The sequence below is a fragment of the Haliotis rufescens genome, unplaced genomic scaffold, assembly GCF_023055435.1.
Source record: "Haliotis rufescens isolate VD_foot unplaced genomic scaffold, xgHalRufe1.0.p SCAF_4, whole genome shotgun sequence".
NCBI classification, from domain to species: domain Eukaryota; kingdom Metazoa; phylum Mollusca; class Gastropoda; order Lepetellida; family Haliotidae; genus Haliotis; species Haliotis rufescens.
In genome coordinates, this window is record NW_025964112.1 from 54,916,988 (window position 1) to 54,989,076 (window position 72,089).

The 72,089-nt window shown below is 40.9% G+C and overlaps 2 protein-coding genes across 2 annotated transcripts; one reads left to right on the top strand and one right to left on the bottom strand.

Moving 5' to 3' along the window:
* The first annotated feature begins 3,773 nt into the window (after window positions 1-3,773).
* On the top strand, window positions 3,774-32,423 carry LOC124128530 (EGF-like domain-containing protein 2). Its single transcript, XM_048382579.1, has 15 exons — window positions 3,774-3,928; window positions 9,900-9,980; window positions 11,283-11,530; window positions 12,161-12,251; window positions 13,523-13,797; window positions 17,858-17,948; window positions 18,568-18,696; window positions 19,436-19,573; window positions 20,146-20,369; window positions 20,896-21,044; window positions 21,322-21,461; window positions 22,838-22,928; window positions 29,716-29,887; window positions 30,464-30,584; window positions 31,180-32,423. The coding sequence occupies exons 1-15, from the start codon at window positions 3,817-3,819 to the stop codon at window positions 31,341-31,343; spliced, it is 2,226 nt and encodes a 741-aa protein (XP_048238536.1). The 5' UTR covers window positions 3,774-3,816; the 3' UTR covers window positions 31,344-32,423.
* Window positions 32,424-41,019: 8,596 nt separating this feature from the next.
* LOC125372385 (EGF-like domain-containing protein 2) lies at window positions 41,020-65,035 on the bottom strand. The gene is made up of 13 exons (XM_048382260.1): window positions 64,900-65,035; window positions 60,812-60,892; window positions 58,375-58,619; window positions 53,084-53,174; window positions 52,449-52,577; window positions 51,230-51,367; window positions 50,113-50,336; window positions 49,508-49,656; window positions 48,978-49,117; window positions 45,618-45,708; window positions 44,101-44,272; window positions 42,903-43,023; window positions 41,020-41,554 (listed from the first exon to the last, which is right to left on the bottom strand). The coding sequence occupies exons 2-13, from the start codon at window positions 60,876-60,878 to the stop codon at window positions 41,346-41,348; spliced, it is 1,776 nt and encodes a 591-aa protein (XP_048238217.1). The 5' UTR covers window positions 60,879-60,892; window positions 64,900-65,035; the 3' UTR covers window positions 41,020-41,345.
* Window positions 65,036-72,089: the final 7,054 nt, after the last annotated feature.

Here is a 72,089-nt window from a genome sequence, read left to right on the forward strand (position 1 = left end):
GGTATTAGTAGTGGCAGCAGTACCAGTGGTAGTGGTGGTCGTTATAGTTGTAGTTTTTGTAGTTGTAGAAGTACTGGTAGTAGTAATGAGTGAGTTAAAATTTTACGTCGCATTGGCATTATTTCAGCTATATTGCAGCGAGACCAAGTTAATATGTTGATATTTAGTTATTTATGCAAAGTTATTACAGTTAAAAACAACTTATGAAACATATTTGAGCATTACAAACAATATCATTAATGCAGTTTAAAACATGGGCTATAGGCCACCAGTAACCAAAGCTAGGCCACCTCGACTGGTAGTTGTAGTAATGGTAGTAGTAGTGATAGTGGCACTGCTAGTGGTAGAAGTTGCAGTAGTAGTGGAAGTGTAGTACTAGTAGTAGTAGTAGTAGAACTAGTAGTGGCAGTGGTGCTGCTAATGGTAGAAGTGGTAGTGGTAGTGGTAGGAGCAGTTGTAGTAGTAGTGGTGGTAGGGGTCAAGCGGTGGTAACGGTAGTGATACTATAAGTAGTAGCAGTACAGTAGTAATTATAGTTGTAGTTGTAGTAACATTTGTAGACGTGGTTAGTAGTAATTTAATACCACGTGTATGGACAATGTTGGCTATACAATATCTACACATTCTGTAGGACAAGGGCATTGAGGGCATGATTTGGGGAAAAAAAATGGGGGGAAAGACATTTCTTCAAGAAAAAGACATCCCATGGGCACCATGTGTGCTCCCCTTCTTGTTGATCTTTCCAAATTTGACGCATCAATGACAAAAATGATCTTTGATACAAATCCTTGTTTCGACACGTTTCATGGATTCCCGTTTTCAGATGAACAGCTTGCCTTTACATGTGCTTTAGCACGAAGATGGACGGGGGTATAGGAACGGTGTTCCTTCGTCCGTTTTCTCAAAAACTACTAGTAATTAAGTAAGAGAAATGACATTTACACACTGATATTACTGGTCATGATCTTAAATGAGGTCGTAAATTAGTGTCTTAAATTCAGTTTTTACAGAGCTATGGCCCGTGCTTCTTGTTTTCAACTTTTTGCATACTCCGTGAACTGGGGACACGTTTTCTCAGGAGCTACTGAAATAACATGGAAACTTTGCATGCCTATCTAAGAGATACTTAAAAAGATTGAGTTCGTGAATTAGTGCCATAAGTTATTTTTCCAGAGGAGGGTCCTTTTGTGTGTATTAATTTCACACTCAATATTTTTTTTTCTGATGACACCTTTGTGCCTTTTTAAAGTTTAAATTCACTACTATATCAACAAACACAATTCTAATGTGTCCCATGGCGGGGGATAGTGATAATGCTGTTTTCTTGTTGTTTGTCATTCATGAACACGTACTCATGATACAGCTGGAATCGAACAATTGACTCTGCTTTTGGCAGCGATTTCTTAAGAAATGGAAAGAGGTTTGTCGCTTTTATTCATCTGCACACACACACACACACACACACACACACACACACACACACACGAATGAAATGACACAGCCAACATGACACAACTCGATGAATCGAACGTCTCGCGGGCTCCCCTAACGGCTCACGTATACTGAAACGAGTTTAAAGCCAGATTATCCGCTGAATGCAAAATGTTTTTAACTTGGTTATGTCTGTGTATATCAATACTATTATAAACACGATTTTAGAATTGACATTTTAACGTTTCTTACAATCGATTTTGGAGTAAGCTGCACACTTTCCAGGTTGCACCTTTTGAGAACATTCTATGATCGAATCATCAGCTAAGATTCTTGTAATCATAAGCTACTCTCAAAACAACAACGCCTTGTTCAACTTTGAATTTAGATAATATGCAAAGTTAAAATGAGTAATAAATAAATTACTCCACTCGTACCCGTTAGATATAGTTTTTATTACAACTTGTGATTTTCAAAATTTGCCATACTGACTTCAGAAAATGCATGATTAAAAAAAATAAACATGAACATGCCAAAATGTCAATTTATAAATCAATAGCGTGTGTGTCCACCTCTGGTTGCGATGCAAGCAACACATCTTCGTCTCAGGCGTCGCACAAAGTCCTGTGGGATATCTGTCCATATCTGCTGCAGCATGTTTCGAAGTTCCTGGAGTGTTTGCGCCGATCCATCTCATCCCACATGTGCTCGATTGGTGAGAGCTCAGGGGAGCAAGCCGGCCAGGGGATGACATTTACGTTGTTTTGTTGAAGGGAATCCTGAACAAGTCGAGCAATATGAGGCCGGGCGTTGTCATGTTGAAAGGTAATGCCTGGGCCATGACGACGCAAAAACGATAGAACAACAGGGCCGATGATCTCGTCGCGGTAGCGCTGTCCATTGAGATTTCCCTCTACCACTATCAAACGGGTCCTCTGTCTTTCTGTAATCCCACCCCATATTATAACGCTGCCGCCCCCGAACCGATCTTCTTCCATGACACAATGATTGACGTAACGTTCACCTTGATGTCGGTACACTCGAATCCGTCCATCGCTGTGGCTGAGGTGAAAACGAGACTCGTCAGTGAATAGAACTTGTCCCCACTGCATGGCCGTCCAGCGTAGACGCTGTCTGCACCACTGTAGACGTGCTTGACGGTGGTTTCCTGTCAAATGGGACGTCTGGCGGGTCTTCTGGCGACAATCCCTGCACATCTGAGGCGACGACGTACGGTTTTGGAAGATATTCGTCGAAGGCCAGGGATGCTTCTTGCAGTCACTGTTGCTGGCTGGAATCGATTTCGTAGGTGTTTTGTTCGAATCCAGTTGTCTTGTCGATTATTGGTGACGCGTGGCCTGCCACTCCGAGGATGGTCTCGGACTGCATTCGTCTGTTGCCAACGTTGCCATAAACACCAAATGGATCGATCCTGCTTCAAGCATACCAATTGCTCGCAGACGCTCATCTTCGGACAGGCGTGGCATTACGTAATGTTGAATAACTGCATAATTTTGGTGTTTTTCTGAGTGGTTGTTGTCAGCACGATGCTAAACAATGCATATGGAATCCCGTTAACGCACATGTTTTATACCCATTCTTGGGTAGTGAAATGCATAGGGCTTGCATAAAAGTCAACTTTTGCATGGAATGCATGCTTTTCTGTAGCAGTTGCGTTTTTGTAATTTGATTCCATACATGTACTACAATAATGAAAACCAAACTTTACTTGTTTGAAAAATACACTAAAATATTGGTGTCACAGGAACTTTTGTTGTTGAGTATACATTTTGAAATACACGTAGTCGCACACTCCCGCTTTCGCTCGTTAGATACATTTTGAAATACACTCATTGTAATAAAAACTGTATCTAACGGGGACTCGTTTAGTTACCTGTATATGATCAGGCGAAACAGACCCATTGTGTGTAAAAGAGAAATAGAGGTGAACATTAAATGAATGGAGCACAGAAAATCAGTGATGACACCGGGTGTCCTGCTCCAGCATGATTCAAGAAGGCTATTCACAATTTGTTAGTTGCCTGAAGCCGAACCGCAGTACACCTGCGGCCTGTGTACGAAAACAACTAGAAGGAGGCCATTTGAACATATCTGATAATTTTCAAAGGAATATTTCCAGTTTGTAAAGACACTTGTCCTACCCCGTCCATCCTATAGATTGTTTTCAGGACTTGTCACCGTTTACAGAACAGACCGACTGACATGACTGGTTTTGTGCACTCCATGGTTACGTAGTGTGACAAAAACACATTTTGTATAAATTTGTTCAACATATGTCAAAAAGATTTCTTTTGTTAGCTTGTGTAAAGGAGTGCTGATGCATATCGAGATGTTTCGGCGAACCTCACTGGTGGAGTAACGGGTATGTATATGTACGTAGCCTTATCCGACAACAGTTTCAATATATCTCTGAAACAGGCTGCATCTACCTTGTTTAAGAAGTTTACCAGCTGGAAGACCTGTTTGGCAGAACTTGGTAAGTCGACATATAAAATCACCATGTATATATATTTACACTTTACGTATCGCATTTTTAATTATATCAAATAGACTCGATATTTATGTTTTGTTTATTTGTTCATTTGTTGTTTATTGCCTCACTCAGACCTCGTCGTGTAAATAATAGTGACCGGATAAGACAATCCAATGATCGATATTGTGAGCAATAATTTACACCGTTTGTGTATGAGGACACATTGACGTGACCGAACCTGACTACCGATCAATGAAGACACCTCTTACGTCCAGGATAATTTGCTTCCTGGGTACGAGTACAGTGAAACCTTGTTATCTGAAACTCCATTAATCATATACTGCTTAAGAGTGAGTGAGTGAGTTTGGCTATACGCCGCTTTTAGCAATATTCCAGCAATATCACGGCGGGGGACACCAGAAATGGGCTTCACACATTGTACCCCATGTCGGGAATCGAACACTTGTCTTTGGCGTGACGAGCGAACGCTTTAACCACTAGGGAGTGAGTGAGTTTATGCTTTACGTCACATCGGCAATATTTCAGCCATATCGCTTTAACCACTCGGCTACCCGACCGCCCCTATACCGCTTAAGAAGAAACAAGATACTATTAAATAAAAGCGACCAAAAACCGAGTCGGTTATACAATTCCGACTATATCATGAGCATGTGGTTATGAACATCTCACAAATAGTGATGATATCTTGTGCTGAAATGTGAGTGCATCCTGCCCCACCGGTGGCACCAAGGTAAAGGCAAATCAGGTATTCATCTGAAAAGACACGGGAACACATTGAACGTGTCGAAAAAGGGAATTGCTTCGGACATCAATGTTGTCATTGATGCGTCAAATTTGGAAATGTCCTCCACGTGTCTTTCTTAAAATGTTTTGAAAGCATTACTGAGGCCTTGAATGTTGTAACCTGGACCAAACAACTTTTGTTAATGTTTCCTATGCCGCTCGTTGAAATCATCGAAGGAGTATGCTCGATTGTACCGCAAAATGTGTAAAATGTAGACACGAAAGGCTGGAGCTGCTGGAATATTGCTTGACATAAAGGGTAAGTTGACTTTTGGAAATATGCATAAAGACAAAGATCAACAAGAAGGGGAGCACAAATGGTGCCCATGGGATGTCTTCTTCTTGAAGAAATGTCTTTCCCCCCAATTTTGGTCCCCCAAATCATGCTCTCAATGCCCTTGTCCTACACAATGTTTAGATATTGTATAGCTAATATTGTCCATGCACGTGGTATTAAAGTACGACTACCCACGGCTACAACTTGTGTTGAAGATTCCTATGACGCTCTTTGAAATCATCGTATAAAGAGTATACTCGATTGTGGCACCAAAGGCTGGAGTTGCTGGAATATTGCTGGACATAAAGGGAAAGTTGACCGTTTGAAAGTTGAAGTCATGCTTCATGTCATATGGTCTATGCATAGATATAAACATAAACAGACGAAGTCTCCTTCATTTGTAGTTCAGGTGGGTACATCAGAGAAGGGAATGAGTTATTTGATGGTTATTGAACGATGTCATATAATCGATATACCTGAAACTGAAGTTCATCTTTTCGTCAAAATTCCTTGTTTTCCGAGAAGTAATTCCGATTCTATGCATAAGAAGCCGATCAAGCAAGAAGGCGAGCCGATTGTAGCCTATGGGGGTTCCCTGCTTTTTGCTTGATTGTTTTCTCATTAAACTTGAGACGGCATTTGGTTTCATTTTTGACAAGTAACCCCGAACCTGTGACGATAGAAATGTAAATCTATAGATTCAAAGCCAGTGATTAACTTGTCACGATTATCCACCGAAATCAATTCCATAGGACGTGAAAGGCAATATAGCGGTGATAATTAAATGAATGGATCACTGAAAATCAGTGATGACGCCAAGCGTTCGCGAATTAACATAAAACAGTAGTGCTGGATGCTTGGTCACGTTTTGTAACAAATGCCCCAGGGATCAGTTTTTTCCTTAAGTTTACATGTGGGATAGTGGTGTACAAAGTTAAAAAATCAAATGTATACTTGGTTCTTTGCTGAGGTTGCAAAACTGAAGCCAGTGCTTTAAGTTTGTGAGAACCCACACCGTATTAATTCCACTTGTCTCAAATATATTCTTTGAATATAAAGAAAGTCCTTACTTTATAGTATTAAGGATTATGGTTTATCTTTGAGACAGGGATTTGTTGGTATGTTTGCTGAACCAAGCAATATATTTCTCTTTGTACGGATTTTTACGGAGCATTGGAATCCAGTACAAATGTGGAATGGACATTTATCAGGTTTAAGAGTCAAATCTAAAGTTGATAGTAGTGATGTACTCTTTTGGCAGATTTCTTCCTCGGATAACATTCTTATCTTATCTGTGACATTACAAACAATTAATGTAGTTTGCGACAACATTCTAACGGCACTCTGAGCCAATATCAACATTCCTATTGTCTCACACTTCGGACAGTTCGATATATTATGAGTGGACAGGTTGACTTTGAGTTAGCAGGATCAAGATCTAAATTCGTTTCATCCTATGACTGGAAAATAGTCTACATATAGTTTTCTATCTTTTCATACAGTTATGTGGCAGCAGTATTGTTGTATACGTAGGCACTTGTGTTGATTCTAAGTGGCAAGAATTCAATGATGCGTTGAAAAAACGTACTATTAGCCTACGGTGGTCCAAAGTGTAACATTGTGGCTTCCCTCACTGTTTACGTCCTTGACACCTTCGCTAGCTATAGCCTCCCTGCACAGATAGCTCCGTTGTGAGAAGCTCGACTTTCATCCTTTCTATCGTACTTGCCCATGCGGACGGGAAACACATATACCTGCCAGAAAAAGACAACAAACTTTTCAGCCTGTTTCCAATATTGTTTGCGGGATTCAAGAACGGGGCACATGCTTAATTCGAAACATCCACCTGTTATCAATACTGGGCACTAATTCTGTAATAGGGCCTATTATTTATTGCTGCTGCCACATACTGAGCAATCCAATTATTTAATTTACATTTTAGGATTGTAAACCTTGTGTATTTCAATATACTTTGTTGATTGCTCATTGGTCTTGTGTGGTCATTTACTGATTTCACAATTTAGTTCTGTCCTCAAATGTATCGATTTCCGGGTTTCAGCAATTAACACGCTATATGAGTGAGTGAGTGAGTATGGTTTTACGCCGCTTTTAGCAATATTCCAGCATAGTCACGGCGGGGGACACCAAAAATGGGCTTTACACATTGTACCCATGTTGGGATTCGAACCCGGGTCACCGGCGTGACAACATGCTATATCACTACAGTGTTGTCAATGTAGGGTTAAATTACCTGCAGATTTACATTTGAGAAGTTAAATGTATATCCCTTTTCTCGCAATGCCGTGGGTTCTCCATGCCTTAGATTTATCATAAAAATGACAAACCAATCGAATAATGCAACGATATATCTCATTTCAAGATAAATCAAATACGTACGAGTATCTCTTCTATGCTATTTGAGTTGAGCCAAAACATCGTCCCTCCTCTTGTCTCGAACTACGGTGTCCTATAGTCTAAACCACGCGAGAATTTTACATTTTCACTCAAGGCAAAGGTTTACTTTTTCTTGGTCATTGACTATGCATACCCTGTGAAATCTCATCACTATTCTACCGATTTCTCCCTACTGCATCTGTTTCGGCACATATGTAAAATCATACAGGAATGTTAGGTGAGAAGTGTTTGCATTGATGTCAGTTATCACGAAGTAGTATTGTATTGACGTGAATGCGACAAAAATTTCAACAAAACAATAGAACGATCCCTTCTTTCACAGACAGACATCCACATTGCATTTTTATTCATTAGAATCATACATAACAATCGTTATTGTTTGGCCTAGATCAACTGTAACAAAATGAACGATCTCGAAGAGTACATCGAATTTCAAATGGCCTATTGTCGGAAACATTATATTTAATAAATTAAGCATAATTAAACTGTGATAGTTTGTTAATGTGGCTATGTAACGTCATGTAGTGACAAGTTCAGTGTTACCGTAAATGTATGTGAGATACACTGATAGAAAGGATGAAAAGAAGGCTAAGTTGAGACACTGCTGAGTGACATGCTATCAAGAATTCTGAGCCATGTCCACCAAATAGATGTAAACACAAGTCTACAGTCGCAGCATATGCAAAACGTGATAAAATTCAAGAGGCAAGAATTAGCCCATTGACAGACAAAAACAGAAAGCATAAAACACAGATGCAAGAGAAAGACATTTTAGTATACACCCATGTTTGATGGTGCCTGAAATGAAGAAAGAAATGGTTTATCATACCAGTATCACAGTTGTGTTGGGGACCTTTAGTTTTCAGTGTTTTCAGCCAAACAACCTTTTGATAACATTTGTAAATGTTTGGTCAAATCCAATGTTTAAGTGTTTACTTTCTTTTAACCGGTAGTGTAGTGCCAGACAGATAGAGAGATGCTGATGTCCAAAAGTGTGATTTCGCATATGTGGAACCTGTAGTTCAGACAGGAGACGTGACGACGAGGTATGGTCGGTCCCCAAACAACGACTTCATCCCTGTACTGTTAGGTACCGTGACCAATATGGTGGTACATGTAGGTCAGTAACAGTCAAGGATGGGATGACGCACGATTGCAGAACGGAGCTGACACGGAACACAACTTTCACCATCCCAGTGCTCGGATAGAAGTTTGTACCACCATGATGCGTACCGATGTTGTCCTGTCAGGTTGAAGTTTCAGATTTGCACACCCCCGTCACCCTTTTGTGCACCTTTGCGTAATGGAGACAGTGCATACAGTAACTTACCGTAACTGAAGAAACATATGACAGAACAGTTCAGGTATAATAAAAACAACATAATACTGTCGTCTTAACACATGGATTTACAGTAAAACAGCGTCACATTTCCGATAACTGTTTACAGTATAACCAGACGTCAATAATATTTAGAACGACGTAACTGGGGAAATCGCCGATGACCTTGCAATATTTTCAGGTGAGTCTAGATTCACACTGGGCTTTCTGGATAGGCGTGGACGGATGCGTCTTGACGAACGTCAACGTAAGGCAAGGTGATAGATATTCAGGATAGGGTGTGTAAGGACATAAGACGGAATCACTATGACTGCCAGAACGCCGTTGCATATTGTCCATGGAAAGGGAGGCTCGCATACAGCAGCAATACATCATCAAACTTACCTCCATAGAGCACGTCTGGGACATGATCGGGAGCCAGTCGCTGCAAGCGCAGTGGACAAGACTCTCTCAAATTGTAATTAGGAGATTGGTTTTGACCATGTCACACCTTATGATTGATCATTCGTTCATTGTTTGACGACACACCACATTCGCCTTTTGGTTCTCTGCACCCTCACAATACATCGCCAACAAGACCAAGGGCAGAATAGGTCTTCAGCAACTCTTGCTTGCCGTAAAAGGCGATTATGCTTGTCTGGAGAGGCAACTAACGAGATTGGTTGGTCAGGCTCGCTGACTTGGTTGCTGCATGTCATCGTATCCCAATTGCGTGGATGTCAATCACTGGATTGTCTGATCCAGACTCGATTATTTCCAGACAGCCGTCATATAGCTGGACTCTTGCTGAGTGCGGCATTAAACAACAAACAAACAAACGAACATCGCCAACATGTCTTTGAACATACACTTGAAACGGTTTAAATTGGATCAATAATAAAAAACTTCCTTCAATATGATATCTTATTCACGTCCCTTCATCATTACAAGTCTGTTTTGTACTACCCAATTTAGGTGTATGCAAAACAATAAACCTGACCACATACTCACAGTTTGTGGATGACAGGAATTTTTCTGTCTTGTATTAGACTACCAATGTCAAACAACCGTGGCAATTGAACTTACTGTAGTGGATGATGTATTTTGATGTATTCATTATTTCTCAGATATCAGGTAAATGATTTTTCTTGTTTTGTCAGACACGCCTGGGGAAATGTGCTTAAACACCGTCTACAGCTTTGGCTCTCTGCTGCTGTTGTACATGTGTTCTGGGCAATCAGGTGAGGCTTAGTTCATCGCTTGGTCTATTTACCTGATACAGGTGCAATGTTAGTTCCATATTGTTAGAAGTGAATAGGTGTTTACGCCGCTGTTAGCAATATTCACGGCGGGGACACGAGAAATGGAGTTCATATTGATTATACCCATGTGTATAATAGAACCAGAACCTTAAACATCAGCGAAACCCACCTCCCGATATTGATAGTACGAGGGATATTTCATGGGAGAATCAACTTTTGATGAATACCATGATCTGGATTTGGTGAGGTGTCTACATCGATTCTAAAAGCAATACCACTCACTTTGGTGTCAGTTGCATGGGATTATGCAAGTTTATTATAAACATTTTTGGTGAAATGTCAGCACAAAAGAAGTATTATTCTACGGCAATCGTGTTCAAAGCCAAAACAAAAAGGTTGTTAGACTACTTTATGGAGTATCAGGGAATACCAGTGAGAAACCTACTTTGTACTGCTTCAATTTGGGGTGCTACTGGAATGTGTTGATACCATTGTGCAATCACTCACTTACTAACATGCATCTCAGAGCATCGTAATATAGTCGTGTGTTTGTATGATTGTTTCTTGTATAACGCCGCACGCAGCAATATTCCAGCTATTTCAGGACGGTGTGTTTGTTTGTTTAGTTGTTTATTGTTTAACGCCGCACTCAGCAATATTCCGGCTATATGACGGCGGCCTGTAAATAATAGAGTTTAGACCAGACAATCCAGTGATTGACAGTATGAGCATCTATCAACCAAGTCAGCCTGAGCACCCGATCCCGTCAGTCGCCTCTGACGACAAGCCTAGTCGCCTTTCAGGGAAACCATGGGTTGCTGAAGACCTATTCTACCCCAGGTCTTCACGGGTCATATAACGACGGTATGTAATTATACATGCATCAACCTGGTCAGCGGGCCTGACCACTTGATCCCGTTGGATGGAGTTGCTGATAACCAATGCTAACCCTGATCTTCACAGGGAATATAGTCATGTGAATGAATGAGATGCTCTTCACATAAATACAGCAACATCTAAGCGAAGAACACCAGAAATGGGCTTCACACACCGCACCCATGGAACTTTTTACGACTAGGCTACCTCTCCACCTCTTGGTATCATATGTAGGACATATATTAATTATTGAGACAGTGCCAAGGGTTGGTATTTCAGTTAATGTCCAACTCGGTCATAAAGTGTATGCTGTGTTCCGCAGAGTGTGACCTCAATCTAAAAGTTTTTTTGTATTATGAAATACGTTATATAATTCAATGACAATTTACGTTTGTGAAATTTCAGTTGCACTGTTTTCTTTTTCAACTGAACCTTCCACCGATGTTTGTTTTGAGACATCTGAGGGGGATAACTTTGTGTTCACTTTACGTAAGGATCTAAGCGACAACGGGTTTGGACTCAGCTTTAGAATTGATCCACAAGGAGATGGCACTGCAACGTTCGATGTGGATTATAATCTCCCCTCTGGACCAGTCGGAACTTTCACAGTCCTTCCATTCGTTGCAATCCGTGTATCAATAACATCAGACATGGTATGTTTAAACTAAATTCTTGATACGTAAATATTATTTCCATACTTATGAATTGATATGTAAATAGCTACGTTTGTACAAACATCACTGAGCATGATGCAATCGACTAAAAATATGCGATGTACCAAATTTAACTCTGTGTAAGGTTCTACTCAATAAAACATTGCACAAGAAGCGATATGACAGCACAGTGGTAACAGGAAATTATACAACCAGCAGAAACTACAGCATAAACCATTTTTTACACTCAGAATCTACTCATTAGAATAGGAAACCTCGCTAATAAAATTCATCTTTTCAGTCATGTTCTTCAAATGAAACAATGGGTAAACTCATTGTGGTGTTCCACTAATTGTTGCAATTTGGGCATGTGGAAGTTTGCGAAGATAACCCTGTTTAAAGATGTTGAGTTCTTTAACTGTAATATAATGTATGGTTATGATACAGCCTTGTTTGGTCCTAAACCACAGCTTCCACTGGAAATTATTTACCATTGAACGAAATTCAACAAGGATTCATTCATTCAATCGACTCAAGTAACGCGCTGTGATAACAGTGTCACGGAGATTCAACATTTTGACGTTACTGACACCTACACATAGCCTAATTTACTGGTTTGTTCTGTTACAGACCCAAGAGCCAGAGGAGAGATTCGCATTAAGATTTACAGCGGCTAACTACTCGCCATTAGTGGTAGCATTTTGCATCCCTGGTCAACTTGGTAATCTTGGATCACTGTTCATGTACAATTCTTGTTAGGCTCAGTTTTTCTGGTTATAGCTGGTAACAAATGGTTGTTGCCAGTGATACTTTGTTGTAGCTCGTTTAGTTATAATTGGTAGCAATTAAATATAGCTAATTGTCGCAGGACAAACAAAGTTCAATTATTGGCCTTTACGCATTTCGCTACTTCCGCTATGAAAGCGAGGCTTGGAGTGCATAAGGTGATAGCTGGAAAGCACGTGGCTCCCACGGCGATGTCAACAAGGCACGCAAGCGGGACAAAGTGTTACAATTTGGCACTCCCGATAATATCACGTCAACATTTATCGTAAGTATTCCACAGCTCACCTCCTTATCATTGACAAAATATTCTCCTTTCTGAAATAGGGGCGGTCGGGTAGCCTAGTGGTTAAAGCGTTCGCTCGTCACGCCGAAGACCCGGGTTCGATTCCTGACATGGGTACAATGTGTGAAGCCCATTTCTGGTGTCCCCCGCCGTGATATTGCTGGAATATTGCTAAAAGCGGCGTAAAACCATACTCACTCACCTTTCTGAAATAATGTAGCATGTGAGTCCCTGGCAACTCTCATTGCAGTATAGTACATGAAGCTAAACACCGAGAAGCTGTGAGTTTGAATAACTCTGCGTGTTGTATTTGAAGTCAGCTGGGTATTTGTCAAGTAGAAAATATTGACCTTTGACCACATCTTGATAGATATCAGAAATGAACTAAATTGATATGTTGGTTTTATTTATGTTTGTGTAACCTGTTGGGAATATTTAGTCACAAACAAATAAGAATGTGCATGAGATTTTTTCGATGTAAATTGCAATGCACTCGCATACCGTCCATTCAAAGATTATACCTATACTATTGCTGCTGCGAAGGTGAACAGTTCTTTTAATTATGTAAATAAATTATGAGCAAGTCCTATGACCCTTTGCTAAAAGTCGTAGAAGTAGTATGCTCGATTGTGCCTTAAATGGGGACACCAAAGGTTGGATCCTGATCCGTTGGCATCGCAGCTTGACATAAAGAGAAAATTAAATATTGGAAAGCAGAAGTCACCCCTCTTGTCAGACAGTATTGTGGAGATGTATTTGTTACTCTGAATCTTTATGCAAAGATCTAAATATAAAACAAATGAGCCGGTTTCACTATTAAAACACAATGATGTTTGTAATATTGTTGGAATCGTACAATGGATTGTGCTGCCTTTGTCGCTTTAATTTTCAACACATTAAACGCTATTCTACAATGCCTCCAGATCCGACTACCACGACGACCACGACTACCACGACAACCACGCAGCCTCCATTGGTGTTCAGCGCGAATGCGAAATCATGTGTCACCGAGAGCTTGGGGCAACTGGTCATCCCAATTAGGAGACCATCATCGGATAGGTCAACAATGACTGCAGCAGTGACCTACACCAACGGCGATGCAGAATCGACCACTGACTACGCCAACAATGTCACAACGCTCGCCTTTCAAAACGGAAAGATAAATGCTTATCTGGAAGTGCCTATAATCGACGATCTGGTAAGAGTGGTAGTATCGATCTGGTTTCAATTTTGATAGATAAACGATCATTAATCACGTCCTAACAAAGATTGCGGGAATGATTTGAACAGTTCATGCACAGAATTCGTTCAGATATTTGTTCACTTGTTTGATTGTTACAAAGTATCTTGAATATACCTGATCCCAATTGTCGTGTTGCAAAACGAATATATTTCTTAAACGTTTTTTCTTTACTTAAAAGTAGCAGAATCTCTGCACTTGTAAACAGCAGGCATAATTCAAAATTCAACATCGTTTTTATTAGTTTCAACAAATCAGTAAATGGACAATCCTTTCACTGGGTTTTGTGGTTCATCGATCACTTGATATATATATATGTACTTTCATGCAAATTATGTGTATGATGGGTGATGCCGGCAGGGCCTATGGCAGGTTATGCCTAGCCTTTCGCTAACATCTGGTGTCATCACTGATTTACAGTTGTCCATTCATTGAATTTTAACAGCTATTTTTCCCTTTTCGCTATATACAATCTGTTGCGGTGGATAATCTAGACTATTTTCTCTTGCATTGACAATTTATGTTTAACCAAGAGGTCTTGTGCGACCATATTAGCATGGTAACTGTTTGTATCCACGTTTCAAGGCAGCGTCTTTCACCTTCACCATTATTGTTTTTATATTTTTATGTTCTTCCAATGTCTAGATGCTAATCAAAAAGTAATCTATAAGCACTGATTAAGCCATATGAAGATGGACGTTATGTTAGAGATACCGCAATGTTGAATGTAACATTAACGCAATACCACATTTTTATCACAGGCACTACAATGTTGCAGTTAACTTGGGTGACTAGGTTACACAATGTTTGAGACAGTGTGCATGGAAGGTATCAATAGACTACAGACGCCGTAATGTTCCAGTAATGCAACAGGCACTGAAAAGTTCCAGTTAAAGCAGAAATCCCGGAAATGGTCCTGTTATCCAATAGGAACTGCAGAGTAACAGTTAAAGCAGGATGTACTGCCATGTTCCTGTTAAGAAAGAGGCACTGTAGAGTAACAGTTAAAGCAGGAAGTACTGCAATGTTCCTGTTAAGAGAAAGAACTGCATAGAGGCACTGCAGAGAAACATTTAACGCAGGAAGTACTGCCATGTTCCTGTTAAGATAGAGGTACTGCAGAGTAACAGTTAAAGCGGAAAGTACTGCAATGCTCCTGTTAAGAAAGAGGCACTGTAGAGTAACAGTTAAAGCAGAAAGTACTGCAATGCTCCTGTTAAGATAGAGGTACTGCAGAGTAACAGTTAAAGCAGAAAGTACTGCAATGCGCCTGTTAAGAAAGAGACACTGCAGAGTAACAGTTAAAGCAGGAAGTACTGCAATGCTCCTGTTAAGAAAGAGGTACTGCAGAGTAACAGTTAAAGCAGAAAGTACTGCAATGCTCCTGTTAAGAAAGAGGCACTGCAGAGTAACAGTTAAAGCAGGAAGTACTGCAATGTCCCTGTTAAGAAAGAGACACTGCAGAGTAACAGTTAAAGCAGGAAGTACTGCAATGCTCCTGTTAAGAAAGAGGCACTGCAGAGTAACAGTTACAGCTGCCAGTACTGCCATGTTCCTGTTAAGAAAGAGGCACTGCAGAGTAACAGTTACAGATGCCAGTACTGCAATGCTCCTGTTAAGAAAGAGGCACTGCAGAGTAACAGTTACAGCTGCCAGTACTGCCATGTTCATGTTAAGATGGAGGCACTGCAGAGTAACAGTTAAAGCAGGATGTACTGCAATGTTCCTGTTAAGAAAGAGGCACTGCAGAGTAACAGTTAAAGCAGGAAGTACTGCAATGTTCCTATTAAGAAAGAGGCAATGTAGAGTAACAGTTAAAGCAGAAAGTACTGCAATGCTCCTGTTAAGATAGAGGTACTGCAGAGTAACAGTTAAAGCAGAAAGTACTGCAATGCGCCTGTTAAGAAAGAGGCACTGCAGAGTAACAGTTAAAGCAGGAAGTACTGCAATGCTCCTGTTAAGAAAGAGGCATTGCAGAGTAACAGTTAAAGCAGGAAGTACTGCAATGTCCCTGTTAAGATAGAGGCACTGCAGAGTAACAGTTAAAGCAGAAAGTACTGCAATGCTCCTGTTAAGAAAGAGGCACTGCAGAGTAACAGTTAAAGCAGGAAGTACTGCAATGTCCCTGTTAAGAAATAGTCACTGCAGAGTAACAGTTAAAGCAGGAAGTACTGCAATGCTCCTGTTAAGAAAGAGGCACTGCAGAGTAACAGTTACAGCTGCCAGTACTGCCATGTTCCTGTTAAGAAAGGGGCACTGCAGAGTAACAGTTACAGATGCCAGTACTGCAATGCTCCTGTTAAGAAAGAGTCACTGCAGAGTAACAGTTACAGCTGCCAGTACTGCCATGTTCATGTTAAGATGGAGGCACTGCAGAGTAACAGTTAAAGCAGGATGTACTGCAATGTTCCTGTTAAGAAAGAGGCACTGCAGAGTAACAGTTAAAGCAGGAAGTACTGCAATGTTCCTATTAAGAAAGAGGCAATGTAGAGTAACAGTTAAAGCAGGAAGTACTGCCATGTTCCTGTTAAGATAGAGGCACTGTAGAGTAACAGTTAAAGCAGGAAGTACTGCAATGCTCTTGTTAAGAAAGAGGTACTGCAGAGTAACAGTTACAGCTGCCAGTACTGCAATGCTCCTGTTAAGAAAGAGGCACTTCAGAGTAACAGTTAACGCTGCCAGTACTGCCATGTTCCTGTTAAGATAGAGGCACTGCAGAGTAACAGTTACAGCTGCCAGTACTGCAATGTATCTGTTAAGAAAGAGGCACTGCAGAGTAACAGTTAAAGCAGGAAGTACTGCAATGCTCCTGTTAAGAAAGAGGCACTGTAGAGTAACACTTAAATCAGCCAGGACTGCAATGTTCCTGTTAAGAAAGAGACACTGCATAGAGGCACTGCAGAGTAACATTTAACGCAGGAAGTACTGCCATGTTCCTGTTAAGAAAGAGGCACTGCAGAGTAACATTTAACGCAGGAAGTACTGCCATGTTCCTGTTAAGATAGAGGCACTGCAGAGTAACAGTTATCGCAGCAGTACTGCAATGTTCCTGTTAAGAAAGAGACACTGCATAGAAACAGTTAACGCAGGAAGTACTGCAAAGTTCCTGTTAAGAAAGAGACACTGCAGAGTAACACCTAAAGCAGCCAGTACTGTAATTTTCCTGTTTAGAAAGAGGCGCTGTAGAGTAACAGTTACAGCTGCCAGTACTGCAATGTTTCAGTTAAGTATAAAGACGGCAACAGTTCAGTTATGTAAGAGACAATGTAAGGTAACAGTTATAAATGTGGTTCTGCAAGTTTCCTTTTAAGTAAAAGATACTGTAACAATCAAGTTATGTTAAAAACATTGCAAGGTAACATTTATATAAGAGGTAACGCAATGTGCCAGCTCACTGAGAGGCACTGCAACAATCTTAGCAACGTGTTGTTATCATAGGGGCAAGGTAAACAGTTATGTTGGTTTAAATTCAATTATTGGCATAGCACAGTTCCAGCTTATGTACAGACACCGCAATCTTACAGTTATGATGGAGGGTACAAAGTTCGAATAATATTATTGGCAGCAAAATGTACATCTAAATTTCATATGACACCTAGTGATGGACAGTCAGGTGTTCATGTATGGTTTATATTTATTTGCATGAGATACAGTCGGGTATACGTGTAGTGTTTATATCTCTGAATGAGAGAGGGGCAGTTATCCATGTAGGGTTTATATGACCCTGGAAGTGAGGACATCATGTGTTCATGTATGGTTTATATTTCTCTGCATGAGATACAGTCAGGTCTTTATGTAGGATTTTTATCTCTGAATGAGAGAGGGGAGATATTCATGTAGGGTTTTATTACCCTGGACGTGAGACCGTCAGGTGTTCATGTAGGTTTTATATTATCCTGGATGAGGGAAGTGCATATGGACATGTAGGGTTTATATTACCCTGAGAGAGTCTCCCCCTGTTTATGTATTGATGTATCTCATGCCATTTTCCAGGAGCAGTACATGTGTTGTGTTTTAGGTTGTCGAATCACAGGAAGAGTTCTCAATAACAATCAGTGCTTCGGGCTACGATGACGTCACCATCAAGGGATGCATAAACGACGATGACAGTAAGATAAATATTGTGTAATTTATCACCATTGTCTGAAACAGACAAGAAGAAAAATATATTTCGTTCTTAAATTTGTATTTTCAAAACATATATAATCAACCACATTACTTAAGAAAACGCACAAGTTTGTGAAAAAACAACGTCTAGTTTATTGTATTAGCGAATTAGCAAACAGTTATCACATTCCATTTTCTTAACGTCTATAGCTAAAGCATGTTTATGATTGTTTGGATCTAAATATTAAGACATCATTACAGTCTGTGAGCAATCATAATACGAAATCGTTTTTGTGAGGCACCGACCATACAATACTCTACATCGGGGTGGTGGGTGGGGATTTTGAGGTTGTTTGTTTGTAGGGCCGTATTTCATTTTGGTTCCAAGAGAATACATGTAGTTTTACGGTAACGGTTCCAAGACATATAGTTTCTTCTCACTTAAAGGGTGTGCGGAACATATTTTTTCAGAAAGCATTTTTCACATCAAGCATCAAATCAAGCAACATGCTTTTGTGGATGTAAAAAATGGGGCCAAATTATGTTTTAACCCCCTCCCCGAAATATCGAATGAGTGTTTGGACATGTGTAGGAATGATTGATTGTCTGCCGTGGTTCCAGCTGCGGTTCTATTCGACTGTAACCGGTACGGTGTTACCTGCAAAGCCGGCGTCTGTCCACCCAGCAGTTCGACTTGTGACTGTTCCTCCGCTACTGGTAGAACAGGAGATGACTGTGGTATTATTCAATGTAAGTTATAGCATCAGATGTGCTTGGTGTTCAGTACAAGATGCACGATTATTTTTGTCATTCCATGCGGACATGTACTGTTTCCCAATTCTGGGATGACACATAGTGTTGTGGGAATGTGTAATGAATGACGAATTCACACTTTCCGCACAATTCTGCAAGATTGTGGTTTTACGATAGCCTTCCAGCAAAATCGCCTCATCCAACCTGCATTTATAAACTTAGGTACAAGTTAACTTGCTGGCGATCTTGATTTGCAAATTTTATTTAACTTCAACATGGTCATGTAGAGGATTGACTGATAGAGTATATTTTTTCAGCTGGAGACACGAGAAATGGGCTTCACAAATCGTGCCCATGTGGGGAATCGAACCCGGGCCTTCAGTGTGACAAGCGAATGCTGTAACCACTTAGCCACCCAATCGCCTCTCTTTGTAGAGAGTGAGTGAGTGAGTTTGGTTTAACGCCGCTTTTAACAGTATTCCAGTTATATCAAGGCGTTGTCAGCTTAATGTGGGAGGAAAGCCCTAAGTCATGCAGGTCTCAGACGGTTACCACTTCGGTGAAACCCACGAGCATGGGTATGGTGCTGACAAACCTAGAAACATAATTGGGGCGAACCGGGATAGGAACCCACAATCATAGGTTTCTGGCGTGCCCAAGGGACGCAACTCTGCACAGTTGCACCCCCTCTTGTAGAAAAGGTTGTGACAATGATATCATTGTTTGGTCATTGCAGCTGACATAAATGGCCCAGGCTGTTCTGGCATGGACTGTGGAAGTAACGGACAGTGCGTCTCAAACGGGTCAACAGGTGCATGTGTATGTGACTCTGGATATTACAATGGCAAAGCTGAGAAGTGCGAACGCAAGAGAAGTACGTTCATATTTTACTCAAGATAGTTACATAGTAAATTCTCTATTATATTCTCATAATCGTCTCAAATGATATAAAATATCATCTGTTGTGTCTGCAGATCATCATACAGAAAGGCATCATTACGGAGAAAGAGATCTGATTATTAAGAGATTACTGAACCTGTATAAGTGATCATAATAGTTTGTTCGACACGGTGACCTTAATATAACCACATATTTTGTCATCATTATATGAACATATTTGATTAAACTCAGTATATATTGTTTCTTGACGATCTTTTTCAGTATTTTGTTTCTAGTTATATAATATGTATCCCATTTAGATATTCATATCACTCAATGGAGATAATAGTCTAAACCTGGAATAAATTTTGGAAATATATTAATTAATATAGGATCAATTTGCAGCACATTAGGCCATTTTCATATTGATAACCATTGAAACTTTCTGAATCAAACATGGTTATAATGCACTTGCTATTATCTGGGTACATTTTCAAACGTAAGCACTTGTTCATAGGCTGTTGCTCAATGTCTGTGACTGCTCATGTTGACTATATATATAACTAGCAACCATCACATCCTGTGATAAAAACAAGATGACAATCTGCATGAACCCCATCAACCTGTACCAGCCCCTCATCACGGTCTCTGGCTACACCTCTACTGAATGCACTGCCAATCCAGTAGGGGATATCACTGACACTGAAGACAGGATCCCCTCAGACATACAAGGCCAGTGCATCACTGTCGGCTTCAGTGGCAGCTGTGGAACGTACACCACTACGACACAGGTAAGAGGAGAGCTGAAAGTCGCTGTGGACCTCAGTGCTAAGAAGCTTTCATAAAGCCTGCAACAGCAGCAGCAGAAGCAAGGCAGCAACTTCAAATATTGTCGAAAAATGAGCTAATCCTTGCAATGATAAGCCGTTTACAAACTTTCGGTGGACACGTAGTGCTGAGATGAGAGGATCCGCGGGCAGATCATATTTCATGTATGTGAAATGTTTGGATGGCAGGTTCATAATCATCTGTTAAGACTGATATCAATTTACCTATGTATTTGAGGAGAAGCTAGATGCTAGGTTATTAAGTTTACTTGTTCATTTGCGAGTGTCCTAAATCGTTTTAAAGAGTTATATCAAAACAACACACACACACACATACACACACACAAACACAGATATATATATATATATATATATATATATATATATATATATATATATATATATATATATATATATATATATATATAATTTGTTACCCTTTTCGGTAATATTTCGCGACAAAGCAATGTGTCAACATTATGTTCTGCAGGGAGGGAACGTGTGTTATACAATACCATACCGCATCCAGTACAACCCTAACATGCTGGTGGCCTCCGATGAGGTTGTATATGGCAATTGTTGTGTCAACGAATCCGGGCAAACCATATCCACAGATGCCATCCTAGCAGATACTGCAACGTGAGTAATATACCACGAATGACTGTTTTACGTCGAGAGGAGGGTGAGATTATGCAATGCCATTTGTATTATTCAAAATAGCCATACGTCATAATTTGTAGGAGAAGTAGTAGTAGTCGTTCTAGATGTAGCTGTTGTAAAATGTTTATGTATGTGGCCCACGCACATTCACACAATAATTCACTATATTTCAAAGTATAGAACATGTCTGTAGTTTGCCTGTGGATTGTATGTTAATATATACTTATTAAGTGGGACAATTGCTCTGTTATTACAGAAACTTTCTCAACAAACAACAAGCGATTGCTAACTTTTTGGGAGTAAAACTATTCGCCACGCTGAGTAATGGTCGCACCATATCCAACCCTGTTCCACTTAACCAAATCTACAAGCTGTGTTTAAACATCGTGGATGATGGTAAGTGTTTCATGAATTATTTCAATCAAGATTTATCTTTAATAAAAGCAAACGGTTATTAATGAATGTTAAAATGTATAAGAATTCAATGGACACGTAATGATTATTCGATGATGAAATAGTACTTAAAAAGTCAGCAATAGATTGCATTATATCATATTCTGCCAGCCAGACCGGCACCGCATTTAGGTCGCATAATTCGATAATATGTTTGTAAATGTCAGTGATGTCAAAGGTCAAAGTCATCATAAGGGGGATTGCCCAATATACTCGAGAAATATTTGTTGTTAGTCAATGCAACTTGGTAATTGTCATCTTTAGGACAGAACCGAGATCGTAAAGGTCAAGCTCACAATAGAGGTCATTCTTAAAATATGCATGCAGTGTTTTGTTAAACTATTTGCTTATAGTGGTTATGTAATATGAATCAAACGTGATGACAATCTTATGATTTCAATAACAGGTCACGATGACCTACTTTCAATGAGAAGCATATGCTATATTTATGTTTGTGACATTGAATACCACCTTGGGACAACACATTTGTTTATATGCTGGATAGTCCTCGGGAATGTTCACATTCACTATCAAGGTCATACACTCAAATCGTCTTAAGTTTATGATTACTCAAGAAGTGGCATCATTCGTAGAAGTATTGAAGTGGTAAGGTATTGAGCGACTTTTCATACATTTCAAGGTCACTGTAACTAGAATGGTCATTCATTTAGTAATTCTTTGTCTTTATATACTAAACTAACATAAATATGGAGTCATTAAGCAGGAGCATATTGTGAGTTAGACATGTTTCACCAAACAGAAGAAGTAACGACATTTAACCGGAAGTACAAACGACTTTCTTTATAAGATAGTTGGAAGCATGTGGCTTTCACACTGCATGCGACATGTATCTTGCTTTGGTCACGTGTTTCCCTAACCAGACACGATGTCAGTAGACTGGGTATGATGTCATTATTGAGGAACTGGTGTAAATTTAGGTTGCTTTGTATGTAAGATGGAGACAAGTTATGTTAATGTGTTTTGAGGATTGTTTTGTTTTTTGTTGTTAACGCCGCATGCAGCAATATTCAAGCTATATGACGACGGTCTGGAAACAATCGAGTCTTGACCAGACAATCCAGTGATTGACATCATGAGCATCGATCCACGCAACTGGGAAACGATCACAGGCATCAACCAAATCAGCGAGCCTGGCCACCCGATCCCGTTAGTCGACCCTTACGACACGCATACAATGTAGTCGCCTTTCACGGCAAGCATGGGTTGCTGAAGACCTATTTTAACTCGGGTATTCACGGGTCGGTAAGAGGATTGAGTATGCAAATATTTGCCGCTTCTTCAATTATCAGTAATTTCAGGTTTTTCGTACCTTGGCTTGATCCGCATAATCGTCCATAATGGTCAGACGGATTCCTCGCGGAAAGAGGCAGTGGTGTTTGGAAACGATGGGTAAGAGCAGCTTAATCAATTCACACACAAAAAACATGTCCACGACCAAAGGAAATCTCCGCAAAAAGCACAGACCATTGTATGATACTGACTATATTATGAGCGTGTGTTAATGAATCACTATCAAATTGTAATGATACCGGATATTTGCGAAAAGGTGGGCGAATCTTGCAACACCGGTGACACCCATCATAAACACATGCAAAGGCAAGAAACAATTAGCCTGAAACTGCATGGGACCACATGAAGCAAGTGAAATATGAAATTGCATCAGAGATAATTTTTGTCACCGATACATCAAATTCAAGCACGTCTTCCACATGCCATGCCACAATATTGAGGCTACGGATGTTATAACCCTGATCACACATTTTCGGCAAGACCCATTTGATGCTCTTTGAAATCTCCGCGAAAAAGAGCATGCACGATTATTCCCAGAAAGTTGTAAAATGTAGGCGGGAGGTCCTTAAATATTGCTCGAATTTGAAAATTGGAAAGTTGAAGTTATTCCTGCTGTTATAAGTCTTATGGGTGTTTTTGTCACTCTTAAACTATTTACATAGATCTAAACATTATATTTTCAGTTCAGATGGCTCAATCTGTGGAATGTAATTGGCTACGTTGCTATTATTGCACGATATCAGACCATCGATATACCTGAAGCTTGATTTGAACTTCATGTTTAAACACCCTGTTTTGATTTCCGAGCCAATCCGAGCAGAGAATGCATATTTGTGGCCTTCAAAGGCAGGTTTTTATTTTAAGCTCATGTGCCAAAATCGTTCTGTGAATACTGTTTATGTCAAGCAAATGTTCAGAAATTGTACAGATTTAATCACACATGTTCCCGAACTCATGAAACGTTTGCAAAACAACATTTATATATAATACAGTAAATATTACGATGAGTAAACCAATTTATTACATTCGATGAGGCTTGTAATGTTTGAACTAAGATCGTATATTTCATGCAACAATATGTGTGATTTGACAATCTTTGTTTTTCTGAAAATAATAAGATTTTTAGTTTAAATTATTATTATTACAAATTTCCGTGCGTACGAATTAGATGGGCACTTTATTACACAGGATTTAGCAGGTGAGCTACAGTGTTTCATAAACGGAATGCATCAGTTTAAGAAGAGACAATTTGTTCATTTTCAAAATCAGTATCAAAGATAATCTTGTAATCTTAGTAGTATAGAACGGGTCCGCAGGAACCTTTTTTGGTTGATCCGGTTGATCCAGGCGGATGCGAAGGTGATTGGTTGATCCAAGTCACGTGATCGGATAGGATGACTCATGCATCAACAGCGCGTCGGGAAAGGGTGGGGAATGAAAGGTGTGTGTTTATAAGGCAGAAAAGAATTCATAAGAAAACAAAAGTAAAGGGTTATGAATAGAGCTAAATGTATAGCGTGCTGCTCTGAATAGACAAGCAGCCCAGTTTGAATTGAGCGCGCTTGACAACTCACGTGGCCTCGTCGTTTAACCCGCGCTCGCTAGAGCGTGCGACCTGGTTTGATGAATACAGGGTGTGTGTTGAAAGTACATCATACCACCATAGAGACGGGTTGTGTCAACACGATATACGCCGGGTAATGTAGGAATAAAAAATGTACGTCTAGCTGGATCAAATTCATCTTGTACGGTCTACACGTTGTACACCATGAACGTTAGACAACCTGTATGGAAAAAAAAATATAGACAAAATAGATAAGACTACGCAATCAGCAAGCTAGCAGTGTCGTTTAATTACATTTAGCACGCAACAACGAGGTAGTCACGTCACCCTGCATTGACTATAACGCTGAAGGCAACCGGATTTCGAATCACTCGCCGCGTACTATTGTGAACCATTTGTAAAGAATTATTCAGTCCTGTCCCGACTTGCATAGTTGATGTTTCAATGCTAGCGTTTCCATTTAATGCGATGACAAATAAGCCCTACGGTTTGAGTTTTAACCGTGTAACATGATGTGCACAGTTTTAATTCAGAACGTGCTATTTTGAAAATAGATAGAAAACTGATAAGTACATGTACCCGTGTGACCACACGAAGCTAGGTTTGTTGGGAAAGTGATGGAAGCAATCTATAGGACATTTTCATGTTTACAATACTCACCCTTTATTCGAAGAGAGAACAGAGTTTATCATGGAAAATTGTTTGACGAGGAAAATGTTTTATTGGAAATAAATGTCGAAGCAGGTTTATTCATAGCTAATGTATAGCAGAGAGACTAAGCGACCGACCGCCCATAACAATGTCAACATACCCCGGCCTTACAATTAATGTTAACATACCAGCCTCGCCTGAATCTTCCCATTCATAAATTGTGTGACCAGTGTCCCGTATTCATGATATGTTAGGGAAGATGTGTTGTACATTTGTTATTTTTAAAGGGAGTTATTTCAGAGAGGCGGGACTGACCAACCGATCCCCGTCAGTCGCCGATAAGCATGGGTTACTGGGCCTGCTGCCTGTGGAAGCCAAAGGTGAAGACCATCAAGGATTATTTACCAGTGTGTATTGTAAAACCAAATTAAAATACACATACTGATCGCTTTTTTAACATACTCACAAGTGTGCTGTGAAGAAAAGAGTGTCTTCCAAGATTCCCTGCACGTGTAAGACAGTATAAACTCTACAGTAGTGTAGCCCCACAAACAGTTTTACTCTCGCCAGCAAACGTATTGGACGTGAACAACATGAAGAAAGCATCAGAGATTAGACTTGACCCTAGAGATATATTTAGGAAGACTACGTTGAGAAAATCACAACAGAGAAAGAAACCACAAGCAGCCAAGAAGTCGACGCTGAAGAGAAAGAAGAGACAGGTAACACCTAAAATGAAAACGATGACAACCAAACAGGTATTGAAGACAACACCTCAACCCGTGAAAATACAACATGTGTCGGAGGTGAAGGCTGTGGTGGAACGGGCACTTGCTGCCTTGAAGCGTCAACAAAGTCAAGGGTATAAAAGAAAGCTTCATACCCTCTAATCGCACACCGTATTGGATCACCATGGGGGTTGCCACCTGTCCGGTCTGTGAAAAAATGTTTTCAAGGAGAGATGTCATGTTACGACACAGGAGAAATAAACATAGCATACCGCCGCCGCCGTTACAAGCCCGCCCACCGCCGCAAGTCCACTCGCCATTACAAGCCCACCCGCTAACGCCGCCGCCGCAAGCCCATCCGCTACCGCCGCCGCCGCCACAAATCCACCCGCCATTACAAGCCCACCCGCTAACGCCGCCGCCGCCGCAAGTCCACCCACCGCCGCCGCTGCGTCAAGCCAACCCGCCGTTACAAGCACATCCGCCGCCGCCGCCGCCGCCGCCGCCGCCGCCATCGCAAGTCCACTCGTGGCTGCCTCATTTACCATGTATATCTGATCTTCGAGAACAATTCAAGTTCCTGATTCCCTCAAATGCGCTCGTTGTGTGACCCAGTGGTTGTGGAAAGTCTGTGTTTACCTCTCATGTACTCCGGCATGGCCTGATCCAACCCCAACCTACCCTCATCGTTTGGTGTTATACTCAATGGCAGCCATTATATAAGGACCTCGGTGAGCAGCTGCCTCAGCTGACCTTTGTAAAAGGAATTCCCTACGATATCTTGGACGAGGATTACTTTGATGCTCGTCAACAGAACGTGTTGGTCCTGGATGATTTCCTGGCCGAAGCAAAGCACGACAAGCGTATTTCGCGGCTGTTTACTCAAACCTCACATCACAAGAATGTATTGATCTTTCTCTTGATACAAAATCTGTTTCCGAGAGGTAAGGAATCGAGAGACATTGCTTTGAACGCTCATTATGTCACCCTGTTTCATTCCCCCATAGATAAACAGCAAATCAAACTCTTCGCTCGTAGAATTTTCCCCGACATATGGATCACTTTATGGCTATGTATGAAAAGGTTGCTGAAACACCCTATGGACAACTCACCATCGATCTAAAACCTACCACCAAAGATAAGGATCGACTGCATGTTAACCCCATAAATGAGGAAAACAGGAGAACAACAGCACAGTCTGAACCTGATCTGCGTAGGGAGAAGTTGACTACAACAGAATCTCTGGATCGTCCTCTGACACAAGAAGAGAGATTGCCCCAACATCAGCTCACGCCAATTGAAACCGATTCAGACACGAGTAGTGAGACATCATTGACTATGGCCACGGCTTGCGCAGATTGCGGGGTGCTGATAGATAACATGCACGATCTGCAGCGACATATCAAACACTGGTGTCCGGCCAATAGCCTTCAACCTAAGAGAAAGCGTGCCAGACTCGAGAGTGATGACGATGACAGAGACTTTGACGACCTAGCCTCTTCCAAGAAAGGCAGTGGTCTTGCCGTCAAACCTCCACGTGGGAAGTCAACATTCACTAATATGGAAGCCGCGGAGTGGCAAAATGTAGGCTTACAGCGCATCTGGAAGCAGGTGTACGATACGTTTCATGACAAGATGAAACTGAAGAAAAAAACAGTACAAGCGACAGGGACGAACGCAAGAATGGATTGAGAGAAGATTGAAACGGAGGTGGGAGGCTCTAGTGCGTAGTACTCTCAACTATGCGATGGAATATACCACGTACTTTAAAGAGGCACCTCTGTTTCAAAACATGCTATACAACCTGGGAGACATGAATCCTTCCACGGAACAATCTGTTCTCAAAAATAAAATCAAACTCCTCCTAAAACCCAAGATGAAAGAGATCCTGCCATTGATGGATAACGACGGTGATGACGAGGAGGAGTATGATGATCGTGAGCAGAAGATTAGGCATAAATACCCATCACTACTATATCAGTCTAACAGTCAGAAGAGAATGCCGAGTCAACGCCACGCGTCTAGTTTGATTCATATTTTGAAAACACCTTGTAAACTGAGGCGTTTGAACGATAAGAAACGCCGAACTTCCCTGTACGTGAGAGGAATTGTGAAACTGGGACCTCCTGGACGGAAATCGTTACAAGCAATGGATAAAGCATAGACTATAGACAACTATTCAACCTTAAAACAGCGTAGAAAAGGAAACATTCAACAGTGCGAAATGTGTTTCAAAACATGGACTCGCTGTTTAAACACTAGGGCCTTCGAACAGCAGCAGCATGTGTATATGAGTGACTAAATAATGTTCCAGAGTGAATAATATTGTCCATTCGTATATCACGGCTTTGTATGGAACCGATTTACTCGAATCAATAAAAGATACGAATGAACTGTTTGGTTTTTTTTCTCAGTTTTTGGCATATTAGTATATAGTCTTCGTCATACTACACCCGTGAAGGTCCCGGGTTATAGAATCGACCTTCAGTAACCCATGCTTATCGGCGACTGACGGGGATCGGTTGGTCAGTCTCGGATGACACGTGCCATTGGTTCCTAGTTGCACAGATCGCTGCTCATGCTGTTGATCAACTGGATTGTCTGGTCCAAGCTCGTTTATTGACAGACCACCATCCTAGAGCTGGAAAAATGCCGATTGTGGCGTAAAACTAAATTCACTCACTCACTGATAGCAATACATCTAAAAAGTAATGTCATCATCATTTAAATGGTGAGTTTAAACGCGTATTTTACCCTTACAAGGACGAGTGCATTCCGCACACCCTTCCTGTTATCAATGTGTCACTGTTTACAGTTCGGGCGAACATAACCCTATAGACATGTGTGCGGGCGAGTTCATTCATCAGAAATCTGTCATTTACGATGTGTTTATAAATATGAACTGCTAACCACGCTCATAGTCATGTTGCGTGTCGTGGTTAGAACCGTAATTGATCTATTGAAAGGTGTCATACATTCGTGTTCGGATATAGGTACAACATCTTCACGCACATACTTTCCTACATCATTCAAATGTATTAAATACCGGATACGTTTAATAGACACCAACGAAAGAAAGGTTTAATGAGGGGGAATACCCATATATATCCTCTCTGAAATAACTCCCTTTTAAAATAACAAATGTACAACACATGTTCCCTAACGTATCATAAATACGGGACACTGGTCACACAATTTATGAATGGGAAGCTTCAGGCGAGGCTGTTATGTTAACATTAATTGTAAGGTCGGGGTAGTGTATGTTGACATTGTTATGGGCGGCCGGTCGCTTAGTCTCTCTGCTATACATTAGCTCATTCTTGCGCGCTAAATGTAAACTGCTAGCTTGCTGATTGCGTAGTCTTATCTATTTTGTCTATATTTTTTCCATACAGGTTGTCTAACGTTCATGGTGTACAACGTGTAGACCGTATAAGATGAATTTGATCCAGCTAGACGTACATTTTTTTTTTCTTACATTACCCGGCGTATATCATGTTGACACAACCCGTCTCTATGGTGGTATGATGTACTTTCAACACACACCCTGTATTCATCAAACCAGGTCGCACGCTCTAGCGAGCGCGGGTTAAACGACGAGGCCACGTGAGTTGTCAAGCGCGCTCAATTCAAACTGGGCTGCTTGTCTATTCAGAGCAGCACGCTATACATTTAGCTCTATTCATAACCCTTTACTTTTGTTTTCTTATGAATTCTTTTCTGCCTTATAAACACACACCTTTCATTCCCCACCCTTTCCTGACGCGCTGTTGAGGCATGAGTCATCCTATCCGATCACGTGACTTGGATCAACCAATCACCTTCGCATCCGCCTGGATCAACCGGATCAACCAAAAAAGGTTCCTGCTGACCCGTTCTATACTACTAATCTTTTCCACTGAAAATTGACAGTAATCAAACATTAAAATTGTTCTTATTCCAGATGCAGCGACGAGTCCGGTAAGGCAATCGTGCACTCCTATCCAAGCAGGGTGAGTGACACGAAGATTTGCATGCAGTACAGACCAGGTTACTTCCGACCAGGGCCTGCAGCCGTGGTGCACGACATGAAGTACAAACTGTGCCTCTCCGGGGATCGAGCTGGCTGTCAACTGGTGCGTGAAGTTCTCAAGCTTTTGTTTGTTTATTTGTTGTTTAACGCCACACTCAGCAATATTCCAGCTATATGACGGCGGCCTGGAAATAATCGAGTCTGGACCAGACAATCCAGTGATTGACATCATGAGCATCGACCAACGCAATTGTTCTCGCAGTTCTCAAGCAAATGTGGACACAACAATTCAAAGACAAATATCCTATATTACAAGCAGCAATGATTAGATGGAATATATTTAATAGCTTCCTTGTATAACATATGTTGATTACCTTTCGGAGAGGTTTGTAGGAAGGGGATACACGGTGTTTGGTCCTCTTCAGTGAAGATGCAGTATATCTCAATTTATTTATTTGCGACGGGCACATACCAGTGTGTACACACAACGTAACGAAGCCCACCTGCCGTTTGTCCCCTGTCGTACCAGTTTTCAGCGTCTACAATCTGATGTTGATGAGACATGAACTGTAAAACTGTGTAAATATTACCGTAGATTATTTTTAAATCACTTCAGTCTGAAATTGGACACATTTCTGTTAACAGTATGTATGTACTTCCTGCATGTATTTATTTCAAGACAACATGCGGAGTAACGGGAGACAGAAAGAAGCGTCAAACCAATGACGGCAGAGTTGAGTCAACAGCCAACACCACAGTGTACTTTGAGGATGACACCACGACAGCATCGCAAACAAACGGTAGGTTCTCACCTATATGTATCTGCTTGAACTAGTCTTGAATTCTACTCGGCACTTCAATGTGATTAAAACGTTTCTCTTTAAATTGTAGTCAGCATAAGTTTAACATGGATACCCCACTCAGACAAATTATACTCCGAGTCATTCGTGTATCCTCTTAATACAAAGCGCCAGGCAGGATACCAACAAGTACCATCTACCAATGTCTTCTGGTATGACGCGGCCATGGGATCAAACCACATGCCTTCCGTTTTCCAGGCATATGCTCTATCCATTAGACCACGGAGATGGTTATTGAGGCGAGATATAAACAAAATTGTTCGATGTAAATGAAGTTCAAATAATCGAGCTGTCACTGCTTTGGTCATGCATAAGATGTTAGGAAGGTCAGTTGGGTTTTGCACTGCTGTCAGTATTATTCTGGCCATATCACAGAGGGGATGCCTAGAATGGGCTTTACCCATTTTACCCATTTGTGGGTAGAACCTAACGTAACGATCCATTTGCCCCATCAACAGAACCCGGGTTGATCTCTTTGATAGTCGAATTGTAGAAGTTCAACTAATGGATTAAAGACTATATTATTTTCTTCCAGGCGATACTAGTGTTTCTCCAACTGCAAAGAACTGCCTCCCTGAGATGTCTGTGATGTTCCCCGCCATCATCGTGGTCTGCATCGTCGCCCTGATACTCCTCCTGATCATTGTGTACATGTGTTTCCTGCTCATGAAGAAACGCGACGCAAACAAGAGGATGTGAAGTCCCAAAAGAGTCGCATGTCACACCGCTACTGATTCAGCTTAATCTGTTGTCATAATAAACTGGAAATAAATATCATTTAACCGCACTGTCAAAATTAATTTCAATTCAACACACAAACAAAGCAAACTCTTTCCAACTTATTTAGGTCGTACTGACACATAGGTCAGGTAGCACAGATTAGCACAAACAGCACAGATCATAGACTTAGTTACAAGTTTAATTTTTCATAATGTTTACAAGACGCAGGTATCAATGAAACAAATGCACAGGAGGTTTTTGTGAATGTTGTGTAAAGCAAGCCACACATTAGCGCAGCTACATCTTGATCGTGGCATTTGAGTCTGGAATCAAAGTTGTGATTTCGACATTTGAGTCCAAACAAGACAAACAAGTCACTTCGTGGGGACTATGCAGACACACTCGATGTCGAGGTACACTGCCACACAATTAGTGTTGACTCGGTCTGGTATTTTGCTCGAGCTACATCACGACAGTCTATTAAAATTGATAAGATAAGATCTTATTTTAGCGTCATACATTGAACATAATTACATGTTCTCATTTACAATGTGCTACCACCCATGCTGTCAAAGTTATCTGCCGGGCAAGAAAAAGGATACACCCTTGTTTCAAGATTTCTAAACGAACAAGACACGGTTGTCGCTGGTGAATCATAGTTGTGTTTTTATCTACGTTTGCAGTGTTCGGTGACTTTTCATCGTATTAACATCTTGATAACGTCTGTAATTTCGGTGAAATCCAATTTTAAGTTTATGCTTTCTTTTGCCTGGCAGTTGACATAAGTGTTAGGTCGTTGTTTTATGCCACGGTCAAGGAATTAAAAGGATACATTTGAAATGGTCTTGTTTATATTATACCAGTATATACACCCTACATTACTGGGCCCCCAAAGTCAACAAATATTCGTCTGACCATATCGTTGATGGAATTTACACAACGGCACGTATGATAATTAAATTGTTTGATTGATATATCCTTTGTAAGTAACAATCAATTATGTTTTCTAAGCGACTGTTCTTCTTGAAAATCAAATAAAGTGTGATGAATTGAAAATGATTGATATTTGTGTCTTCAGTTTCCATATTGATTGAATCATGAAAGGTTCGGGAGGACTCTAGCAATTATATTCAGAGAAAGACACAGTTTTTAGTCACAAAAGGCAATATAATGGGTCAAAAAGGTGTCGATAAGTACAGGCCCTTCCATATGTGTCCCTGCACAGGCCTGTTTCTGTTTTTGAATAGTGTTGGAAGCTGGAAGGGATTCGTTGTTTTCCGAAAGGTATCACTTGACGCACTTGGCAAGATTTTGTTCTGTTTTGGTTGTTGTTTAACGCCACTCTCAGCAATATTCAAGATATATGATCCAGTGATTGACATCATGAGCATCGATCCACGCCATTGGGATACGATGACATGCATCAACCAAGTCAGCGAGCCTGACCACCCCATCTCATTAGTCGCATCTTACGACAAGCATAGTTGCTTTTTACGGCAAGCATGGGTTGCTGAAGACCTATTCCAACCTGGAGTGCGTGAGTTAGTTTTTAACAGTATTCCAGCACGGGTTGCCTAGTCGTCTAAGCCGCCGCGATTCGCTGTGCAGAGTTGCTTCCCTTGGGCACGCCAGACACCCATGATTGTGGGTTCGAATCCCGGTTCGCCCCGATTATGTTTCTAGGTTTGTCCGCACCATACCCGTGCTCGTGGGTTTCACCGAAGTGGTAAACGTCTGAGACCTGCATCATTTTGGGCTTTCCTCCAATATGAAGCGGACACGCCGTGATATAACTGGAATACTGTTAAAAGCGGCGTTAAACCCAACTCACACACTCACGGGCACTTGGCAAGTAGATAGGAAACAATTCAGGTCGTAAGAGGCCGCTCTTATAAAGGTGCAACCAGCTTTCTAGAACCTTGACCATCCTGTAACCTTTCACAGGATCAATCTCACATTTTGTACTGAGGATACTTTCTGTGTCTCCTCTATTGGGGGGGGGGGGGGGGACATATGTGTGACTGTTGGTTCGTGAATAAGAACCGCCAAACATTGCTTGGGTGATGCCAGTCGTTTTACTGGCCGACAGAGACCAGAAAAATTTGCAAAGTTTGTAGTTTAGTCCTTATAATGTGTCGCTGAAGTAGAGATCAACTATTACACGTCCTCAAATCATATGGTGCGGCTCCGAGCCCGTTGGCGTTTCGTGTTCACCGACAAAATATGAAATCATTTGAGTGTCATCACAATAGTCACATCCTTTGGTAAATCACCAAGAATAAAACCAATTACGAACACAATATTATTCTTACTGATCCATTTTTACAGACGGGCCCACGAATGGGGGAAAAGTGCTACAATCATAGGATCCAAACCTCAAGAATCCCAGATAATAGTTCAATCGCAACTGCTGAGGCCAAACTATCTTGACAGCTTTGACCTATGTAAAACAACAACAAAAATGTACAACTTTCATCATATGTTCAGATTCCTTGTCTTGCCTTCTCATCGAAATATCCTATAATCCTTAACATTTATACATATAATGATCTTTCTACTAGCCTATGTGACATCGTCTTTTGTTGGATACCATGTCATCAAATACAGATAACTCAAAAGTCGATGCTGCAGCTAAAGCAGCTCTTAATAAACCGTTATCTCCATTCCTTTATCCGTACAGTAATTTCAAACCAAGAGTTATACTCGGGATCATATGCAATAAAGGTGGGACACCCAGGTAGTTTAAACCAACAGTCGGTTATACCTTCTTGGGTTGCCAGTCACGATATGATGAGGTCGATTTGCGACGATGTCGTACTGGCCACAGTCGGTTTTCCCATGAATATCTGCTTAAAACAGATAAGGACGAACCTCCTAAGTGTATCACTTGTATTGAAAGTTTCACCGTCAAGCATATTTTGCTTGACAGTTTGGACTTTGCATTCGCAAGGGAGTCACATAATCAAACAGTAAATCTGAAAGATCTTTTTTCCCATATGAGGGCATCTCATTCTAAACCACTTGAAAGAAATTAGTCGGCATCATACATTTTAAATAAGTACGTGGATATTTAATTGCTTGCTTCTAAACTTGGTGTGAAGCTTTTATCGACAAAGGCTCTGCTCAGGAGGTTAAAGTATCGTAAAGTGGCTGTCCCCCTGTGTTACATGTAATTCATAATCAATGTAACTAGTACTATTGTTATATGGCTCTATCTGTTTTATTGTTTGACAATGATTGTAACTGTGCTCCATTGTTTTGGTTGCGATTCGGTAGAGTGATTAGTCGTCAGGAAGCCATTCGTGACCAACTCGTGTTATTCCGGGACAAGCCGAATAGCGACTCGTGCCCATCTCGTGGGCATTTTTGCGACCGGGTTCCGTCTTAGCGCAAACGGGCCTACCTAAAACAATTGTCAACTCGTTGCGCAGTGGTTCAAATATATTTCCCCTTATATTATATATATATTTCAGGGTAAAAAAACATCGGGACGTGCGAAATTATACAGTATGATTGAACACATTTAACTGTGCCTTGGGTATATTTTTAGATGCAAGACATACGTAAGATCAAAAATTATTTCTGAGGGATTCTTTGACGAAGAACTTGAAATCATATGCGCACTCAGATTACGGGTTACGGAAAGGGGCGAGTGGTGACGAATGGGCAGGAAGCATTTAGATGCCATTGTGGTGTGTAAACTTCCGTTTACCGCGGACTGTGACAGAATGTTGTGGAATCATCTTTAATGTTCTCGTGCCGATGGCCTGGTAAAGACACGGTTGAACCTTCCTGGATCTGGTTAGGCTGTATATATAGTGGTACAATAGCGTGTTTACATATCTCTCACACATTTCGTCTCTCACGCATTTTCATCACGTCAAGACCAACTTTCATGTGAGGATCATCCCTGATTCCCTGCCTAGTCCATCTCGGAAGCTTGACGGCTGGCGGCGCTGAGTGAGTATATATAGTTATCACTGATTTTTGCTTTCACCACTGTACGTATGTATTTGATACTGACCACTGCCATCATATTATATATTGCCATTGGATATTGTATTACCACTCTATTGTTTACTGCCATTGTAATTGCCGTGTAGTAATTTGTATTGATTTGTAAACCTAGTTACATTTTGTTGATTGTATAGCTTTACATGTCGCCTTTACATGATATAAATGTAACTGAAATACTTTTCAAGGAGGCGTAAAATCCAAGTTTTACAGTGTGCACACGGTACATACGTCTATCTCCATATCCCCATATCACAATTGCAACTGCGATGGGAAAATACTCAAGGAAGGTAATATTCGTCATAAAGCCCTGGAACCCAATGATTCGGCCAAGCTCCACAGGTCCATGGACTGGCAAAATAAATACCAAAACCTTTGCCTTGTCCACAAGCATTGTCAGTATAAAAACTCCAGATCAGCATTTGATCTCATTATGGAAACTACATTGAACTCCTTCAAAATCTCTGCCAAACTCTTAGGTCACTCTTCATGTTCTTTGTCAATCTTATGTGGTGGTGAGGCTTCCTACCACACGTTGCATTAATCATTCGTCGAAGGAAACATCTGTCCGATGGAACTGCTTTGCACAGGAAATTAAGTAAACCAAGTAACGACTGCATCACCTTTAATCTAACCTTTAATCGTGTCAAAATATGATCTATAGCATCGAACGAATGAGCTTATCTCCGGCACACGCACACACGTGTTGATTTATCAATAAAATCATTTACGCTCTGACCTCCTGGAAAGATAGGTGGTGTATTAATCTATAATCTCCTGGAGCGCTGTTAGGGACCAATCAAGCGTGAAACCTTAACATATGGTTTTGGAGGGTTGTCTATTCTACCCAAGTCCAACTCTTTTTGGAATTTTAAATGTGACATAAGATGATTATTTTTAACAAATTTGAGATTTCTTGCCATACCATAGAACCTACCACTGTACCATCATATCCTAGCTTGAAGCCATATTTGAAACCATTAACGAGAAACTGAGCCTCATCCGGAAAATGCTTGGCCATTCGTTCCATCACCTGTGTCTTTACTGGTGTTTGACCGAGCTTGTATAACTCTGGAAGGAGTGCTGGTTGATGTACCTCTGCAGGCTGGATGGGCATCGCTTCCACGTGTAAGTTGTAAAAGCTGTTGTCCAATTAAAAATGTTCTAATTCTCGCGCCTTGAGACTTTTGCCTCAACTCCAGCTGTCCATCTGTACTGATGAATACTGCCGAAGTTGTATATAAAACCATCGAATCTCTGTCTGGTTTAAGCAAAAGTCTGAAAATCTATGTACTCACCATTCCATAGTTTGTTTTTAATGCTGACAGAAACATTACAACCCAGGTGATCATAAACACTTTGTGTCGTTGTAGGTGGTGGCATATTTAACATGTCAACATTTTGAAACATGAGAATGACTTGTGAATTATGAGGGGCATTTGGGTTACTAACCATGCTAGGAGCATTGTTATGATGCTGGGATTGAGGGACATGATTTTCAAATTCCGGGAGGATACATTTGTGAGTTAACTGAAGGGTTATATGCATTATTTGGATAAAAACCAATTTGCACCGACTCACCTCCTGAAGGAGTAGTGGTAACAGGCGTTATCGTCGATAGCCTCTGGGACCACGGGGACCTCTGCTTCGGCCACTCTGCTGCCGCCATTTTCCCTGTCTCCATTAGCTGCAGTTGTTACTGCAAATCTTGATTCCATCCCCGAAACAAAATTGTCCTTTGTTTGAAATACTTTTCCAACAGGATAAATAAAGCTATAACGTTCACTACAATAATAACTAACGCCACAAAAACGAGAATTAGAAATGTTTCTTCTAACGTTAATGTTCCGCCATTTATAAAAAGTGTTACCGGTGTGGTTGTGTGGATGAAAAAAGATTGTAGCAACTAAATTCAGCTGCAACGTGGTTTACTTCCCTTTGTTTAGAGCATGTGAAGAACAATTCCTGAATAATACACTGATAAGGTGCCTTGCACTATTAAACCAGGAAGAGTAGCTTCCTTTGCACTTACAAACCAGGAAGAGTAGCTTCCCTTTGACCGTGGAACACAAATGCAGGGGGAGAAAGCCCCTTGAATTGGAATAATGTCAGATTACCAAAATAATGCATTTAATTAATTAATAATCAAATTAAATATGTTGTTCTTTGGTGGAATTAAACATAACATTGACAAAACTATGAAAATAATATAACCGGTATATGTATAAGAGTTACTAAGACTTCTGCAGAAAAAGGCAATTTAGAGAAAATGTATTGTATGTAGGTCACGCATGACCTTTTTCTAACTTCGACCCCTGCCGATAGGAAGTATAGACCACAAACAAACTTTTTGTCTGCTAGTGACTTTGACCTTTGTCATAACAGATCAATGTGTCATTAGACGTTCTAAGCCAAGGAAACATGTGTTATTTATTCCAAAGAGATGCCCAAGCAATGCATGGTTTCATAAGATAAGTGTGGCTATTAAACTGAGGCAAAAACATCCCCATTTACACAGCTGGCTAATGAAACATAAACAACAATCAAATTATCAATTTCTTGTATTCATATGCCTATAGTATATCACACATTGAACAGTGTTCACATGATGCAATATGCAATGTCATCCTATTCTTCAATAGTGTGATAACTGTTCGCGTTATACGCGTTCATTCACAATCAAATAGCAAATTCCCCTCCAGCGATTTACACACCCGAGCTAGAAATAAAGGAGACGGTCTCATCTGTTTCATACTTAGATCTATGCATAAAGATTCAAGGTGACAAAACACTCTCCACAAGACTGTATGACAAGAGGGATGACTTCAACTTTCCAAAAGTCAACTTTCCCTTTATGTCGAGAAATATTCCAGCAGCTCTAGCCTTTGGTTTTTACATTTCAAAACTTTTGAGATACAATGGAGCATGCTCTTTCTACCAAGATTTCAAAGAGCGTCATACGACTCTTGTTCAGAAGTTGCTTGATCAAGGTTACAACCTTTAAGACGCAATTAAAGCTTTCAAAAGGCTTTATGTGGACATGTGTAGGACATTTCCAAATCTGACACATCATTGACAAAAATATATGTCCGATGCAATTCCTTATTTTGACTTGTACCACAATTATGTTCCCATGTGTTTCAAGGTGAACAATGGACTTTGCATGTATTTGTGACGGGTGGGACTGGATACGCTCGCCCTTTCACGAACACCTGGTATCATCACGATTTGATAGTGATTCGTAAACATAGTTATGGATATATATTATTATTGTTGTTGCTTACAAAGGTGATCTCGATGAAACTGGATCATTTCATTGTCACAAGTGCCCTAGAGTCAATCCTTTCAATGATATACCCATGTTTGGGGTTAACAGAGTTTGGTAGGTCGGTTATAAAAATAATATAAACAAAAACAGTTTCAAATGAAAAATGTTTAATTTCCTCAAATTGTTCGGTTAGTCTGGGCAGGAAGGAAAAGGGTTTCTTCAGAATTCGATATGTTTAGAGAGTTTAAGATTGATAGAGATAGAGTGCATGGAGTTGAAACCACTGATGTTTTGATTTTTTTGCATTTCAATTTTCTTGGAGTTGCCGGATCGTAAACCGATTGCAATTGTAGAAGTACACGCAGTCAACCACAAGTTTTGTTTTGTTTGTTTGCTTGTTGTTTAACACTGCGCTCAGAAATATTCCAGCTAAATGAAGGCGGTCTGCAAATAATCGAGTTTGGACCAGACAATCCATTGATTGACATCATGGGCATCGATCCACGCAATATGGATCAATGACATGCATCCACCATTCAGCGAACCTGACCACCCGATCCCGTTAGTCGCCTCTTACTACAAGCAGAGTCGCTTTTTACAGCAAGCGTGAGTTGCTGAAGACCTATTCAACCCCGGATCCCCATTCTAGTTGACACAGATTCAAGGTAAAAATAGGTCCTAAGAAGAACATACTTGTCGTAAGAGCTGTGTGATTGTTAAACGAGTTGTCTTTCTCTGCTACTCAACTCTACAAAGATGAAACCAAGTCGACAGTTATGTAAACTGCCGAACAAAAGAAAGCAAAAAACTTAAAAAACGTTATCAAAATCTTACTACGATGAAACGTCACCGAAACGCTGCAAACTTAAGGTCCAAAACACAACAATGATTCCCGTATCAATCCATCCAACAATCAACCATTTTGCGTTTGTTCAGACACCATCAAAGTTGGGTGTATACTTTCTTTTGCCCATCAGTTTACTTCGACAGCATGGATGGTTGCATATTGTTAAATTGACTTGTTTGCCTGGTCTGGATCCCAGTGAGCATTGTTTTACGACCTAAATATAAGGGAAAGAGTTTGCTTTGTGTGTGTGTGGAATTACAATTAAATTTAATAGTGCGACTAATTGATATCTATTTCCTGCTTTATTATTTGTCAAGCTTTGGCTGACTTGACATATACTGAACCGCAAAAGAAACGTCACCATGGATAGAAATATGAGAAACCTTATTTGTCCAAACACTGTAAACATACTTTGAGACATATTAAAAAGATGAAACTTGGCAAAACTGTTCTTTAAGGGCAACACAACCCCAGTCTCTGAGAAAATGGCATCAGAAGTCAGTATATCGTGTGTCCGTCATGTGCATTGATGACTGCGGTGCAACGTCGATACATGGAATGGGTCAGAAGGTTGATGAAGGCCATAGGCACTTGAGCCCACACTCTGAGGAACGCCTGACGCAGTTAAGCTGCAGTTGTCGGCCTTAGTCGGACGTCATTCAGACGTCCTTGAATCTCGTCCCACAGGTGCTTAATGGGATATAAATCGGGACTGAGGGCAGGCCACTGCATGGTTCTGGAGCCATTCTGCAAAGGAAGTCTCTTATTGCTCTCGCAGTGTGGACACGGGCGTAATCATGCTGAAACTTGTGGTTGCGGCGACGTGCCAAATGAGGTATGGCGTGTGGTCTCGAGACTTGACCAATGTACCGAGTGGCTGTGACACCATTGCCTCTCCCTGGACCGATGTTCTGGAAGACCACAGGGCCGACCCTTTGTGCAAGACCAATTCCACCCCACACCATGATGCTCGGACTACCTCACGAGACACTCTCAACATCACAAGCATCCGAATAACGTTCCCCACAGCGTCGCCAGACTATCTCTCTGCCATCTGCTGTTGAGATACAGTAACGGCTATCGTCTGAGAAGAGGACTCTTCTCCACTACTGGTGGCGCCAATGCTGGTGCTGTGTTTCCAACTGAAGACGGTCCCGGCGATGACGTGGTGTCAGAATGGGTCCTCGGTGTGGCCTGTGACAGTGGAGGTGTCTGCTCGTCAATCGTCGACGCACGGTGTCCGCACTAATGTGGCGCTGGTGTGTCCCCATGGTCTGTCGAGCAGTTTCCGCAGCAGTAACAAAGCGATCTTGAAGATGCTGTCGCACAATCTGACGATCCTGACGTCGGGTAGTGACCCTTGGTCTTCCACTACGTGGTCGGTCATCTGTAGTGTTGGTTGTTTGGTACCGTTGCTGGAGCCTGTATATGGTCCTTACGTGGACTTGAAATGCATTGGCTTCTTGCCGGGCGGTTTGTCCAGCTTGCAATCGTCCAAGGGCTTGGTGTCACTGATTTCTTGTCAATCTTGGCATGTGGTAGCAATTCAAAAACGAATGAATGTTATCCGATCTTGGTGGATTCTTATAGGGCAAGAAATTGGGGAACGCATGTGCATTTCAATTTGCACGGAACGTGCATTGGATTACCATGGCGGTTGCCGTGATTGGTTAGGCGATCGGTTTTATTGTCATCTGCTTTGTTTTGGTATCATCAAATTTAATTTTTCCGGACATGATAATGTTAAATTTTAGAAACTTTGACAAAAATTACACAGATATTTAAATGGCAACTTTTCATGCAATATTACTTGGGGTGACGTTTCTTTTGCGGTTCAGTATATTAAGCTGAATTAGTAGCGTTGTGACATGCAACTCTTTTGGGACTTCACTTCATTGTCTTCATCCTCTTGTTTGCGTCGTTTCTTCATGAGGAGGAAACACATGTACACAATGATCAGGAGCAGTATCAGGGCGACGATGCAGACCACGATGATGGCGGGGAACATCACAGACATCCCAGGGAGGCAGTTCTTTGCAGTTGGAAAAACACCAGTTTCGCCTGGAAAGAAATTCATATCGTCTTTTATCCATTGGTAGAACTTCACCAATTGCGGACTTTTTCAGAGATCTGCCCGGGTTTTGTTGGTGGGGTAGCTGAGTGGCGTGGTACTGAAGGTTCGACTCCTTAAATTGGTATAATGTGTAAAGCCCATTCAAGGGCATCCCTTCCGTAATATGGCCAGAATAATACTGAAAACAGTGGAAAACCCAACTGACCTTCCTAACATCTTATGCATAGCCAGCAGTTAAAACGCTTATATCTCGTCTGACTAACCGCATCCGTGGTCTAGTGGAAAGAGCATCTGCCTGGAAACGGACAATTTATGGTTCGATCTCCTGGTCGCGTCACACCAAAAGACGTCAGTATATGCTTACTCAGGTGAACCTGATGAAGGAGTAAACATATACTCCGAAACGTTGTGTTCCTCATAATAAAAAAAGTTGACATCAACATATTCTCTTCCTTGTTTGTTTGATGTTTAACGCCACACTCAGCAATATTCCAGCTATAGGACAGCCTGTAAATGATCGAGTCGGGATCAGACAATCAAGTGATTGACATCATGACCATCGACCTACGCAATTTGGATACGATGACATGCATCCACCAAGTCAGCGAGCCTGACAACCCGATCCCGGTGGGTTGCTGAAGACCACCCCGGGTCCGTACTAGTACAAGTAGACGCACGCATACGTGCATGCACGTCGCTGTATGAATGTAATAGTCTTGAATGCGACTTTAAGCCCCACTTCCACTTCACAAAACCTCTTTTCACTCCACATACTCGAATACTAGTATACCCATTGTTCATGTGTGTGTGAAGATACGGGGTTGAATAGGTCTTCAGCAACCCAAGCATGCGTTAAAAAGGGGACTATGCTATCGTAGGAGGCGACTAACGGGATCGGGTGGTCAGGCTCGCAAACTTGCCTGATACACGTCATCGTATCCCAATTGCGTGGATCGATGCTCATGATGCCAATCACTAGATTGTCTGGTCCAGACTCGATTATTTACAGTCGGTCGACGTATAGCTGGAATATTGCTGAGTTAAACAACAAACAAACAAATGAAAGACACAATTCGCCTCTAATAGGTATGTCATAGAACTTTCATCTCGCAAAAGGGAACTGTACATCCGCCCTTACTGTCGAGTCAGCTCTCTGTGATATATCATTAACATTCGTGTAGCGTGCTATCTCATTTCACTCGAGCATTGTACTTGTTTAGTAAATGTCATCACTTTCATGACGCGTGAGTCATCGATATGATTGGCACAGACTAGTCTTATATTGACTACAATTTAATGAGAAACACTATTTCCACATTGTTGTGCAGAACATACCGTTTGTTTGCGATGCTGCCGTGGTGTCATCCTCAAAGTACACTGTGGTGTTGGCTGTTGACTCAACTCTGCCGTCATTGGTTTGACGCTTCTTTCTGTCTCCCGTTACTCCGCATGTTGTCTTGAAATAAATACATGCAGGAAGTACATACATACTGTCAACAGAAATGTGTCCAATTTCAGACTGAAGTTATTTAAAACTAACCTACGGTAATATTTACACAGTTTTCCAGTTCATGTCTCATCAACAACAGATTGTAGACGCCGAGAACAGGTGCTTCTGAGGATTACTGGCAGGTTGGTCCGTTACGTTGTATGTACACCCTTACACTGATATCTGCACTTCGCGGGAGATACATTGTCTCATCACTAAACAGGAACTTAACTACATGGGTGTATAGACATAAAGTTGAAACCGACCATTGATAAATTAAATATAAGTAAACTATTACCGTTGTACGCTACCACATGTGAGGAGGTCACTTTAGATCTTTTATGAGTGCTTCATTTAATTTCTCTACTTTCTTTGGTTTGTCCTGTTTAATCATCCGTGTTTTAGTCAGTGCAAGGCCAAATACATGGATGTAAATAAAATATGAAATGAACTTGTGTAGGCTGTAAAGGGCCCACAAAGTTTGTAAGTATTGATATAATATGTAATAGTAACGACATTTAAATCATAACAAGCAATGCTATAACAAATGTAAAGGGTGTATAAGGGTAAATGCAATGCTGCAAATGTGTATGAAAGATGTTTCGTTTAAAAACCTGAAAATAATGTTGGTATGATAATAACTTGTACTTGCTACATTAGTTACAAGATGTAATATTTACCATTTGTATTTTTTATAATAGCTTGTACCTGTCAACAATAATCCTTACCATTAAAGGGCCAGTAAAAGAATTAGAAGAAAATACATCATTACGGTCCCAATGTTTCAAGACTGTATCAAGAATGTATGAGTCAATCTATGCTGAACCCTAAAATACACCATTCAAGACAGTGTACACAATTGTGTGTCAATGGTCAAAGTGTATCACCTACAACCGCATTGCCTTAATATCAAATTATGTAGTACCTTCTTCAAACGCACAAACCTCTGCGAAAGATTATCAACATATTTCAACCCATCATGACTAAGATAGGCTCTTTGTCTTTGAACCGATGTGTCAACATTTGACTGATAACTCCACGCACCAGTTGACAGCCAGCTTGATCCCCGGAGAGGCACAGTTTGTACTTCATGTCGTGCACCACGGCTGCAGGCCCTGGTCGGAAGTAACCTGGTCGGTACTGCATGCAAATCTGCGTGTCACTCACCCTGCTTGGATAGGAGTGCACGATTGCCTTACCGGACTCGTCGCTGCATCTGGAATAAGAACAAATCGCGATTTCAATATTTCATTACTGTCAATTGTCAGTGGAAAAGATAACAAGATTATCTTTGATAATGATTTTGAATATGAACGTATTTCCTCTTCTTAAGCTGATACATTCCAATTATAAAAGAACACTGTAGCTCACCAGTGCAATAAAGCGCCGATGTCATTCGTTCGCAGTGATATATGTAACTATTATTGAAACTATGTTATATTTTCGGCAACATAAAGACTGTTAAATTATGCACATTATTTCAATAAGAAAAAGGTTTGAGTTAAAAACAACCACTACGAACCTCATCGAATGTCACACATTGTTTTATTAGTCGTAATTTTTGCTCTATTGAAAATAATTGTTGGTGAACACCATACATGTACGTTGATTTGAATAAATTGTAACTGTATGTTGTTTTGCAAACGTTTCTGTTTGCTGAAAACTTTTACGATTAAGTCTGTTCAATTTCTCAACATTGTCTTGCCCTAAACAGTATCGTAGAACGATTGTGGCACATATCCTGCAAACAAATGCGTGCAATATGTCCCGTGGTTATTTTAGGCGAACAATTGACTTGCCTTTGCATGTGTTTGTGCCGGGTGCCACCGGTGGGGCAGGATACGCTCACCTTTTCGCGAACACCAGGTATCATTACTTTTTTATAGCGATTCAATGGATTGGAAACATCAAAACAAGAGAATGGAGCTTCAGGTACATCGGTGATGTGATATCGTGCAATAAAAGTGACCACATTGTCCAATGCCTTGCCACTGATTTACACACATGAACCGAAAAGAGATGATTTTATGTTTAGATCTGCATGTAAAGATTCAAAGTGACAGACACCTATACACAGGACCATGTATAACAGGAGGGATGACTTCAACTTTCCAATAGCCAACTTTCCTTTTATGTCGAGCAACATTAAAGGAGCTCCCGTCTTTAATCGGGTATGCCCTTTTCGAGGAGATTTCACAGAACGTCATATGATTCTTGATTTGATCAGGTTAACAACACTCATGGCCTCAGTATTGCTTTCAATAGGTGTTAGCTAGACATGAGGTATCTAAATGATGTCTGATGCATTTCCATATTTTGAGTTGCTTCATACGGTCACTTTCATTGTCAGCTGAAAGATTGTCTTTCCGTTGCATGTGTTTGTGAGGGGTGCCACCGGTGGTGCAGGATACGTTCATCTTTTCGCGAGCATCATTATGGTATCATCACAATTAGATAGTGAATCATAATGACATGCGCATGATATAGTCAGTACCGTGCTGACTGTGTTTGAAGCGGTGACCTCTTTTGAGTATACGTGGATCGATTTACGTTGTTCTTACCCATCGTTTCCATACACCACTGCCTCTTTCCGCGAGGAATCCGTCTGACCATTATGGACGATTATTCGGATCAAGCCAAGATACAAGAAGCCTGCAGAGATAAATCAATAATGAATACTGCATCAGAGAGGAAAAAAAGTGTTTCAGTTATATTACCGTAGGCACCTTAATATGGGAGCTCCAACTGAAACAGATCGTGAAGCCTTAGCACTGAACAGGTTCATGTTGTAACCAAGCAAAGCTACACATTTCAACCACGTATTTCAACTAGTACTTGTTTTGAAGTGTTTGAAAAACATACGCGGCCCTTTACCACCATTACCAGTGTAATAACTTTCTTCGGTTTGGTAAATATTTATATACTTCACCCTCAAACTACAGAAACATACCTTGCTTCTAGCATACATACTTAGGATCCTAAATGTAAACCAGTTTCTCTCTAATAACATCATATCCAGTCTATTTACATCGCGTCTGTTTTGGGGAAACATGTTATCAAAGCAGTATCATTTTCAGCAAGTAAGTCCTATTCCTGTAGCCAGCTTCTAAAGAAAGTATTACGACTTCCGGTTAAGATACATGTCGCATGCAATGTTAATGTCCAATGTTTCCAACTATCTTATTAAAGAAGTAGTTAATAAATGACGTTACTTCCGTTTGGGAAACATTTCTTATTCAAGATAACGTCCAAAGAGAAAGTTACATGGTTAAAGATAGTTACATGGAGGCACGGGCAATGGGGATGAGTAGTCGTTAGATGAAGGGAATCAAACTTTTAAAAGAAACTTTATCTTTGTCTCATATGTGTATACTGATACGTGGGTACATAAAAAAATAAAAATTTTTTTATTAAAATATCTTTTAAAACATTCCTAATTGTAGATTATTACACAAAACACATTTATGCCATTCGGCAACAATCATAGCAACGTCCTGTCCTAGACTGGTTTACCTGCCCTAGATCGCTTGCGCTTTTAACCTACAGCCTTTTGGAGGCGACAGACCGTGTACCACTCAAGCTCTTTCAGACTTATTTCCCCATACAGCATTTCGCTGCAGTGAATTGTTGACCCATTTCCGTGAAGCGTGACTGTCTGTCGTAGCGGGTTTTTTACACTTTTGGACAGTGAATAACTGACGTGTCAGGCTACAAGAGTAAACATATTACCAAACGGTAGGTGACTCTCATAGCGATGTATGGTTCATGGTTATATATATATATACAAAAAAGCATTCCCAACGTTGTGGGTTTCAATTTTAACAATACCTGCATGTTCTGATCTACTTCATTGTAACATCATATTACAACATTGTAGCTATTACTTTGAAACGATTAATTTTCAAAAATATTTAAACCTTTACCATTGTAGATATGTCAATGTCAACAGTAACATGCATACCACAAGGATTGTGTCAACTTAACACCCATTGTTCCTTGAAAACAATAACAAATGTTTTAGGACGTTATTGTTGTTGATAACATATTACTCGTTTTGTTTTCATAGTATGCTTCTTTTCTACTTTTATATTACATAAATATTCTGTAGGTACTACATGCAAATTACAATTTGTTTATCTTCTGGGTTACATATGTGCGCTTTATGACAACATAGGTAATTGCATCATAAGGTAGGTATGCTACAAAGTGTCTTTGCGCAGTGTTGATCCTCTGGTTCAAAGTGATCGTGTTACCTTATAATGCATGTTGGGTAAAAAACATCCCAAGGGAAGTTCAAATTGAAAACAAAAACACCTCTCAACATATCTAATATATATTGTATGCATATCCGGCTTAATGACCCCAGATGCATGTTGGTTCGATATATATAGACACATAACTGCTTAACAAATGGTCATTTAAGTAATAGTCGCCTTGACTTCTTACGGAAGCATAGTAGGGCTACGGTGATTTTGTTGTTGTCTTAGTATCTCCTACGTAGGACTTATCATCTCCTACGTAGGACTTACAATCTCCTACGTAGGACTTACTATCTCTTACGTAGGACTTAGTATGGCCTAGAATCACTATTTCCTACGTACGACGTACGACGCGAAAATATCTGCGTCACGATGTCTTGCTCCAACTCGGATTCTGCCTTGTCACCTTTCAATTTGAGAAGTTTTGATGGCAGCCAGTGTTTGATATCCCTAATGCAGGCTTCAACTTGAGATTGGCATCCATGTGCGTTCAGGGCCTTGACGCCGAAGTATAGCTGATTGTCGTCATACCCATGAAATTCCAAACTATGTTTTCTGATGATATTTCCGATGGGAAGGATGTATACACAAAGAACAAAGTTAAGCACACCCCTATTTCTGAACCATGACAAATGGCAAACATCATGGCATTGGATGACTGACCACAGGAGCTGGGCGATACCAATGTCATCGGATAGAACCAAAATTTGACAACAAATAGAGGAGATATTGGTGAGTTTGAGACGAAGAAGGTCCCTGTCTTCACTATGTATCGTCACAGGAGGTCTTCCGGATCTGGGACGGTCCTGTACCGGTGTGAGCATGATTCTCGACTAAACGGCTTACGACAGTGTGATGATACTCCAAATTCCGACCATTACAAGACATTGCAGCTTTATGCATGCCAATTATTAGCCATCTGATAATCGCCTTTGTGCCATGGTCACACAATTTATGAAATAACTGTTTAAAACCGAGCTTAAGAAAGCAATTTTAACGTTTGGATATACTGCTTTTAGAGATAGTCGAGGGTAGCACGCTGCACGGGCATACCATGCATGGCAAGTGAGCTTTCGTCACGCATGACTGATTACATCATCTCGAGAAAACATAATGCTTCCCGTAATTATATCTTTCATGACTGTTACAAATATTGGTACCAAACAATAATGAAATATATCAGGGTGTGCTTAACTCATTTCTTTGTGAATAGATGGAGAACAGGACAGGCCCTAGGACAGAACCATGGGGGGCCAAAAATGAGAGGTTCTGTTCCTCAGACATTACACCATCAACTTGGACAGACATTATTCGGCCGGACATATAAGATCTGAACCACTCTTGGGCTGTGCCTGTAATTCCCAATGATGTTCCCATGTTATACCATGGTCGATGGTGTCGAACGCAGCTGACAGATCTAGCAGAACTTGAAGAACTATCTCCTGTCTATCCATGGACCTGAGGATATCGTTCTGTACTCTTAAGAGCGCAGTTTCCTACCAAAATGTTGGTCACTGTGACCTGTACAGATGGTGAAGGTTCACCTGCCTGCGACTGATCATTGCTTGTCCAGTGAATTCTACTATATTTTCAGACATGTTAGCTATTTGCTTTTATTAAAGATCAACATTGACTGAACATCATAATTAACGAAATACTTACCATCATCTGCAATGTTTAAACACAGCCTGTAGATTTGGTTAAGTGGAACAGGGTTGGATATAGCGAGACCATTACTGAGCGTGGCGGATAACTTGACTCCCAAAAAGTTGGCACTCTCCTGCTGTTTGTTGAGAAATTTTCTGTAATAACAGAGCAATTCCCCTACTTGATAAGTATATATCAACATACAATCCTCACTCAAACTACACTTACATGTATCAATTATCAAAAATTCATTCGTGGTAAAATACTCAAGTTGCACGTCTGCAAGGATGGCATCTTTGGAGATGGTTTGTCCGGATTTCTTTACACAACAATTACCATATTACCACATTACCAATTACCACAGATACATCTAGAACGACTACTACTACTTCTACTACAAATAATGACGTATGGCTATTTTGAATAATACAACTACTACTTCTACTACAAATAATGACGTATGGCTATTTTGAATAATACAAATGGCATTGCATAATCTCACCCTCCTCTCGACGTAAAACAGTCATTCTTGGTATATTACTCACGTTGCAGTATCTGCTAGGATGGCATCTGTGGATATGGTTTGCCCGGATTCGTTGACACAACAATTGCCATATACAACTTCATCGGAGGCCACCAGCATGATAGGGTTGTACTGGATGCGGTATGGTATTGTATAACACACGTTCCCTCCCTGCAGAACATAGTGATGACACATTACTTTGTCGCGAAACTAGATGTATTACCACAATGATAGCAAATGTAATACATATACGTTGTTTCCTCATAAAAATAGTCACCATCACTTGCCCTTACTATTTCCCTGGCGTTTAGTGGGTAGTATGGCAATACATGTATGTATGTATGTCCAATAGTCTTTGACGAATATCATCCAATTATTATTATCATAAATGACGTCTTTCTAAACTAAATATTTCCTGGATTTGTGCTACGTGTGAAGGATCCATATCAAATATATAGATATGCACAAACGTTATATATTTTAAGATATACAATTAGCAAAATTTGGGGATCATGACATAAAACTGTAATTACCAAGTATTTGAACAAAGATAAGTGCTGACGTCAAACATCCAATGCAAGAACGTTTAATTCTGAGGTTCACAGCGACTTTCAGCTCTCCTCTTACCTGTGTCGTAGTGGTGTACGTTCCACAGCTGCCACTGAAGCCGACAGTGATGCACTGGCCTTGTATGTCTGAGGGGATCCTGTCTTCAGTGTCAGTGATACCCCCTACTGGATTGGCAGTGCATTCAGTGGAGGTGTAGCCAGAGACCGTGATGAGGGGCTGATACAGGTTGATGGGGTTCATGCAGATTGTCATCTTGTTGTTATCACAGGATGTGATGGTTGCTAGTTATAGATAGGCGATATAGTCAACATGAGCAGTCACAGACATTGAGCAACAGTGAAGCGTATACGTTTGAAAATGTACCCAGATAATAGCAAGTGCATTATTATCTTATGTAATACAGAAGGTCTCATGGTTATCAATATGTAAAATGTTTGGTCTAGCACAGATGCGTTATGGTTTTCATTACTCCTTTCTAATTACTTCTACAATTCAGATTTCATCAGTCTCTGATAAATTAGCCCCAGGATGCAAAATGATCCCTTTTAACAAATTTCAAAATACATTTCAGGAACATGTCTGGCTATTATGTCCATCAGTAATATCAAGAGATGAAAATGGGAAAAAGATTATTGTGACCAGAAACAAAATACTGAAAATGATAGTCCAAAAACATTTGATATTGAACTTCAAAGGCGCCGCGATTCGCTGTGCAGAGTTGCGTCCCTTGGGCACGCCAGAAACCTATGATTGTGGGTTCGAATCCCAGGTTCGCCACGATTATGTTTCACCATACCCGTGCTCGTGGGTTTCACCTAAGTGGTAAACGTCTGAGACTTGCATCACTGCGGGCTCTCACATTAAGCTGACATGCCGCGATATAACTGAAATACCGTTAAAAGCGGCGTTAAACCAATTTACTCACACTATAAATCATATACAAATAACGATGACAAAATATGTGGTCATATTAAAGTGAACGTGTATAACAAATTAATATCAGCAATTATGCACGATTACAGGTTCCGTAATCATTTGCTCCAATGACACCTTTCTGCCTTTCAATCTGTGGACATGACCATGGACGATGATGTGTCTGATTTCATTTAAAACGATTATAAGAATATCACAGAGAATTTAAGCTGTTACTATCTTGAGTAATATATGAACGTACTCCTCTTGCGTTCACACTTCCCAGCATTGCCACTGTAATGTCCAGAACCACATACACATGCGCCTGTTGACCCATCAGAGACGCACCGTCCGTTACTTCCACAGTCCATGCCAGAACAGCCTGTGCCATTTATGTTAGCTGCAATGGTCAAGCAATGAAATCATTATCTCAGCCTTAAATACAAGAGAGGCGATGAGGTGTCCAAGCGGTTTAAGCGTTCGCTCGTAAGCCCCGAGTCGATCCCACATATGGGTACCATGTGTTTAGCCAATTTGGTGTCCCACGCCGTGATGATCCAGGAATATAACTAAGAGCGACATAAAAAGCATTCTCAATCATTCAATCCTCTACATGACTATGATTAAATTAAATGATCAAATCAGCAAATCAAGATCGACAGAAAGTTAAAATGGTACCTGTGTATGTAGGTTGGATTTTGCTATAGAATTTGTTCATCAAAGTTATATATCCAGGTGAAAGATTGGCACTGTTGTAGAGTAAATAACAAAACGAACAACTTCGTTGCATATAGCGACGTTTCGATGTAGATTTTAAAACCGTTATCAAGCTGGGCTGACTTCAACCAAGTAATGGTAGGTATATATACATGATATGTTGTGATAAGCAAAGGTTAACATTAACAACAACAGGTAATTGACAACAAGTAACACACTTTTTATTGGATAAAGCCAGATGTTATGTAAGAATAACAAATAGCACACAGGTGATGAAGCCAGATATACAGTAGGGATTTAAATGTTGAACAAAATGATATCGATATTAATTTGGTTGGTTGGTTTGTTGTTTCACGCCGCAATATTCCAGCTATATGACGGCGGTCTGTAAATAATCGGGTCTGGACCAGACAATCCAGTGATTTATATCATAAGCATCGACCCACACAATTTGGATCGATGACATGCATCAACCAAGTCAGCAAGCCTGACAACCCGATCTCGTCAGTCGCCTTTTACGACAAGCATAGTCACCTATTACGGCAAGTATGGGTTGCTGAAGACCTATTCTACCCCGGCGTCTTCACGGGCCTGACTAGATGAACAAGCTGATTGGATACTTAGTTATAAAGAGTCAGTTGCTTGAATTAGATCATCGAAAACACATTCCTAAAAGACTATATATAATCCCTGTATGGTAACACATTACGTGTCCGCATGGTATGACGACAATCGTACATTTTGTTCTGATGCTACAAACTTACATTGAATAATACCACAGTCATCTCCTGTTCTACCAGTAGCGGAGGAACAGTCACAAGTCGGACTGCTGGGCGGACAGACGCCGGCTTTGCAGGTAACACCATACCGGTTACAGTCGAATAGAACAGCAGCTGGAACATGGAACAGCAACAATTCCTACACATATCCAAATTAGCGGCCGCAATTATCGGGGGAGTTGGTTAAAACATAATTTGGTCTCAGGTTTTACACCCACAATATTTATAAAAAAAATAATATATGTTTGGCACATCCTTTACATGTCTTTGAACAGTGACCGTAAAAGGACATACATTGTGTTTCTAACCCCAAACCACACAGCCTCAAAAACCCTAAACCACCAAATCCTCACTGAAGGGTATTACATGGTCGGTGCCTTACACAAAACGATTCTTTATTATTATTGTTCGCTGAGAATATACGCATGTCTTAATGTTTAGATCCGAACACGCTTAAGTTATAAACTTTTCGAAAAAGAATGTGGAAACTGTTTGATGGGCATTCTAGAAGTTGGTGAGTAAAAAAGAAAACGAACAACTTCATGGATAACAACTTCTGGTTCCAGAAAATGGTGTATACTATATGCTCGAAATGAGAAATATCACAATATATTACTAACCATCGTCGTCGTGTATGCATCCCTTAATCGTGATGTCATCGTAGCCCGAAGCACTGATTGTCACTGAGAACTCTTCCCGTGATTCGACAACCTACGGCATAACACATATACAACTTCCTGGACATTTGCTGGCATAGGTGAGTGAGTGAGTGAGTGAGTGAGTGAGTGGATGGGTGGGTGGGTGAGTGAGTGAGTGAGTGAGTGAGTGAGTGAGTGAGTGAGTGAGTGAGTGAGTGAGTGAGTGAGTGAGTGAGTGAGTGAGTGAGTGAGTGAGTGAGTGAGTGAGTTGGGTTTAACGCCGCTTTTTACAGTATTCCAGTTATATCACGGAGTGTCAGCTTAATGCTGGGGGGAAGCCCGTAGTGATGCAGGTCTCAGACGTTTAACACTTTGGTGAAACCCATGAGCACGGGTATGGTGCTGACAAACCTAGAAACATAATCGGGGCGAACCGGGATTCGAACCCATTATAGGTTTCTGGCGTGCTCAAGGGACGCAACACTACACAGGGAATCGCGGCGCCTTAGGCGACTGGGCCACCCGTGGCCACCTGGCATCGGAGACACACACAACACTGGGAGACTTGAACCCTCTCAGGCTAATATAAATGTACACCTGCCCTTCACTCATCCAGGGTAATATAAACCATACATGTACATCTATCCTTCTCTCATCCAGGGTAATATAAACCATACATGTACATCTGCCCTTCTCTCATCCAGGGTAATATAAACCCTACATGTACATCTTACTCTCTCTCTTCCAGGGTAATATCAATCTTACATGTACACTCGTCCCTCTCTCATCCAGGGTAATATAAATCCTACATGTACATCTTACTCTCTCTCATCCAGGGTAATATCAATCCTACATGTACATCTGACTCTCTCTCATCTAGGGTAATATAAACCCTACATGTACACCTGTCCCTCTCTCATCCAAGGTAATATAAACCTTACATGTACACCCGTTCCTCTCTCATCCAGGGTAATATAAACCCTAAATATACACCTGTCCCTCTCTCATCAAGGGTAATACACATCCTACATGTACACCCGTCCGTCTCACATCCATGGTAATATAAACCATACATGTACACCTGTCCCTCTCACATCCATGGTAATATAAACCTAACATGTACACCCGTCCCTCTCACATCCATGGTAATATAAACCTAACATGTACGACCGTCCCTCTCTCTCCCAGGGTAATATAAACTCTTCATGTACACACGCCCCTCTCTCATCAAGGGTAATACAAAACCCAAATGTACATCTCTCTCTCATTCAGGATAATATACACCCTACATGTACACCTGTCCCTCTCTCATCCAGGGTAATATAAACTCTACATGTTCCCCTGTCCCTATCTCATTCAGAATAATATAAACTCTTCATGTACACCTGACTCTCTAATCCAGGGTAATATAAACCCTACATGTAGACATGTCCCTCTCTCATCAAGGGTAATATAAACCTTACAAATACACCCGTCACTCTCTCATCCAGGGTGATATCAACCCTACAACTACACCCGCCCCTCTCTCATCCAGGTTAATATAAACACTACATGTAAATCTGACTCTCTCACATACAGAGTAATATAAACCCTACATGTCCACCCGTCCGACTCTCATCCAGCGTAGTATCAATTCTACATGTACACCCGTCACTCTCTCATACAGTGTGATATACACCCTACATGTACACGTGTTCCGTCCTCAACCAGGGTAAAATAAACCCTACATGTACACCGTCCCTCTTTCAACCAAGGTAATATAAACCCTACATGTACAGCCGTCCCACTCTCATCTAGGGTAATATAAACCCTACATGTAGATCTGACTCTCTCACATAGAGAGTAATAAAAACCCTACATGAACACCCGTCAGACTCTCATCCAGCGTAGTATCAACCCTACATGTACACCCGTCCCTCTTTCATCCATGCAATATACACCCTACATGTACACGTGCTCCTTCCTCAACCAGGGTAAAATGAACCCTACATGTACACCTGTCCGAATCTCATCCAGGGTAATATACACCCTACATGTACACGTGTTCCTCCCTCAACCAGGCTAAAATAAACCATACATGTACACCGTCCCTCTCTCAACTAGGGTAATACAAAACCTATATGTACAGCCGTCCCTCTCTCATCCAGCGTTATATACACCCTTATGTACACTTGTCCCTCCCTCATCTAGGGTAATATAAACCCTACATGTACACCCGTCCCTCTCTCATCCAGGGTAATATAAAACCCAACATGTAGATCTGACTCTCTCTAACCCTACATGTACACCCGTCCCTCTCTCATCCAGGGTAATATAAAACCCAACATGTAGATCTGACTCTCTCTAACCCTACATGTACACCTGTCCCTCTCTCATCCAGGGTAATATACACCCTACATGTACACGTGTTCCTCCCTCAGCCAGGGAAATATAAACCCTACATGTACACCTGTCCCTCTCTCATCCAGGGTAATATACACCCTACATGTACACGTGTTCCTCCCTCCGCCAGGGTAATATAAACCCTACATGTACACCTGTCCCTCTCTCATCGAGGGTAATATAAAACCCAACATGTAGATCCGACTCTCTCTAACCCTACATGTACACCTGTCCCTCTCTCATCCAGGGTAATATACACCCTACATGTACACGTGTTCCTCCCTCAGCCAGGGTAATATAAACCCTACATGTACACCTGTCCCTCTCTCATCCAGGGTAATATACACCCTACATGTACACCTGTCCCTCTCTCATCCAGGGTAATATACACCCTACTTGTACACGTGTTCCTCCCTCATCCAGGGTAATATAAACCCTACATGTACACCTGTCCCTCTCTCATCCAGGGTAATATAAAACCCAACATGTAGATCTGACTCTCTCTAACCCTACATGTACACCTGTCCCTCTCTCATCCAGGGTAATATACACCCTACATGTACACGTGTTCCTCCCTCAGCCAGGGTAATATAAACCCTACATGTACACCTGTCCCTCTCTCATCCAGGGTAATATACACCCTACATGTACACCTGTCCCTCTCTCATCCAGGGTAATATACACCCTACTTGTACACGTGTTCCTCCCTCAGCCAGGGTAATATAAACCCTGCATGTACACTTGTCCCTCTCTCATCCAGGGTAATATAAACCCAACATGTAGATCTGACTCTCTCTAACCCTACATGTACACCTGTCCCTCTCTCATACAGGGTAATATACACCCTACATGTACACGTATTCCTCCCTAATCCAGGGTAATATTAACCCTAGATATACACCTGTCCCTCTCTCATCCAGGGTAATATACACCCTACATGTACACGTGTTCCTCCCTCAGCCAGGGAAATATAAACCCTACATGTACACCTGTCCCTCTCTCATCCAGGGTAATATACACCCTACATGTACACGTGTTCCTCCCTCCGCCAGGGTAATATAAACCCTACATGTACACCTGTCCCTCTCTCATCCAGGGTAATATAAAACCCAACATGTAGATCCGACTCTCTCTAACCCTACATGTACACCTGTCCCTCTCTCATCCAGGGTAATATACACCCTACATGTACACGTGTTCCTCCCTCAGCCAGGGTAATATTAACCCTACATGTACACCTGTCCCTCTCTCATCCAGGGTAATATAAAACCCAACATGTAGATCCGACTCTCTCTAACCCTACATGTACACCTGTCCCTCTCTCATCCAGGGTAATATACACCCTACATGTACACGTGTTCCTCCCTCAGCCAGGGTAATATTAACCCTACATGTACACCTGTCCCTCTCTCATCCAGGGTAATATACACCCTACATGTACACCTGTCCCTCTCTCATCCAGGGTAATATACACCCTACATGTACACCTGTCCCTCTCTCATCCAGGGTAATGTACACCCTACTTGTACACGTGTTCCTCCCTCAGCCAGGGTAATATAAACCCTAGATATACACGTGTTCCTCCCTCATCCAGGGTAATATACACCCTACATGTACACGTGTTCCCCCCTCAGCCAGGGTAATATAAACCCAATATGTACAACTGTCCCTCTCTCATCCAGGGTAACATACACCCTACATGTAGACCCGTCCCTCTCTCATCCAGGGTAATATAAACCCTACATGTACACCTGTCCCTCTCTCATCCAGGGTAATGTACACCCTACTTGTACACGTGTTCCTCCCTCAGCCAGGGTAATATAAACCCTAGATATACACGTGTTCCTCCCTCATCCAGGGTAATATACACCCTACATGTACACGTGTTCCCCCCTCAGCCAGGGTAATATAAACCCAATATGTACAACTGTCCCTCTCTCATCCAGGGTAACATACACCCTACATGTAGACCCGTCCCTCTCTCATCCAGGGTAATATAAACCCAACATGTAGATCTGACTCTCTCTAACCCTACATGTACACCTGTCCCTCTCTCATCCAGGGTAATATACACCCTACATGTACACATGTCCCTCTCTCATCCAAGGTAATATACATCCTACATTCCATCACACGGGATAGCTATTTCAGTGCAATATCAATTATGGATCTTATTAATAATGTTCCGTCTGATTACATAATTAGCTTTTTAAAAGAAATTGAACTGTTAGATAAATTTTGAATATGTGTACATAGTCATCATTTTACTGTATCAGTAGTGTTTAACTTGTAACTGAGATTGTTAGTGTCTGTATCCTCAGAGGGGGTTGAAGTACTGTAAAAGCATTGTACCCCTGAGAGGGTATGTAAGACCACATCATTCGAAGTAAGTTCATTCCTACTACCGTTTTTAGTCGTGTTTGTTTTTTACTTTCGCTAAACTTGATGATAATCGCCAGCAGCTACGGGATGGTGTAAATCCTGCTGTGGAGGTACCAGAAGTATTGTCTCCAAGGTTCCATGTATGGTGGCCTAACTTTGGTTGCTGGCGATCCCTAGCCCCTTTTTTATAATGTAATGTTATCCGTGATATCTTTTTATGGTTCCATACTTGTTTTAAAATATACATCTGTGATAATCTAGTTTTTTTACTGCTCTTGGCCGACAGGTTTTTATAATCAAATTGTTTGTATTACTGTCTAACTTGATTTAGTCACGATATGGCTGAAGTTTTGCCGATGTGACTGTTCACTCACTAACTATAAACCCTACATGAACACTTGTACTTCCCTCATCCAAGGTTAAAAATAATTAACCCTTAATGTATATCTGACTCTCTCTCATCCAGGGTAATATAAACCCTACATGTACACCTCTCTCTCCACTCTTACCAGATCGTCGATGATCGGCACTTCCAGATAAGCATTTCTCTTTCGACGTCCAAAGGTGAGCGTTGTGACATTGTTGGCGTAGTCAGTGGTCGAATCTGCGTCGCCATTGGTATAGGCTACTGCTGCAGCCATTCTCGACTTGTCCGATGATGGTCTCTTGATTCGGATGATTAGTAGCCCCAAGCTCTCGGTGACACATGTTTTCGCGTTTGCGCTGAAAACCAATGACGGCGGTGTGGTGACCTCTGCAGTCGGTTGGTTTAAAGTTGTAGGCGATTCATGAGGGCAAGAATAGGGATAGACACCATGAGTTATACTTAAGAACAAAACCATTTCTATAATCAAAAGAACTCTTAAACAGTCAAGTGTACGATTCAAACGTATCATAAGCATGTGGTTATGAATCACAATCAAATAGTGATGATGCCAGGTTTAAAATATTTCCATCCGAAACACAAACCTTGTACACCGACGTTACTTGTCATTTTATTAAAATTGTAGAGACCTGGACATCTATAGATTGTAAATGTAATATTTGTTATTTGTTCAACCGCACTTACTCTCATATATCATGTGCTACAGACAATGGGAATATTTTGGAGAAAAAAAGTTAAATGGTACTCATAAGAAATCTGTGCTGGAAGCAGAATCCATTGGACGATTCCGACTATATCATGAGAATTAGGTTTAAACCGTGAAACAGCCTCATCTGTTTCATATTTAGATCTGTGCATAAATAATTATTTAGAGTAACAAATAACTCTCCACAATACTGTATGACAGGGGCATATAAAGGGGCAACTCAACTTTCATATATATATATATATATATATATATATATATATATATATATATACATATATATTTTCCCTTTATGTCAAGCAATATTTCAAGACCTCCAGGCTTTGATGCCTACATTTCACAACTTTGAGGTACAATCAAGTATGCTGTTTCAACGAGGATTTCGCAAAGCGTCTTACGACTTGCTCAAACGTCGATTGGTCAGGGTTACAACATGGATGGCCTTATATTAGTAAGGCCATCAACACGTTTTATGATTTGTTTGTTTGTTTGTTGTTTAACGCCGCACTCAGCAATATTCCAGCTATATGACGCAGGTCTGTAAATAATCGAGTCTGGACCAGACAATCCAGTGATTGACATGATGCACATCGATCCACGCAATTGGGATACGATGGCATGCATCAACCAAGTCAGCGAGCCTGACCACCCGATCCCGTTAGTCGCCTCTTAAGACAAGCATAGTTCCCTTTTAAACGTACACTGGTTTGTCATGATTGTGGAAAGGGTTTTGTCACTGTTTTTAACAAAAAACTATTATGAGTGCAATTCGAGATTGACATTTAAACAGTAAACCATGATATCAGTGGGGTAATCTACTAGTTCAATTCCTGTGTGAATACATTTATTATTTATCAGTTATTAAAGAAGAGAGGGAACATTGGTGAGTCCATCATTCCCATACACATTAAACTACGAGTGTTTATAACGACCTGACCGATGTAACGAACTTATCCTGGCCATTTGTTGTATATATGATGTATATAACGTACTACGGTTATTACGAACTTTAGAACTATCGGTATAGATCCTTATACCGTTGTCAAGCAAGACTGAATGATGGACATGGTAAAGTATTTATATAGTAGGTGGAGGAATAACAGTAGAGGATTAACAGTAACAGTAACAGTTGCCTGCGGTCATGTGACGTTGTGACCTTGGCCTTGTCAACGAACGAATAAACTTGTTTTGTTATTGTTTTCGAAACATTACCGCAGTTTCGAAGTTTCGCAGGAAGTTCATTAAAGTAGATTTATTGTGGAGAAAAAGAGCGTTCGGGTGTTTTCTCCATTGGAATTGCTAAAATTTTGATATTATAGATGCACTTGACGATGACTATTTACATGACTTTGTATTCATACGCATGACCTGATTTGAACTCGGGATGCGACGTACGGAGTCAATCAGCTGATTTTTACGTAGGTACAAATGACGAGTAATAAATAAAATACTAAACTCGCTCCCGTGTAGTCCCAATTTTATGAAACGAGTGAATAGTTCTGGTATCTGACGAGCGATACTATTCACTCGTTTCATAAAATTGGTACTACACGGGAGCGAGTTTAGTATTCTATAATTATCCATAAAATTGTGCCAACCCTGTCATCCGTCAACTTCTAATAAATAAATTAAATAATTTAAAAGAACAACGCAAACGTTCACTGTTTGGAAGTGATTCGTGAAAACATTCTCATGATATATGTGGTAAAAGGACACTTCATTTGTCCCCCGCCGTGATGTAGTTAAATATAGCTTAATGCGATGTGAACACGTATTCACTTATATCAATATGGAATTAACACTGCACCTGTATCAGGCTAATAGACCAATCTATCAACTAGTGTCGTTGCCCTACCTGCTTGCACAACAGCATGACACAACAGCAGTACAGCCCCAATGCTGTAGATGGTGTTTAAGCACATTTCACCAGGCGTGTCTGACAAAACAAGAAACATCATTTACATGATATCTGAAACATATTGAATACATCAAAATACATCATCCACTACAGTAAGTTCAAATGTCACGGTTGTCTGACGTCCGTAGTCCAAAACAAGGGAGCAGACTACTGGCTTGCACACACTTCTTCAATGTGGTCAATTTTGTTGGTTTTGCACACGTCTAAATCAGATTTTTGGTTGGTTTGTTGTTTAACGCCGCACTCAGCAATATTCCAGCTATATGACGGCGGTCTGTAAATAATCGAGTCTGGACTAGACAATCCAGTGATTAATATCATGAGCATCGATCCACACAATTGGGATCGATGACATGAATCAACCAAGTCAGCGAGCCTCACCACCCGATCCCATTAGTCGACTTTGACGGCAAGCATGGGTTGCTGAAGACCTATTCTAGCCCGGAATCTTCACGGGTCTTGTACAGTGTGTTATCAGTTTGATAATGTAGCTCATTTATTATTGCATAGCCAAAAGTATGTTAATCAGCGTAAGGCAATGGTGGAGTCTCTAACAGTTCTCAATATTGACTTCTCATTGTCTGGTATTTTATCTTCTAGGAATATTGTTCACCATCACCGCTTATATTAGAGAGTGTGGCAGTTTTGATACTTTATAAAATATCCAGGTACTTGGCAAACATTTAATAAGGGCAAGGTGTATATGGGCCTAGTTGCCCGAACACCTATAAAACTTTTAATGATCAATCCTCAACCCGTATCACGTCCGCATTGGCAAGTACATCTTCCCGAGGCAATGGAGGTAACTGACTGTTAAAGTAGTTACCACCAATGCCTAGGAAAGATAGTGCAAGCAGATAAAATAACAGTCACGTCGAATTATTCACCTGAAAAAACACGGGAATATATGGTACAAGTCAAAATAGGGAATTGCGTCGGACATAATTTCAGTCACGGATGCGTCAAATTTCGAAATGTTCCCAACATGTCTACCACAAAACATTTTGAAATTTTTACTGAGGAACTTGAATGTTGTAACCTTGATCAAACAAGTTCTGAGAAAGATTTTTTGAAATCTTGGAAGAAAGAGCATGCTCGATTGTATCTCAACAGTTGTGAAATGTAAACACAAAAGGCTGGAGCTGCTGGAATGCTGCTCGACATGAAGAGGAAGTTGACTATTGGAAAGTCTTGTCATACAGTGTTGAGGGGAGTGTTCAAAAGAGTTTCTGTTAATATTTGTCATTTTGATCCTATTATATCTGTCTTAGTTACCTATCACGTATGTTTAAGTTGGCGTAGTATTTAATTTATTAAGTAGTGCCAAAACAAAATTTGGTAAAGGAAGTGCTGATATAATCAGATGCAAAGAGTTCCCAAAATGCAGTTCACAAATCCAACCTAAACGTCGACGTTTTCTCTCTTTAGTATTGGTGTCATGGGGTACATATCTATGCCTGTTTCGAAAGTTTCGCCCAAGTTGACAGATATATTGGATATAACACCATAACTGTTATTCTGCGCAGTGAGTTTTGTTTTCGACCAAGAAAATTCGTCTCGCATTTATATAAGGTACAGTCAGCCTTTTCGAAACCCCTCAAACCGTTTTGTCGGTCCCGGGAGTGAATAAGTGCAAACGTGTCAAAAGGGGGTCACAGCGAAGCTATCTATACATGGAGGGTAATTAAACAATTAAACGATACTTACCTGTAAGTTGAAGTTTGATTGGGGTTCTGCTACGTTACTGGAATGCTGGAGGTTTACATGAGATTGCGCAGTGCGATCGAGCGGCAGGATTTAAAGTGTGCTTGTGACACCAAGTGCCACTACAGGTACGAGGGAGGGATGAGGAGGGCATGTAAACCTCCAGCATTCCAGTGACGTAGCAGAACCCCAATCAAACTTCAACTAAGAAGTAAGTCTTTTGTAATTGTTTAAATCTGCTACGTCACTAATGCTTCCGGTTCCCATGAGAAGTTCAGTATATTTATCTTTTTTAGTTCCAGCAAATTCAACAAGATTTGCACAAAATTGGGAAACATGTATGCATAAGCATTACAACCCAACGAAAGTTCAAAACTGGTATTCAAGCCAACATGGCACAAATTCACTAAACATGTTAAACATACATTCCACTAACTTAAAAACTGCTAATCACAACCAGCAGGTTGTTTGCACATAACTCCAAACAGTAGTAATTCTATTCACCCGCAGATGTCGACACAATTGTTTTGGACATACGACTTGTGTTGTTCGACAGTGTTTCTATTGGTACATTGTAGTGTCTAACAAAAGTTTCAGCTGAAGCCCAGCCTGCAGCCCAGCCTGCAGTTTTTAAGATGCCATTCATTGGCACATTTGCTTTCTTAGCTGCCGATGTGGCTGCAGCTCTCGTACTATGAGCTGCAAATAGGGGCAGAAAATAGGGGCATATAGTTTGCATGCACATCTGGCCTTATGTGTTCACGCCGTCTCATATTGAGCTCGAAGTTCGCCAGACTGGCCATCTGGATGGTGTCTATGAGACCCTTGACCACTTCTCCCAAAGAATCATTCACAATGTTGGGCCCAGACCCCTTGTCAAGATTTTTCTTCATGTAGTATATCTTGTCAGTGATAACTGCCAATAAAGACACTGTCTTGACAATCATTAACTGGCAGTTTTGGAAATTTTTGTCCATGCTCTGTGAGTTAGGTCTCAATAGACTCCAAATAAGTTTGTCAACTCGTGTGGCAACGAGCGAAGGACAGTTATCAGGTCTTACGATACTATCCGGATTTACCATCATCATCATCAGGTCTTGTTGATTTAAAATTAGCCACCTCGTGACTAACGAAAATCACAAATTTGTGCTGTGACCGACCACGTCAGTCCTACCACCGCTCAAAGCACATGGTGCACTGCCGCTCGATCGCACTGCGCAATCTCATGGGAACCGGACGTAGTGACGTAGCAGAACAAAGGTGTCAAGTAGTTTGACTTTTAGGTAAACCCAGTTTTAACTGAGAGTACCCTGCCTTACCCGAGCGCCACATACATCCTCCTACAGAAGCATGGCGAGAAGACAACGCACTTTGAGTCACAACATTTTTTAGGCTTCAGTTTTGACTATCCTTGTGCAATCTTGAACAGTAAGGTCAGCTATCTGCGACAAAATGGCTTAAAGAAGTAAACGAATGGGAGCGGGGGCACGGATGGCGGAAATTTTGGCCGATTTGAAATCGCCGTTTACACCGACAGAGCGGCAAGGCGCGAAATGCATGGATGTTCTATGAATTGGTGACAACGGATGGTAAATCGTGTCAGGGGATGAGAGACGAGTGTGCGAATCTTGAAACGGAGCTTGTGAAGCTTAAACTGGAAGCACGCAGGATCGACCTAGAAGCGGAAATCGAAAGGTTGCCACTGTTTTGAATTGTCACTGATTTTCTTTTATATTTGGAATTAAAGCAACATACAATTCATGTGTTCTCCAGTCAATCAGGACTGCATTTAATACCGGTTCTCAGAGTTCTCAGAATGTGGATATTTACATCGAGTGGCGTTAAGATTTGATAACTTCATAAATTGTTTGATAAAATTTTTTGATATAAGTTACATATCAAGTAATGCTCCCTATAAGGCCAACTGAGGTAGAAATCTGCCGAAACAATGCACTGTACTATCAACTTTTGGCTTGACTCTAAAACCATTCCTATTCTTCATTTGTACTGGGTTCCCTTGTGATGAAAGGTTAACCGTCAAGCATATATTGCTTGACTGTGTGGACTTTGCAATCGCAAGGGATTCACATTACCAACGCGTAAATCTGAAAGATCTCTTTTCCCGTGTCAGCGGGCATCTTATCATCAGCAATTTGAAAGAAACAGGACATGGCCATGTAGCGGGAGTATTGCTGAGCTAGGCGATAAACAACAAATGAACAAATAAACATAAGATAAATATCGAGACTATTCGACATAAGTAAACTTGCGATACGGAAAGTGTACATGGACATTCATGGTGATTTTAGGTGTCGACTTACCCGGTTCTGCCGAACAGGACCTTCAGCTGGTTTACGTCACTCACTAAACTAGGAACCTGCAGACTGCGGCAGATAAAAAGGGGGATTGATCGTTGGATGTAGCAAGGTGCATATTATTCTCTCTCTCTTTTCGAGTGAAATGCGCCGTGTCAACTCGATACGCATCAGCGCTCTACTGGATCGGGACAACTTCAAAAGAGATGTTTACATGAATGAAGCTAACAAAAGAGTTGTTATTTGATATAATTAGAGGAAATAAAATGAACACTGTATTCATCGAGTGCATGACCAGTCATGCCAGTCCGTTCTGTAAAGGCTAAAGCAGCGCTCGACAAATCTGTGACACAAGATGTGATCCCTCACAGTGATTACAAACCTGTCTTTTTTTACATCAGCGGCCTCATGCACAAGAAGTGGGACACTCATGTAGATATTAAATAAATTACATGCTATTAAACCAACAATCGGTTACACCTACTTGGGTTGTCAGTCCAGATTTGTAGAGGTAATTTTATGCGAAGATGTCGTATTGGCCATTGCAGATAAACTCATGAATATCTATTGCAAGGTGAAGATCTTCCATTCTGTGTCCCTTGTGATGAACGAATCACGGTAAAGCATGTCCTTCTTGACTGCATTCATTTTTCCATCACAAGGGATATTACTTTCCAGGTTTCATCCACAAAGAATCTTTTTAATGTAAATCATCATTTTATTCTTGTTTTGATTTAAAAAAGAGATTGAATTAAATGATAAATGCAGATTATAATATGTGTATGTATTTAAGTGATTTTTCATTTTTTTTAAATGAATTCATAACTGATATTTTTAGTGGCTGTATCTGCAAAGGGGGTGGGGGTTGAAGTATCGTAAAACAATTGTCCCCCTGAGAGGGTACGTAAGTCCTATGTCATTCGAAGTATTTGTCTTTTGGGGTCGCGGGTGGCCCATTGGTCCAAGGCGCCGCGGTTCGCTGTGCAGAGTTGCGTCCCTTGGGCACGCCAGAAACCTATGAACGTGGGTTCGAATCCCGGTTCACCCGATTATGTTTCTAGGTTTGTCATCACCATACCCGTGCTCGTGGGTTTCACCGAAGTGGTAAACGTCTGAGACCTGCATCACTTCGGGCTTTCCTCCCACATTAAGCTAACGCGCCGTGATAATAACTGTTAAAAGCGGCGTTAATCGTTTCTCTGTTATTTTAGTCGCAGTATTCTTGTTGATTTCAACTGTTTGGCTTAACTACCTGACAACCGCCAGTACCCAGAGGGATGGTGTAAAATCTTGCTGGGGTACCATGTCGGTAGCAGAAGTACCGTAAGTCCCCATGGTTCCTAGTATAGTGGCCCAACCTTGGTTGCTGGTGATCCATAGCTAATTTTTATTATGTATTGTTATGAATAGTCACAGTTGAAGAATAAATGAAAGTTTTAAATTCAAATCTGTGATACTATCGTTGTTTCACTATCCATTGTCGACAGTTTTATAAACTCTAAATGTATTTACTCTTGATATACATGTATATTGGTCTATTCACAATATGGCTGAAATATTGCCAATGTGACGTTAATATTAACTCACTCCCTCACAGGCTCGCTGACATGATTGATGCTTGTCATCGATAAACAATAAACCAGCCAACCAACCAACCTCACCGTCCTGTAAACGGTGAAAAGACTATAGGAATATAGGAATATTCAAAGGACGGGATAGGAAAAGCCGCCTTACCAGCTGGCTGGAAATGTCAAATCCTGACGAAAACATTCAAATATAGATATGAAAATGATCAAACATATTCAAATAGCTGACAACTTGTTTTCGTTTACATGCCGCCGCCCTACTTCGTTAGGCAACAGAAAAAACACTAACCTTTTATGCAAATGAGTGGCGTTCTTTAATCCAGGTTTGCATGTCCTGTCCCTGCAGATCATGACTATGCTTTTTGGTTGGTTGGTTGGTTTGTTGTTTAGCGCCGCACTTAGCAATATTCCAGCTATATGACGGCGGTCTGTAAATAATCGAGTCTGGACCAGACAATCCAGTGATGAATATCATGAGCATCGATCCACGCAATTGGGATACGATACGAGGACATACATCAACCAAGTCAGCGAGCCTGACCACCCGATCCCGTTAGTCGCCTTTTACGACAAGCATAGTCACCTTTTACGGCAAGCATGGGTTGCTGAAGACCTATTCTACCCCGGAATCTTCACGGGTCTAATATATGCTTTTTGCGAACACCCGGTGTCGTCACTGAATTTCAGTGATCCAGTCATATATGTTCACCATAACTTCCTTTTAACACCCAATGGAATCTGTTTCGGCAGAAAATCGGAACTGATTATTCTCTGGCGTTGACGTTATATATATATATATTACACTTGCAAGCGTTGGACTTCCGATATGCGCTTATACAGAAGTACCTCTGTGTGTCATCGGTATAGTGATCGCACCGTTCTTCTGCTTGAACTACGTCACCGTTCGGCAAAGTCCGGCGGTCTTCGTTGTACAGAGTCATCTCATGTTTTGTTAGAGACTTAGTGACCCGACTATTTCACTCTCTTGTGATTTAACGGCACACTTTTACCAGGTATTGACTTGATGTTTGTTATCTAATATATGTTCGCTTCCTCATTCAATCAATCATTTTATTTGAATTCCAATACATATAGGCCACAGTCCTTTGTGTACAAAAGTTGAGTACAGACAAGTTTTAGATATTCAGTTTCGCATTTCTTACTTCATTTGCATAATATAGACATTTTGCTAGATTTGTAATAATATCTGTATCTGGTGATGACAGAAGCATATTAAATTTATGAACGTCAGGACAACAATAGAACTTATCTTTGAGATATAGTTGCCGTAACTTGACATACGTGGATCGATGCTCATGATGTCAATCACTGGATTCTCTGGTACAGACTCGATTATTTTACAGACCGCCGTCATATAGCTGGAATATTGCTGAGTGCGGCGTTAAACAACAAACAAACAAACAAACATTTGAGACCCATGAAGATCCGGGGTAGAATAGATCTTCAGCAACCCATGCTTGTCGAAAAAGGCGACTACCGGGATCGGGTGGTCAGGCTCGCTGACTTGGTTGATGCATGTCATCGATCCCAATTGCGTGGATCGATGCTCATGATATGAATCACTGGATTGTCTGGTCCAGACACGATTATTTACAGACCGCCGTCATATAGCTGGAATATTGCTGAGTGCGGCGTTAAACAACAAACCAACCAACCATACATTTGGAACTTTCATACATCTCCGAACCAAAGTTTACTATCAATAGTGTTAGACCAGTTTTATACCCGTGAATATCCGGGGTAGAAAAGGTTGGTTTGTTGTTTAACGCCGCACTCAGCAATATTCCAGCTATATGACGGCGGTCTGTAAATAATCGAGTCTGGACCAGGCCGAAAAGTGGTTTTAAAAAGGGAAAAGGGTTGAAGTTGCTTGCGGTTTTACTTACTTGGGTTTGTATTTTAATAATAGTTGGTTTGTTGTTTTACGCCGCACTCAGCAATATTCCAGCTATATGACGGCGGTCTGTAAATATTCGAGTCTGGACCAGACAATCCAGTGATTAATATCATGATCATCGATCCACGCAATTGGGATTGATGACATGCATCAACCAAGTCAGCGAACCTGACCACCCGATCCCGTTAGTCGCCTTTTACGACAAGCATAGTCACCTTTTACGGCAAGCATGGGTTTCTGAAAACCTATTCTACCTCGGAATCTTTACGGGTCTGTAGCCTTGATCCTTGGCTCATTGGCAATATAGAAAGTACTCAAAATGTACAGTTTTGTTTATTTCTCTTAAAATGATATCTGCTGTAATGACTATTTGTCAAATATGGTCTTTCGTTTGAGACAAGTAGATTCAATCATTTACATTTGTAAATTACATATAGTAAATTACTTCAAATACTGTTGCGCAGCTGCAACAATGATATTGAGGATATTGATCTAGAGAATATACTTTTTAATATTTGAAATAAGATAACTTTATTTATTGTACTAAATGTTAGTCTATGGATAAACTACCTCTAATAATTCATTATCACACAGTGGCCTCATATAAACTGTTTTCATGAAGTAACTTCAAATCTTATTTATTTACACGAAACGTCGCTTCCTTAAGATATCGAGACCGGTCCTTATTATTGTCTGTAGACAAGTGTTCTTAGCAAATATTTGTTCAAATGTTCTTCTAAATACAAGTTATATCTTCGCATGCATTTGCTAGTCTAAAACTGTTTGGCTCCTATACTTTGCACGTCAATAAGCTTATGAAAGTCACAACTATCCAATATATAAAACATGTTTCCCAGGGCCAACTATTTGAATAGGATATGCTCCACGGAACTTAATAATGCGAGCCGAATGTTATTTTTCGTTTTAAAGTATTTACACGGTAGGCTGCTCGCCAGAATGTAAGATACATACATCTCAAGAAGCGTTATGCTTCAGGTAACGTGGTCTTTAACAACAAAACTCCCTTTTGTGTTCAGTGGGTACACGTAGTCGCGTCCTCAATGTTCTGGTCACTTACCTCCAATGATAACAAAATTATCTATACACCGCCTTTAGTTTGTATGTATATGCTGTTTTCATATATAATGTCTTCCCTCTAGTAAATATAGGCAATTTACCTGCAATGACATGGCCTGGAATTACACAGGTGCTGTTCAGCCTATAAAGAAATAAGCATATAACAAGTATTTGTCACATAGTGACGAAATGTCCCTCGCCGCCTTATGCAATATGTGTTTTTTTACCAAATATTTTATTCCTTTTGAATAATATTATTTTCTGTTAGATACCTCCATGGAACTATTTGTCGTACTCCAAAAGCCAATATCATCAAACATGAAGGAATCCAGAAATTAGTTCTTGAGATATCGCAGCAACACTGTTTTCCATCTCGAATAACAGATTTCCCTTCTGTTACCTTGAAAATTAAGTTAAGGTCACCAAAATCGACTGGTGTCTGCGGAGTCTGTATATACACCATAGTTCCAAATATGAAGACAATCCAGCGATTAGTTCTTGAGATATCGCGGCAACACCGTTTTCCAACTCCAAAAGCAGATTTGCCAGCTGTGACCTTGAAAATGGGATCAAGGTCACCAAAACCGACTGGTGTCTGCGGTGTCTGTATATACACCATAGTTCCAAATATGAAGACAATCCAGCGATTAGTTCTTGAGATATCGCGGCAACACCGTTTTCCAACTCCAAAAGCAGATTTGCCAGCTGTGACCTTGAAAATGGGGTCAAGGTCACCAAAACCGACTGGTGTCTGCGGAGTCTGTATATACACCATAGTTCCAAATATGAAGACAATCCAGTGTTTGTTCTTGAGATATCACGGCAACAAACAGGTGGGACGTACGGACGATCATGAATACTATGTCCCCCGCTCCGCGCTTTCGAAAAAATGCTGCTGTGCATGTACATGTATTATGCCTTGAGGTATTGCCTCGCGTATACAGGTTGTTCAATATGTTGGCATAATAGGGTAGCCTTGTGGGTAAAGGGTTCGCTCGTCATTCACTCACTCATAACATGTTGGAGCGCAAACTCAGTCGTCAATAAGGCGCTGCAGTATATCAGTGTTATATTACCTCGTGTTTCGACAGTTACTGATAGTTCCAGCAACGCAACATCCATACAATGCCATTGTGGGGAATGAGCCCAGTCTTTCCCCCACTGACTGGGGAGACATGATAGGGAGACGTGTGCGTCAACGTCATAGGCTGCCGACCACGTTGTCTGAACTTAACCAGGCTCTACCAGAAGAGTGGGACCGACTTCCTCAAATCGCTGTTGGGAGACTCAGTATGCCTCGTCGAGTGAATGAATGGTTGACCAATCGTGGTGGTATTACGTACTACTGATCCAACAAGGTCACCTTTCAAATTTCCTATCTTACCCCTATCAGGGGCACGGGTGGCCCAGTCGTCTAAGGCGCCGCGATTCGGTGTGCAGAGTTGCGTCCCTTGGGCACGCCAGAAACCTATGATTATGGGTTCGAATCCCGGTTCGCCCCGATTTTGTTTGTCAGCACCATACCAGTGCTCGTGGGTTTGGTAAACGTCTGAGACCTGCAAAACTTCGGGCTTTCCTCCCACATTAAGCTGACACGCCGCGATATAACTGGAGTACTGTTAAAAGTGGCGTTAAACCCAACTCACTTACTCACTTATCCCTATCGTCCTTCAAGAACGCTGGCAGTCATAACATCTACTATCATACTTCACTAACGGATGTCATGTGTTCCCAATTCGTTCATTATCATACAACTAATAGAAACTAATATCTCTCACAATTTTGGAAATTTTAAGTTCTGGTATCCCCTACTTTTTTTAGTGTATATATTGAACGTGATCTTGTAAAGTTTTCAATGCAAATAATTGGCGTAAATCAAATCTATAATATGTGGAGCATACGCAGAAATAACTACTGGACTATCATCTATGGTAACCATAATCTCGCCATCGCTTGGAAATGTATGTAATCAGAAACCCAGTACTCACATCCTGATAAACTTGAGCCATTCCAAATTAACATTACAGAGCAACGTGGCTATACACGACAGCGACTCGACATGGTATTGGGCACAATGACAGGGTTTACCCAAGCGAAATGATTCTGTAGAAATAAGACTCACATTTAAAACTCAGATGAGTGAACATATGTAGGTTACTTGAGATGAGCGAATGCATGTAAGTCCCCGCGGGGGTTCTGTGTTAGAATATGTAACCAGCAACGAAAGAGGCGACTGAAAGAACAAATGTCAGGCTGACCTGGTTGATGTCCTGTCATTGTCCCCCAACGGATTACATCATCAATCACCGGTTTGCTTGGTCCACATTCGATTATTTATGAACCGCTATCAAATAGCTGGGATGTTGCTGAGTATTGCGTTAAACTATACTCTTCACAAAAGGAAACGCAATACGGACATTTTTGGCCATAAAAGTAAAATTAGCGGACCAAGAGGTGAAGAGGTAAAATGTGTTTTAGTGTCAGTGCGCCACCTACGTGAAAGGTCGACCACAGACACCTCAACCGAATCCCAAATAACTGGGCTAGGCAGAATCTCCGGCCAGAACGTAAAAAAACGTTTATAAGCAGCAGGTATACGAGCAAGACGTCATGTT

Bases quoted from the DNA above. Each gene is read 5' to 3' on its own strand.
- LOC125372385 (XM_048382260.1), bottom strand. From the start codon at position 60,878: ATGTGCTTAAACACCATCTACAGCATTGGGGCTGTACTGCTGTTGTGT. The intron at 50,337-51,229 runs GTACGTTCATAT...ATCTATAACTAG, and splicing joins GAAGTGTGAACGCAAGAGGA to CAACCATCACATCCTGTGAT. The intron at 41,555-42,902 runs GTATGTTCTGCA...ATTTCTTTCCAG, and splicing joins GGCAGCATCGCAAACAAACG to GCGAAACTGGTGTTTTTCCA.
- LOC124128530 (XM_048382579.1), top strand. From the start codon at position 3,817: ATGTATATGTACGTAGCCTTATCCGACAACAGTTTCAATATATCTCTG. The intron at 17,949-18,567 runs GTAAGATAAATA...CCGTGGTTCCAG, and splicing joins ATGCATAAACGACGATGACA to CTGCGGTTCTATTCGACTGT. The intron at 18,697-19,435 runs GTAAGTTATAGC...TGGTCATTGCAG, and splicing joins TGACTGTGGTATTATTCAAT to CTGACATAAATGGCCCAGGC.